The following is a 69,826-nucleotide window of genomic DNA, read 5'->3' on the forward strand; positions in this document are numbered from 1 at the left end:
GTTACAGACTCCGCTAACCCAGAAATAGTGCTTCAGGTTAAGAACTTTGCTTCAGGATGAGAACAGAAATTGTGCTCTGGCAGCGCGGCGGCAGCAGGAGGCCCCATTAGCTAAAGTGGTGCTTCAGCTTAAGAACAGTTTCAGGTTAAGAACAGACCTCCAGAACAAATTAAGTACTTAACCTGAGGTGCCAATGTAATATGATGATGATGTTGATGCACTAGCTACAAGGCATTGGACTGTCCCCAACGTGTAATCTTATAACTTAAGTTCTTCCCCTCGTATCCTGGTCACCTTCGCTGCTATGACACAGCAGTTCTCGTGACTCTTCTCAGCAAGGCAAAGACAGAAAGATCCACGGTGGTGCATCTCAAGAGTGCGTTGGCTTTGGACGTGGGAAAACGCCAGGGGAAATATTTGCTCAGTCATGGAGCCTGTTGGCTGGCAGCCTAACTTCAGAGGTAAACTGAGAACCCCATGTAAGCTGTCCCCAGCTGCTTGGAGTAAGGGTAGGATACACAATTGTCTAATAGTCTATATATATATCTATGTGTGTGTGTGTGAGGGAGCTGGTTTCAGCTTCGTCACATTCAAGAATAGGGATAAGTTCCCCACCTGCCTGAGGGCTATATTTTCCAGAATTTTCCAGACATTGCGGGATTCGGCTGTCAGAAACAGTGTCCAGGCAGAAATTGCTTAAACATCCGGGGAAATCCGGACATACGGCAAACCCATGTCGGAAGTGTAGATTTCGGCAAATTTCCTTAAAAATAGCTTTGAAACTTCTTTTTCTTGTTGAGATCTTGCGAAAATAGCTCAATGACTTTTGTGTCCGGATTTTTTCTTTTTGAAATATGGCAACCCTATTGTATTCTCTTCTGGGCAACTTCCCAGAGGTCACATGACAGTGGTGGGTGGGGCCAGAAGCACATACCCTCCAATTGAAACCCTGGAGAGTTACTGCCAGTCAGGGAGCCACTGAGCTAGAATGGACCACTGATTGCTGTTTAAGGCGGATTCCCATGTTCCTATGGCATTAATGGACCTAAGTTAGTGATGTCCATTCATGTCTATGAGGCTACACTGCTTAATAGTGGATGCAACCCAGTATGTCTTTCCCCACTTCAGTTAAGTGGATGAAACGAAGACAGCTGTGGGTTTGAGTGCGAAAGGAGTGTGAGCTCAGTTTAGTTCTGGAGACAAATTCCTAGGCGAAAGATGTGAGCCTTGTTCTTTAATCCTGACTGTATGTTGTTTGCACCTGGTTCTGGTTGGCAGATCTCGAGGTTCTAGTGAAAAATGAAATTGACCCAACAGTTTGGATAGTTTGTGCATGCCTGATTTGCAGGAGAGTTGCAACTTGCACCCATTTAACTTGCGCGCATTCAGCTTTATGCACTTGGCAATAATTTTTTTTAAAAATAAGGGTGCGGGCATCTGGGGGGGGGGGTAAATACATTGTCAATCCCACCTGCCATTGCACCCAAAGTGCTTTGTCTATGCGTGATTTTGGCTTTGTGCTCTATCCCTGGAACATAAGTTGAGAGTCAACTGTAGTAGACAATACTAGCTAGCAGAGCAAGGCTTTGGTGTGGTATGAAGTCCTTCCAAAAGAGCTGACCAGTGAAGGAGAGAGGCAACAATAGTTCTGCATAGGAAGCAGCTGTCAGGGACCGTGCTGAGGATCAGGATCCTCAATCTTCCCAGGAGCAGTGGGACAGTATAGATTTGGAACAGTGGTTTGCAGAGGGACATAGTTCAGAAGACAGAAGTTGGGAAGAACTGGGTGGTGAACAGCTAGAAGAACTGGGAGAGAGTTAACAGACTCTCTCTCACTGGAAAACGTCCATCCACTCAGCCCAAGGTCAAGGAGAGCAGAGAAGGTGGCAGCACAGTGGTTGCAAGATCAGGTTGCAAGACGAGGAACTGACATGGGTGACTAGCGGGGAAGCGGGTGGAACCCTTAATTGGGAGCACCTTCATTCCTAGGAATGGATTCTTTGTTCTCTCGCTGTGATCATTAATATCTGCAAATGGTAAGAGACTCCTTTTCTTTGTTCTGCTTATCTACTGCCAAAGGGGGCAGGGAGTAAGCCAAGTCCCTGAAGGTCAAGGCGGACCGCTGCTCAGTCTAGCTCAGCATCGCTTGCACTGACCGGCAGCAGCTCTCTGGTGCTTCAGTGAGGCGTCTTTCCCACTCCTACCTGGAGATGCTGGGGAGGCCATTTGCATACATGTGCTCTGGAGACCTGCTGGTGAAGGGCAGGAAATAATTTTAATAAAACGTGCCCGACCACTGAGCTACACCCCTCTCCACCAAACATCACAGCAACACAGGAAGATGCGGTGAAGGGGAGAGTGCTCCTGCACCTGGGTCCTGCTTGCCGGCTTTGGCATCTGGTCAGCTGCTATAAGGAACAGGCTGCTAGGCTGGGTGAGCCCCGAGCCCCATCCAGCAAGGTCCTTCTTATGAGCCAGACCCCTAGCTCTCCACGCTGGCTGGCAGAGGCTGTCCAAGATTTCAGGCATTATTTTCTCCCAGCCCTACAAGGACACGCCAGGGGTTGAACCTGGGTATTGAACCTGCACTCAAAGCAGGTGTTCTTCCACTGCATCACAGTCCTTCGCACCAACGGGTGTTCTCCGAATCCAGCCCATAAAAAGCCACTCTGGAGATCTCCGGCTGTGTCACACTCCACTGACTCACCGGGCCCAAATGTTGCTCTGCCTATCAAGCCTCTGGCGACCCGCCGAGCGGATTTTTGCTGCCAGCCTGCTATCGCTGAGAAAAAGGGCATGAGCTGCCAAGTCCTGGTGTGGCAGCTGTGCAGGGCCATTCCTCTCTCCTCACCAGGTCCATGAAATGAAACTCAGGAGGCGATTTAGCTGGACTTTGTTCTCACCATCCTCCTTTTCAGAATTATTAGGTCTCTAGCCCACCTTTTATATGCCTGTTGTCTTTGTCCATGGAGTTTTCAGACCCTGGTGTTGGGAAAGATGGAGGGCACAAGGAGAAGGGGACGACAGAGGACAAGATGGTTGGACAGTGTTCTCAAAGCTACCAGCATGAGTTTGACCAAACTGTGGGAGGCAGTGGAAGACAGGAGTGCCTGGCGTGCTCTGGGGTCACGAAGAGTCAGACATGACTAAACGACTAAACAACAAAAAGCCCAACTTTTCTCCAAGAAACTCTTCTTTCCCCTCACAACCACGCCTATAGGTGAACCAGGGGGTATAGGACGAAGCCAGTACTCAGGAAAAGCCAGGAGCAGGGGTCAGCAAACTTTTTCAGCAGGGGGCCAGTCCACTGTCCCTCAGACCTTGTGGGGGGGCCGGACTATATTTTGAAGGAAAAAAATGAACAAATTCCTATTCCCCACAAATAACCCAGAGATGCATTTTAAATAAAAGCACACGTTCTACTCATGTAAAAACTCCAGGCAGGCCCCACAAATAACCCAAGGATGCATTTTAAATAAAAGGGCACATTCTACTCATGTATAAACACACTGATTCCCGGACTGTCCACGGGTCAGATTGAGAAGGCAATTGGGCCGCATCCAGCCCCCGGGCCTTAGTTTGCCTACCCATGGCCAAGAGGATAAGCTCAAAGTGCAAGTCAGAAGAACAGAGGGTGCAGGTAAGTGCTAGGGCTAAGGAAGATCCTTGCTGAGGCAGAAAACTCTTTATATTATTTTCTGCCTCAAGAGGATTCATTGGGCAGCCTGGGGGTGGGGGAGCCAAGGGGACAAAGGAATCAAATCTAGGGCCTGAAGAAGCTGCCCAACCTCACACAGATTATCAACACCTCTAGACAATTCATAGCATCCTGGTTTACCTGTGTGGGTCCTCCTCAGCTCCAAGGAACGGATATATACACACATATATGTGGACCTATTCCAAATACTGTGTTTATTGTTCCATAAAACTGAAGCCAGTTAATGCCAAGGCAAAGGACTCCAGGGAAGGGGAGATTTACAAAAGGTTGTTGGCTATGGTCAGGTGTGTCCCTCACTGCCGCTCGTACATCTCCTTCAGAATCTTCATGCTCTCCGAGTATCGCAGCTGGTTCTTGTGCGATCCCTCTTTCCACCTGTGAATAGCGGAGGCCACAAGTTAGGCACACAGCCCCGTACATCTCTTTGTACCCATGGCTCTCTCAGATCAGTTGTTTCCCATGATCCCCACAAACAGCGGTCGCTGGTGCCCCTTGAGGCTGGTAGGGTGTAAGGCGGGGAGACCAATGGTAGGTGGCGCTAGAGTCTTATGGTGGGCGGAGCTACCTAGTTCTAGTTTCGTCTCTGATTTCCTCCCTGCTAAGCTCTATGGCAGAGCTTCCCAAACTTCTCATGTCAGCAACACATTTTTTAGACATGCGTCGGTAATTCGGTTTTACTAGTAAGCCGGAGGTTAAAGTAACCCCTTATAAGAGCGTTCACACAAGCACGCCTACACACTAGTGTGTTGCAACACACAGTTTGGAAAGCTCTTCTGGAATCAAAGGAGAGGAAGCCAGGGCCACTCCCTTGACTGGCCACAGGTAAGGAGGGAGGCAGGTAAGGGGCTGGGCTGAGGGCAGACTGAAGTTGGTGGCAGTGGCTTTGGTAATATGGTGCCCTGAGGGAGGACAAAATCCCCCCCTTCTTATTTTCACAATAATTCATTTTGGTACAGTTGATTTTTTATATACCTGTATGTAGGTGGTGGTGTTGTTATTTGGCATCCCTTCAGCTTGGTGCCCTGTGTGGGAGACCAGCTTGCACCACCCTAAATTGCCTGGCACCTTCATTATACACCTTTAGGTGCCAGGCAAAAACATTCCTTTTCAGCCAGGCCTTTGGCTAACATCCTATATCACTGAAAATGTGTTTGTGGGAGTGCTGGGGAGGGGCATTTATGGGTTTACAGTAGTACTTCTGATTGCGAACGGAATCCGTTCTGGAGGCCCGTTTGCAACATGAAAAGCCTGCAACTTGAAGCACCGTATCTGCGCAGGAGTGTGGCGCGTGGCGCACTTTGATGCTTGTGCACATGCGTGAAGCGTGATTTAGTGCTTCTGTGCATGCGGCGAAACCCGGAAGTAACCCTTTCCGGTACTTCTGGGTTGCTGCGGAACACAACCTGAAAAAACGTAACATGAAGCAAACATAACATGAGGTATGACTGTATTTCATTCCTGTTTTTATTATGTATTTTGCGTTTTTATCTAGTATTTTTATGCTGGGAACCACCCTGAGATCTACCAAGGAAGGGTGCTAAACACTGGTCATAAATGAAGGACACTGGTCATAAATGAATCTGGCACTGTTTGCGGGGCAGTGCCCCAGTTTGCCTTAATGGCCTCCTCTGCAAAAGGTTCTCTGCCTCATGCCCTCCTCCTCCTTGCTTCTAGAGCCCAGCATCCTACCTCTGCCTGATCTTCTTCCACCGCTCCATGTTCTTGTAGATAAGGGAGGACATTGATGGTACGGCATCAGAAGCCTGGAGTTGGGGGGAGAGTGGGAGAGAGAGAGAGAAGGGATTTCGTCAGCACTCTGCTTGGCCTAAAGCCCTGCAGGGCTGACACAGCGGCCTGGCAAGCAGAATAACCCAATCAACTCAAAAGCTATCCAAAGGCCAAGAAGCAAATGAAATGAAGATGCAGTAACCCCCTTAGCTGAAGAAAATGAAAATGCAGAGATATATTTTTTTGCGGAAATCACAGTCAACATGCTGAGAGTCCGTTGACTTTAAATAATTATCTTTACTTGTTAAAAGAAGTGAAATGTTTAAAATGGCCTATACATTCAATATTTGTACATGTAAAATTTGTGTATTTACGCGAGTGCAGCTGCTACCAGTAGCAGACAATACTAAGCTTCAGAGATCAATGTTTCGGTTGGTATAAGGCTTCCTATATGTTTATTGGCTGCCGTCCATTTCAGATAAAATGCCACCCTCAGTTGACAACTCTATCTACACACGTGTAAAAAAGGTGCAACTTTGAGAGGTCATACTAGTGCAATGATAAGGAGAAAGAAGAGTTCAGGCCCCAGCCTCAAAAATAAAACCCAACAGCACTCAATATTGCTTAGAACAAACTGCAAGCTCTTACAAATTTCCCCAGGTATTCCAGAAACTGAGGGAACACTGTGGTGAATTGCAGTTCGTGGCTGGCTAGCCTGGCCAAGGATTTTAACTCTGCAGCAGGTGAAGCTGAGGCCCCCATCTGCACAATTCATTTAAAGCAGTATCACGCCACTTTAAACAGTCACGACTTCCCCCAAAAGAGTCCTGGGAACTGGGATTTAATGCTGGGAGGTGTCAGGAGACCCCCCTCCCAAAGCTACAATTCACATAGTGGTTTCACAGTCAGACCCTCTTCCTAGAAATTGCAGCTCTGTGAGTGGAATGGGGTTTCCTGACAGCTCTCAGCACTACAGTTCCCTGGATCCTTCAAATGTTTTTAGAATGTTTTTAAACTGTTTTATTGTGGATGTGTTTGCTGTTCTTGGCTCCTGCAGGAGGAAGAGCAAGATATAAATATGAACAGTGCTTTCCCCCCTAAAAAAAATGTTTAGGGGTACTCTCATTCTCCTACTCATATTGAAATACTGCCCGTCAAAGAGGCCAAACTTAGATTCACAAAATGTTTAGGGGTATGCGTCCCTCTGCGTCCCCCCAGAAAAAAGCACTGAATATAAATATAGGTAAAGGGACCCCTGACCATTAGGTCCAGTTGTGCCGACTCTGGGGTTGCGACGCTCATCTCGCTTTATTGGCCGAGGGAGCCGGCGTACAGCTTCCGGGTCATGTGGCCAGTATGACTATGCCGCTTCTGGCGAACCAGAGCAGCACATGGAAATGCCGTTTACCTTCCTGATGGAGCAGTACCTATTTATCTACTTGTACTTTGATGTGCTTTCGAACTGCTAGGTTGGCAGGAGCAAGGACCGAGCATTGGGAGCTCACCCCGTCTGATTGGCAAGTCCTAGGCTCTGTGGTTTAACCCACAGCGCCACCCGCGTCCCTGAATATAAATTGCTTCAAATCAGCAGTGCTCCCAACTCCCTTTCTCCCCCACCTCCCTGCTTTAGGGTGCTCTGACCGTGTCAGCAGCTACTTTCGCCTTGTCTTCAGGCTCTAGCGGGGATGGGATACGCAGGTTTACTGGTTCCCCTGCGGCATTGGTGTGGCAGGGAGCAGGAGGCGGCAGCTTGTACACATCCTGGCTCTTCCCATTCAGACCTTCGGTGCCCTAGGATCAAAAACACAGGGAAAGAAGAGAGGCACAGGTTCATTATCTCTTTAACTGTGGACTTGCCAAGCCGAAAAGTCCCCCCATTCATTTCCTATGTTTATACACCACCCATTGTTCAACTTAAGGCAGTATACATGGGAATGTTCCAATTTCCTGATCACAATGTAATCTGGGAGGTAGGTTAGGCAACGATTGTGTGCTGTGGGGGGCTGAGTAGGGATTTGAGCCTGGGTCCAAGTCCAAACCTCTTTTAAAAAAAATATTTTTATTAAGTTTTACATAACAAATTTAAATTCAAACACATTGTTCACCTCTTCATTTAGACTCCTCTGAATCCCTTGACTTCCCTCTGCCCTTCCATGGTTACCATTGTCAATCTTTTTCCCCCTTCATGTGCTTATCTTATTTTCTCTAATTTGTTAAAAGAATAATAATCTATTTCCCCATAGTTTCTCGTACATTACAAGCATCACTCAAATCCTGCCAAAGTTTTTAGTTGTTTACAGTGTTCTCTTAAGTACATTCTAATTTTCCCCATTCCTTCTTAAAATTCTTCTCTTCCTGGTTTCTGATTTTTTCCCAGTCAGTTTTGCCATTTCGGCATGGCCCATCATCTTCATCAGCCATTCCTCTCTGGCTGGAACTTTATCGTCTTTCCATCTCTGAGCCAGGAGCCAAGCCCAAACCTCTAACCACTATGCCACACTGCAGGGCTGGCCTCATCATTGGGCAGAGTGAGGTGGCAGCAAATTATTGGTTATTTAAAACTCAGAAGCAAAGCGGCTGTGTGAGGCCTGCAAATTTGTGTGGTCTTGCTGAGCCAAGGTGCGGCCTAACATGTTGAACCTGGCCAGTACACACAAAAGAGTATTAATCAAAAAGAGTGAGCTTTGTTTTCATGGCAGCCGGGTAGAATTCTGCCCAATGTCAGTGCAGGCTGACCACAGCCAACCCTTCCCCTCTGAAGTTTTGTGGTAATATTTTTTGATGTTGGATTCGGTGGCAGTAGCACAGGCATGCCTAGATCCCTTGAGGTAATAGTAAGCTGTAAGAGTTCTCTGGGCCACCTTTGCCAGGCCCTGCCACACTGAACCAATATGGGCAGCAGCGGATGGGGGGAGGAATACCAGTCTGCTACCTCCCCCTTGTCTGCCACCTGTGGCAAAGGGCTCATTCTGCCCAATGTGAGGACTGGCCCTGCCGCACCCTTTCCTAAGCGAGGGCCTCTTATTTAGTACCTCCTCGTCCTCCAGTAGGACAGGCAGATTTGGGCTGGGAGATAGCTCCTGCTCCCGGACCATGGGGCTGTTCCTCATCCAGGCCCGACAGATGGGGTACAGCGGGGTGCTCTCGGAGAACTGCGCCAGGTCGACGCTCCGGTCAAACAGCTTGATGACATAGGTGTCTGCGGGGGACAAGGCAGCAAGACACAGCTCTGCAAAGCAGCCCTTTAAAAATGCCATCCAGTTCTTGGGGTTACATGGAAGCCACTAAGGGCTCCATTTATTATCAATCAATCTTTATTACGGTCCAGAGACCCAGCAAATCATTACAAAGCAATGCACAATTCAGACAGCCTACCTCCAGGTTAAACAAGCATTTTGTTCAGACTTCAAAATAGGGATCATTGGTTCTTGCAACCACTGATTAAAAACTTCGCCACTGCTAATGTTCTAGTGTTTGTCCGGTCTTCCAATAGGAACCTGACATAGTGAGCCTCTGATTTTCCCGGGAAAGGTACCAGCAAGGGAAGTATCAGTTCAGCCCTGGCTTGCTCATATTTCGCACAGTGCAGCAAAATATGTTTTATGGAATCAATGTCTTGAGCACACGAGCAAAGTCTGTCCTGGTAGGGAACTCCTCTCAACCTGCCATCCAACACTGCAGAAGGAAAGACGTTTAGTCTGGCTTTGGTGAGAAACCTTCGATAATTTGGTATTGTCAGGTTTTTAATGTAAGATGTTAACTTAAAGACATGTCCATTTATTATTATTATTGCCAGTGTTGGTAACAATAGGTGGAGCCAGAGCCAATGACACACAAAGCCATGACCTTACCAGTTGTAAGGAAGGAGGCAGGGAATGGCTAAGGGCAGAATGAGGTTGATGGGGCAGTGCTCCATTTGCTCGGATAAGCTGGTCTGCACTGGCTTCAAGGATTGCCAGCTTCAAGGAGGGGATAGGCTCCACCCACATCTTGGTTCGGCCAACTCTGAGATCAACCACATCTTTCGGAGGAGTCTTGCTGGAGCAGCCCAATGTTTCTACTCACTCTGTTTCTGCTGTCCACCCTCCGTCAATCCATCATCCGTCTCTTTCCTCTTCTTGCGGCGGTGGTGAGAGAACCGGCTGGACGGCCTGAGAGCAACACCACAGTTTAGAAACTGTGCAGCTAGCCGACTCGCTGCACAAGCGTCAGAAAGGCCTGGAGGCATTTTCCAAGCCCTGGGGACAAGCCACAGCATCGCTTGTGCAACCAAAAGCCGCTAACCCTGGCTGATTATTATTATTATTACTATTATTTATTAAATTTGTATACTGCACAGTTGACAGCATAAAATTACAATATAAAAACACAAAATCTGATGGGAATGCTGCGTAGCGCAAGCCTTAAAAGCCGGAATATTTGGCCCTCCAGGTGTTGCTGAATCTTATCATCCCAGGCCATTGGCCATGCTTTTTGGGAGCTGTAGTTCATTCAACAACACCTGGAGGGACGAAGGGAGAGGGCTCACCTGTTGACCTTGGAAGCAGCAAGAAGCTGCACTGCTTCTCAGTCTCAGTGTGTGTTCAGGCACAAGATCCCAACCTTTCCTCAAGTTCCCTCTGCATGTCAGTGGATGGTGTTGGTGGCAAATACAAGCAACAGCTGGCCAACAAAGCCAACCAAAATGTGTGAGCCCATGAAGTAACACAGGGCTAATTCAGTTTCGCTCAGAGTAGGATCCACTGAACTTAATGGACCTAAGTTAGTCATGTCCATTAATGGCAATGGATCTACTGAGTAGGACTAACACAGGATACAACCAACAGTGTGATGTTTGCAGCAGCAATAGTTTCAAGCATGAGAGACCTGTGCTAGAGAACCTCCAGAAAGTGTATTTTGAGTGATAGGCTTACTTAACTTTATTATTTGAAATCCAGCTCAGGAGCATCAACCAGCCAATCCACACTGCCTAGTTCTAAATGCCATCTTCCGGTGAATGAGTACAGTGGAATAACAGACTCGCAGAATTGTAAGAAGGGACCACGAGGGTCATCTAATCCAACCACCTGCAATGCAGGAATATTTTGCCCAATGTGGGGCTCGAACCCACAACCCTGAGACTAAGAGTCTCGTGTTCTACCAGCTGAGCTAAGAATGGTGAAATCTGAAATCTCCCATGCTATTGTTATCAACAGGTGGGAAAGACGCTGTAAAGAACCATACCTCTTTCCTGTGGCAGTAGGAGAAGAGTCCCTGAAACCGCAAAGCAAGAGGATTTAGGAATTGCCCAGAATGCAATAGCTTCACCAGCAAGAAGAAAAAGGGGGGGAAAACCTACTCCCCAGGATAGCTGGTCCCAGGAGAGGATTAACCATTCTTAGGGTTTGGGGCCCCCCAAGAACACTCCTCTCCCATGAGTTTCAGTAGAAGTCGGGACCATTTTTAAAGCCCTTATATAAAAATAAATATCCCACGGCAACTTTACAAATTAAGATCTTTTCTATTAGCCCTCTTTGCAAATACAGACACACAAAACCTAGTAGCTAGGTTTGTTTATTTTCTGCAAATTGTTATATCCCTAACATATTAGGATATTTAGCGCAAAGCTGTGGGGCTCATTTTCACAGGTTCCTTCCATTCTCCTAGACCAGGGGTAGGCAACCTAAGGCCCGGGGGCCGGATGCGGCCCAATCGCCTTCTCAATCCAGCCTGCAGACGGTCTGGGAATCAGCATGTTTTTACATGAGTAGAATGTGTGCTTTTATTTGAAATGCATCTCTGGGTTATTTGTGGGGCATAGGAATTCGTACATATTTTTAATTCAAAATATAGTCTGGCCCACCACATGGTCTGAGGGACGATGGACCAGCCCATGGCTGAAAAAGGTTGCTGACCCCTGTCCTAGACACTTTGGAGAGAAAAGAAAGGAAAGAAACCCAGAGAAGAAGCGGGAAACAAAAGCCAACTGTCTAAACACATGATTCTCAACAGAGGTGGGCCTCTAAGGGGGGTGGGGTGGAAGGAGAAATCTTTCCTTTACTCTGTTTCAACATACCCCTGGGCAAGAGTCTTGCCCACCTGTTCACATTCAGTGTAACACAGGAGGTATGTGCAGTCATAGGGGACTTACTAAATTCAATGGGGCTTACTCTCAGGTAAGTGGGGCTACAATATCAGCCTCATCCACCCAACCCTAAACTGCTGGGAATAAACAATGAGGTACGGCCATTACCATTCTGCACTGCCACAGCAGTTTTTAAAATATATTTTACTTCTGCAAACCTAGAGTTCTCCCAGGTCTAACCTTTTTGTGCATGGGTGGTACCATTCTGGCAACTCTGGCACCCTCAGCCCAACCATCAGAAATAAAGGGAATGGTGTTGTTTGCTGCCCGGGATCCAGGAAATAGGATACTAGACAAAATGGACCTTGGCCCGGTCTAGAAGGGCAATTCTTAGTTCCAAAGTGGCAGGACCACAGGATCAAAGAATTTTAGTTTTGCAGGTCAACTACTTCAATACAGGAATCTCCTCCACCCACCCCAGTTTTAACTGGCTGGCAGACATAGCTACAATATTATTATAGCTATCTAGGAGCTGGCCCTTGGCAACAGCCTCCTCCCCACCAAAAAATTTTATGGCATGGGACAGCAATCAAGGGCAAGAGAAGCAACTTGGGAATGCTTGAGTGTCTTACTTGCTGAGTACATCTGAGGTAGTCTTCCCAGAGTCCTCTTCCATCTGCTCCCTGCGGAGATGAGTCAGGAAAAGGGGGAACAGGATATCAGCAGCCGTGTCCGGGGAGGAAAACTGGCATCTCACTTGAGGACCCACCTCTTGAAGCAACTACAGTGGTAACTCGGGTTACATACGCTTCAGGTTACAGACTCCGCTAACCCAGAAATATTACCTCGGGTTAAGAACTTTGCTTCAGGATGAGAACAGAAATCATGCAGCGGCGGCGCGGCGGCAGCAGCAGGAGGCCCCATTAGCTAAAGTGGTGCTTCAGGTTAAGAACGGACCTCCGGAACGAATTAAGTACTTAACCCGAGGTACTACTGTACTCCTTGCAGGAGAAGAAGCTAGTTGCAAAGCATGCCACAAGGAATCTAAGGCCTCTTCCTTCTAGGCGAGGCTAGATAAGAAATTGCAAGCATACACATTGCCGACTCCTGAACCCAAAAGAACCTGGCAATACTTACCGATCAACCTCAGACTTCTCCAGTAGGCATTGCAGCACAGCATCAAGGCGGTTTCGAGCATTGGCCGTCTCTAGATCTGGGGAAGGTCCGCAGGGGAGAAAATCATTATTCTGGCAGAAAGCATTTACCCACCCCCTCCACTTTACAGTACAACATAGGATCTCTTCTCTCGCCATAGCAGCTGTCCCCAACCTCATGCCCAGTGGGTGCTGTGGAGCTGCAATGATGAGGTCACTTCTGCACTGCCCTTTCAGCCGCTGCTGCTTTCCCCTGACTTTTGTGGCAGAGTTTTTTCAGAGCCCCCTTACCTGGCTTTTCCGTTTTCACCTTCGTGTGTAGCATGTTTACCAGAATCACAGTTCCCTGCAAGAGAAAAAATAAACCTGTGTCTCACTTGATACAGAGGATTCTGGCCATTACGGCCAAGTGATATTGAATGTTCAAAATAGGAAGATATATTGTATGAACTAAGGAGGCAAACAGAAAATACCTTAAAGGGTACCTTTAACAATCATGGGATTTTGCAAAGAAGGGCCACAAGACTGCGCCTCCTGCACACATTTCTGGCCTCCGTGTTTACAACAGCTTTACCTTTTTTACCTTACAGCAGTTTCCTCTTTCTCTACCGACCCTTCACGTGATCGATGAAGCGGGATCTCTGGGATCTTTTTTTTTTTTTTTTGCCAGGCAGCCAGTCCTGTTCGCTCTTGCCCGGGAACAAGCCCTACTGAACTCGGAGGGGCTTACTCCCGAGTAGACACACGCGCAGCATTGCACTGCCCGGCTCGTCCCGGGCTCCAAGGTGCCGGAAAGGCTTTCGGTTCTGCTGCAGCTGACCTTTCGGAGCTGCTTCTCTTGCGCTGGACAGCGTTGCCTCCAGGAGAGAGGGCAGAAGCCGGTCCCCGATTCTCCGGACCAAAGGACTTTGCTGCTTGCTTTGCTGCTGGCCTTTCTGCCCTTGCTCCCCTTCGCCTCGCCCTCGCGCGATCCCGGACACCCCCAAGCGAAGAAGCAGCAAAACACCCGCAACAGCAGAAGCCACCTCTCTGCCAATCGCTCCTTCCCTGATGCCAGTTCGCACGAATGCAGAAAAACCGCCTCTGGCCCGCTGCATGCTGGGAGTTGTAGGCGACTTTTTGCCGGGGGCGGGGCGGGGGCGGCAAGCTTTGGCCAATGGGCTGCCCGCTTCCCTTCCTTTGAACTGATCTCTGCATTCTGTGCGTATTTTAAGGAGCGGGACACAGTGAAAGATTGGGAGTCATGGGGCTGGTGGAGAAGAGTGTATTTATGAGCTTAACAGTGCTTAGTTTATTTTTTTTTGGTTGCTCTTTTTGTAGAACAGTCCAGTTGGAAGGGACATTGATGGTGCAATGCAGCTGTTGCCCCTGGGTGGGCTTGAACCACCAAACTTCCTAAGCCTCTCTGCAAAGTTTTCACATTTTGCATTTTTGCTTACTGTGTTAGTAGTAGTAGTTGCCGACAATTGACTGTATGGAGAATCTGATCCCACCGCAGGAAAGCCTCTTGATTGCTGGGATGGAAGGGAGGGAAAATAGGGCTGGCTCCAGGTCTGGTGGGACGCGGGTGGCACTGTGGTCTAAACGAGAGCCCAGGGCTTGCCGATCAGAAGGCTGGCGGTTCAAATCCCCTCAACGGGGTGCTCCCGTTGCTTGGTCCCAGCTCCTGCCAACCTAGCAGTTCAAAAGCACATCAAAGAGCAAGTAGATAAATAGGTACTGCTCTGGCAGGAAGGTAAACTGGTTCGCCAGAAGCGGCTAAGTCATGCTGGCCACATGACCCAGACGCTGTATGCCGGCACCCTAGGCCAATAAAGCGAGATGAGCACCGCAACCCCAGAGTCGTCCGCGACTGGACCTTTACCTTTACCAGGTCTGGTGGGAACCCTGCCTGGGTCCCTTTTGTATTTGGGATAGATCCTAATTGGGGGCCCTGCTGCTAATGATTTCCCTAAAAATCAAAGCATCCTAAATGACAGTAATAAGTACAGTGGTACCTCGGGTTACATATGCTTCAGGTTACATACGCTTCAGGTTACGGACTCTGCTAACCCAGAAATAGTGCTTCAGGTTAAGAACTTTGCTTCAGGATGAGAACAGAAATTGTGCTCTGGCGGCGCGGCGGCAGCAGGAGGCCCCATTAGCTAAAGTGGTGCTTCAGGTTAAGAACAGTTTCAGGTTAAGTACGGACCTCCGGAACGAATTAAGTACTTAACCCGAGGTACCACTGTATTCTTAGGGTAGTGACTCTCATTGAACTCAGTGGAACTTGTTTCTGCTTAAATAAATCAGGTTTGCAAATTTGCAGTTCTATTGTCTTGTTTTGCTGTAAATAAAGGTAAAGGTACCCCTGCCCGTACGGCCAGTCTTGACAGACTCTAGGGTTGTGCGCCCATCTCACTTAAGAGGCCGGGGCCAGCGCTGTCCAGAGACACTTCTGGGTCACGTGGCCAGCGTGCGCAGCACACGGAAATGGCGTTTACCTTCCCGCCAGTAAGCGGTCCCTATTTATCTACTTGCACCCAGAGGTGCTTTCGAACTGCTAGGTTGGCAGGCGCTGGGACCGAGCAACGGGAGCACACCCTGGCGCGGGGATTCAAACCGCCGACCTTTCAATCGGCAAGCCCTAGGCGCTGAGGCTTTTACCCACAGTGCCACCCGCGTCCCTTTGCTGTAAATAATTAAGAATAAATTTCACTGGTGTTGTTAACATTGTTTTGTAGATTAAAAATGCCGTTTTGATTTGTTAATCATATAATAGGACTTTTGCTTTAATTGCAATGTTTTGCTTTGTTAAGAGTGTTTTATAGGTTGCAATTGTTTCGCAACATGATTTATGCTGTATTTGTTATATTCTATTATGTTCTATTGTGTTATGGTTATTTATTTAGTTAAATGCAGCTTATGGTGGTGAGCTAAAGTCCAGAGCTTTACATTATGCCCATCCTGTGGTTGCTGACAAGTTTCTCCCTTTAGTTTGGCCTCCTGTGTGGTGGAGAGCCAGTGTGGTGTAGTGGTTAAGAGTGGTGGACTCGTAATCTGGGGAACCGGGTTTGTGTCTCCGCTCCTCCACATGCAGTTGCTGGGTGACCTTGGGCCAGTCACACTTCTCTGAAGTCTCTCAGCCTCACTCACCTCACAGAGTGTTTGTTGTGGGGGAGGAAGGGAAAGGAGAATGTTAGCCGTTTTGAGACTCCTTAGGGTAGTGATAAAGCAGGATATCAAATCCAAACTCCTCCTCCTCTTCTTCTTCTTCTTCTTCTTCTTCTTCTTCTTCTTCTGTGTTTTTTTTAACAGCTGCTGCCTGGCAGAGAAAACCGACAGTTTTGGCTCTGTGGGACTTTCTGAGGAAAGTTCATCAAGGGGGACTCCCCCCTGCCACCCGACTGCTTCCCACACTCCCCCCTTGGTGGTGCATCCTTGTGAAGAGTGCTACCTTATGCGCAAGCTTAACAGCATCTTGCCCCCCAGCAGGAGACCAGTTCTGGATTGCTACCTTAGTCTGCAGCTTGAATTTTTGCTGATCCAACAAGTGGTAATTACAGGTGCTCACAGTGCTGTAGGGGCTCCCATGTAGGTGTGAAAGGAGTATCCTTTGTTGCTGAGCATCATGAAATACACTCAGTGTCACTCATTGCAGCAGGCATTCTTCTCCCACCCTTGCTCGACACCACCCTATGAAACAGCAAATCTGAGATGCACATTTTTTATGGGGCAAGAAATGGTTGGCACTCGGAGAGCCTACCTTGGACATGCCAGTGTTCCATTTAAGCAGGGCTCTCTAGCAGTTTCTTTTGCTGCCGTCACTCTATATATTTGTTGTCTCAGAGGACTTGTAGGAGCACATTATAACACAGTAGACACTTTTACGAAGAACTTACATCTCCAAGATACCTGCTCTGTCTTTTGTTAGAAATGCTCACTTGCATTTTCGGTATCATTGCTGGACGGCTGTATTTTGATTGTTGTTAGCCGCCCTGAGCCCGGCTTCGGCTGGGGAGGGAGGGATATAAATAAAAATTTTTATTTTTATTATTTTTATTATTATTATTAGTGCTAGAACAGTGTTTCCTAACATTTAATAATTAAAACAAATATATATTCAAATCTAATGCTTTGTGCCCTCCTTGCCTCAGTGGGTGGGAAGAATAATTGTTTCCCGATGAATGAATGAACCGATTTATTTCGGTCACTGCCCGGAGTGCACTTGTTTCCCGATATCCCTTTTAAATACTTCTAAAGTGCTCCCAAGTAAACAGGCCACAGGATTACCCTAGCTAGCGTACGTGCTAATTTTCAGAATTGCTCAGCCCTAGTTTTACAAATACATTTCAGGACACTATTGCAGTTTGTCACGTACTTGCAGCGCCTGCTTAAAAATAAGTCGAGCTGAGTGTAATGGGACTTACCATGGGCGTAACCAGGTTTTTTGTTGGGGGGAACAAACAGTTGAGCTTTTTGGGGGAGATCACGGGTAAAAAATCCCTTCCCCCCCAAAAAAAAGAGGCCATTACGGGGCGCAGGCTTTGCTGTGTGGGGGTGCAGGACCTCAGTTTATTGAGTATTTTAAATGCTTTTCAATACTTTTTGAGGATTTGCCCCCCCTCCCACTTGGCTACGCACCCAATCAAGTAGTACCAGAGCATGACGGTATTTGTAGTTTGTGCGCCCGACCGGAACTGAGGATCCATCAGGCGTATATTCCCCTCCCAGAGGGCTCGGCGCGCAATGCTTTGTGGGAATCGTAGTACTGAAGCCGACAGGTAGAGGAAAAAGCCGCGCACCCGACATCCTCCGCGGGCAGCGACTTCCTCCTTCGGTTGCTAGGCGACGGCCGAGGCGGCAAGCTCGTCTCGGGTTGAGCGGGAAGAAGGGCTTTAGGCCCCGCGGAAGGGGCGCCCGAGGTCACTGAATCCGGCGCCGATCTCCAGGCGCAAAATCCCAAGGGACTGCTGCAGAGGAGTATTCCTTGGGGTTCACGGTCAGGCAAGTGTGTTTTAGCGGTGTAATCCTACGCAGGCTTCCTCCCTGGTAATGGGGTTTAGGGTCGCAGCCTAGGCTTGTCAGTGTCAATGAATCGTAGAGCTGGAAGGGACCCTGAGGTAAAATGCTGAGCCGTGAACAGCTAGGCAGAGAAAAACACATCTATACACAGTGCCCCCCCCCCCCCGGGACACACACATACCCCTAAACATTTTGTGACTCTTTGTACTTTTGTCCATTTGCTGTATTTATTTTCCCTGATTTGAACTATAAAATGGTGATTTTCTTGAGTCAAAATAAGAATACCCCTAAACATTTATTTAGAAAAAAAGCACTGCCTATATACAGTGGTACCTCAGGTTAAGAACTTAATTCGTTCTGGAGGTCCGTTCTTAACCTGCAACTGTTCTTAACCTGAGGTACCACTTTAGCTAATGGGGCCTGCCACTGCTGCTGTACCGCCGCAGTGCGATTTCTGTTCTCATCCTGAAGTAAAGTTCTTAACCCAAGGTACTCTTTCTGGGTTAGTGGAGTCTGTAACCTAAAGCGTCTGTAACCTGAGGTACCACTGCAGTTGCAGAAAGTACAGTGGGACCTCTGGTTAAGAGCTTAATTCGTTCTGGAGGTCCGTTCTTAACCTGAAACTGTTCTTCACCTGAAGCACCACTTTAGCTAATGGGGCCTCCTGCTGCCGCCGCGCCGCCGGAGCACGATTTCTGTTCTCAACCTGAAGCAAAGTTCTTAACCTGAAGCACTATTTCTGGGTTAGCGGAGTTTGTAATCTGAAGCGTATGTAACCTGAAGCGTATGTAACCTGAGGTACCACTGTAACAGGCATGGAGATTTCAGTGGTGGAAGAAGCTTCCTCTGCTAAGTTTTGGCTTCTAGCGGTCCTATTAAGGGCACATGAGCTGGGCCCTGCCAGGGAGGGGAAAAAAGGAAAGGGTGTGTGTGGTGGAACTGGCAACCTAATCTGTTTGTGTTTGTGTAGTAAACGAAGCCAGCTCTATTTCCTTCAGCTGCGGCTGTTAGATTTTCCTGTGTGCGGGGAGTATTGTTTTCAGAAATGCAGGCCCTGTTGGCTGTGAATTCTAGTTTAGGGTGGAGATTATCCCGGAATTAACTCCCGCAGAGCAGAAGAGATTGCGTTGTGCATTGAAAGATGCCATCCCAGAGCTTTATTCATTTCTAGACTTTCTTGTTTAGGATTTGTTTAGTATGATTCTCAAAACTTAACACGTTTAGGCCATTTCACACGTTACCTGGCAACAGACCTAGGTTTGTCCCTGTACATGTATTTTCAAGAGGGAGCTTCAGCTGGTTCTGATGTGTACCTATTTGCATTTGCAAACAAGATTATAAGCTTGTTGCATTCATATGTTGTTGTTTTTTTAAGCATATCCTTAAAGATGTGACATGTAAAGTGGTCCCACCTAGGTTTCATTTTCTTGCAGTGCTTTGATAAATACATTGAAAACATTTGGTTATTATCTGAATATTTCTCCAGGCTATAATCTGCAGGACCTCGCTATTTTTAAACCAGTGTTTGGAATGTGTTAACTTTGCTTTGGAGCCTCTCGCTCATCAGCAACTTTTACACTTGTAGTTCTGGGTCTGTGACTAGCTGGAAGCTTTCTGCTTTAAAACCCCTGTGACTTCTGGCTTTATGTGACTTTTGTTGAAGCTGAACTTTCTGTACCTCAGATTTGCCTTGGGTTGTGGGATCATAAAAAAATAATAATAGTCCAGCAAATTACATGAATTGTAAATTGGCTCTGATCAGGTTTTGAGTTGGAAGTGAGTGACTGACACAGCTCCAAAACTTTGAAATGACTTGTGAGGATTTGTTAAAATAATGGGAAACCCCTGCTTTCTCTTTAAAAAGATCTAGATTTCTACCTCTCCAGGTTGCAGAAGTGTGAATCTGTGGATGGTGAAACCTGTAATGAAATGAGTTTTGTTTTTCAAGCCCCAAACAAGTTGGTCGTCATCCATGGCCTAGATCAAAGCACTTACTGCATCCTAGGTAATTGCATGGCATAGAGCTGTAAATTGTGATGAACTTTTGGCTAATCATGAAATGGTATGCTGAAAAAGAGGGTAGTTGCCAAGTTGCATGTGCTATGTGTAATAATGAAATGTGTTTGAGCACAGTGCATCAGCTATCTTTCTTCTGTGATATTAGCTGAGCAATTAGTTGGGTCCCGACTCAGCTACACAGCTACAAATAAAACACTTTAAATGTGTTATAAAGTGCAATATACAAATGTGACACTAGATGGCGACAGCAAGCTATGCAAAATTCAATGTATTTTTTGAAACGTTTTAAAATAAAGTATTTTCACAACATTTTTAATATGTATGTAGATTCTACCTAAGAGTGAAAATTCTTATGACAAATGTAGGAGCGGTTGTCTGTTCATTGAAGGTGTTTTCTTCCTTGCACCTTAATAGCTCAACTACCTCTGCCTGTTTCTTTGGCAATCTTACAGGTCGACTATATTCATGCTTATCTGAAGTCATGTCACACTGATTTCAATGGGAGTTACCCTCAAGTAAGAGTGTGTTAGATTGCAGTCTTCAAGAATTGTTCTTTTCTAATACAGTGGTACCTCAGGTCAAGTACTTAATTCATTCTGGAGGTCCGTTCTTAACCTGAAACTGTTCTTAACCTGAAGCACCACTTTAGCTAATGGGGCCTCCTGCTGCCACTGCGCCGCCGGAGCACGATTTCTGTTCTCATCCTGAAGCAAAGTTCTTAACCTGAAGCACTAGTTCTGGCTTTGCAGCCAGTGCATTGATTCTCAGTTTCCGAACTTTTCAGAAGTCGAACAGTCTTCTGGAACAGATTAAGTTCAAAAACCGAGATATATGTGTAACAATAGTAGTACTCATTTCTGCAATCAGCTGTTATATGTACTAAACTGCAGTTGCTCATTCAGTGTTGCTTCCAAATAAGTTGCCACTTGGAAATTCAGTCATAGTTCTGAGCATCTGGCATTTTTAGAGCTCATGAAGATGGAGCTGAGGTTAGGAGCAAACATTTTTGTCCTTTTGACTACAATTAATTGGTTGCGGCTAGTTTAGAAATACAGGTGACACTCAATTTACATTGGGGTTACGTTATGGGGATAGCGCATAACCATGTAACTTTTTGGCAAATGGGAAGTATTGTTCCTTTTCAAGCTTAGTGGGATGCTGCAAATGACTGAAATCCTGCAATCTTTCTCACCTGGAAATAAACCCCATTGAGTTCAACGGAATTTACTTCTAGGCAGACAAGGTTAGGATTGTATCATTACAGTGGTATGTGTAGCCCAATGGATTAGCAACCTTTATGGCCTTATTTGCAACATTGGGCCAAGGCATACTTGCCAGGTGCAGCAGTCTCCCATTACTAACAGGGAGTAATACATATTTATTAGAAAGGTGGAGTGTAAGTCTATAATATGTGGCTAGTTTAGCTATTCCTAGGGCTTATAGTTTCTGAGGCTGTAGAGCGTGGCTGTTGTATCTGTTAATGGACCTCTTTGCACTAGTATACAGATCTCTCTGGTTTTATTTGGAAATCATAAACCTACCTTCCTTCTCTGACGCTTTCTGGCAAAGTGAAAGCAATGCAACCTGGCTTGTCAGCAGAGTGAGCCAGCTGTGGCCTCACCTGCAGACGCAGGGAGTGTCCTGGGAGCCAGTGCAAGAGAGAACTGATGGGGTGTGTCCCTGTCCATTCCTGTGTAATAGGATAGGTTGGGCCCTATGGTGAGAGTATGAATTGCACATCCGTATGTTCTCATCTCTTTAGAGGAATGTCCTGATCTCTCTGGAAGGCCCTTGGAGAGGCTGCTATTCGTGTCCCTTAATGTCTCAGTGACCAGGGTGGTGTACTTAGTTATTTCTGCATTTAGCCCTTTCTTTACCTGTCCCCCTCCAATGGTTAATATATTTCCTAGCAGTCCTTCACTAGGCTCTGGGTTTGTCCTCCCCTGATCTTCTGCAGGAGACATAGAAAATTCAGTGGCACTTGTTTTATTCCACGCAAGGCAAGGGCCCTTTGTGTTTGTGCTCACAGAATTATAATCTTAGGACCTGTAGCTTCTAGAAACCTTAACAACAGAAATAAATAATATTCAGCTTCCTTGTTCTAATGCCAATGATGTTTCTGATTTGTACTAAAATCTAGTAAGTTAATTAGTAGAGGACTATAAACCACAGAACCTAGTGCTTGCCAATCAGAAGGTTGGTGGTTTGAATCCCTACGATGGGGTGAGCTCCCGTTGTTTGGTCCCTGCTCCTGCCAACCTAGCAGTTCGAAAGCACGATAAAGTGCAAATAGTTAGATAGGTACTGCTCTGGCGGGAAGGTAAACAGCGTTTCCGTGCGCTGCTCTGATTCACCAGAAGCGGCTTAGTCATGCTGGCCACATGACCCAGAAGCTGTATGCCGGCTCCCTTGGCCAGTAAAGCGAGATGAGCGCTGCAACCCCAGAGACGTCTGCAACTGGACCTAATGGTCAAGGGTCCCTTTACCTTTACCTATATATGAAGCACTTTTCTTTTACCCCCTCACTAATCTTATTGGGTTAATAGGATCATTTTAATTTTTAGCCAGTAGGCCATAACACATGTTGTTGTTGTTTTTTTACATAAGAAACAAAATACTTAAATGCACATATTACAAAAATTGTGTGGTTCAGAAGCTAGGTTGCATAGCCAACCTGATCTAACTATGGAAATGATTGGGATAGTAATATACTGTGTCTGAGTTTTTAAAAAAGTATCACTAATCTTTGGTGTAACTGTTGCGAACTACATAACTTTGGATGGTATAAGAATGCATGTAATTTTGGGGATCTGGTAAAGAGGAATATGAAGAATTTTTTTTGTCAAAAAAGCAGAGCTGTCACATACTAATGTGGAGGACTTTCAACCACAAATCGTAGATACTGAATTCGATCCTTTTGAGGAAAGGACTGTGTTTATGATGGTCTCCCTGACCAACTGAAACGTGGACCTTTTTTATTAACTTGAGTGGAGCTTGACTTGCATTAGTAGCCCCTGGTGTATGTAGCAGCTACAGTAATTGCACAAGGGGAAGGGGGGGAAAGAAAACAGTAACAGAAAATGCTGGGATTCTTTTCTTTCATCCCGTAAATGCTGACAACTGGGACTTCTGATGCCAAAAAGCCGGACAAGCCAGAAAACAGGCAAGAACATCTACATTCAGTGAAGACCGATTCAAGCCTGAGCAGGTGCCATAAAGTAAGCCACAAGCAATTTATTTAATCCATCTGGGTTGAAGATTTTCTCTTCCTTTGTGCCACCCTATTAAAATGCAAAGCCAGCCTGCTTTACGTGCCAACCCACAGTGGCATTCTTTAAACCTGCCAACCTAAAGATGCCAGTTTGAAACCAAGCGAAGGAACATTGACGCAGCCTTAACCCTTTTTGCAAGCACATGACGAGGCTCCCAAGCTTGCAGTTCGGAGATGCACTGCTCACAGCACCAGGACCTGTGTGAGAATAATCAATAGCTCCTGCCATATCTGTAGGTAATGTGAAGTAGGATCTTGGTTTGCCAAGGTGGAAAAGCAGGATGGGTGGTGTGCTGGAGAAGGAAGGGAAATTGACACCTCCAGCTAATGAAGCAACTTCCACACCACTGCAGAGATGGCGAAGTTCTGTGCTAACTCTCAGTGCTAGACAGATCTCTTGTAGCTGTCTGCTTAAATTATCACCGCTTGGTTAAATTATGAATTATGCACGTCCATGTTTTGTCAAGTGCTGTGGTGTCAAATATTCAAGGAAGAATCTCTGTGCTTGCTGGGGGTATTGCAAGAGGAGGATTATCTTTGGGGCCAGGGAAGACTTTTTGAGCAGCAGCATGGATTAAGATATTTAAATCTTTGCTTCTGTTTTAAGGCTTTGCTGCTTCCACTCCAGACCTTATTTGAGATTTGTGGCAGATGAGTGGCCTATTTTGAGGCATTTTGAGGCATACAAAACACTCATCTGATCTGTCTTTTTGGCACCGAAAGACCATGGAAATCCACTCAAGTGCATGTTTACTGTGCTTAGCAGTTTAAAGAGGGGCCTGCTTCTGTTCTTTAATTTTCTTTGCCACACACAGAAAAGTGAATGGGATTGTTGCAAACTGGACCTGGTGATTGCCTGGAAGTGGAGCTGATTATGTCCTTGTGTCCTTACCTGGTTTCCCATTTACCCCTCTAGTGCTGCATCAAGGCTCTGCAAATAGCATGGTTTAGCACTAAACTGGAATGGTGGCAGAAATTCTGAGAGAAATAATTGTGGGGGTGTTTTTGCATAGTGATCTCAGAGGAATCTTTAGTTTGTGTGTGTGTGTGCCACTCCTGCTGTTCCCTAGTCTACAGTTTAAAATAGAACAGCAGAATTTCCATTTGATCCTGTTGAATCAACATATCTGGCACCTATCAGGACCACATAACACCAGTCCTGAGAGATCTGCATTGGCTCCTAGTATGTTTCCGAGCACAATTCAAGGTGTTGGTGCTGACCTTTAAAGCCCTAAAGGGCCTCGGTCCTGTATACCTGAAGGAGCATCTCCACCCCCATCATTCAGCCCGGACACTGAGATCCAGCGCCGAGGGTCTTTTGGCAGTTCCCTCATTGCGAGAAGTGAGGTTACAGGGAACCAGACAGAGGGCCTTCTTGATAGTGGCGCCCGCCCTGTGGAACGCCCCCCCCCCATCAGATGTCAAGGAAATAAGTTATTATTAAAAGACATCTGAAGGCAGCCCTGTTTAGGGAAGTTTTTAATACTGTATTGTTTTTAACACTCGATTGGGAGCCGCCCAGAGTGGCTGGGGAAACTCAGCCTGATGGGCGGGGTATAAATAATAAATTATTATTATTATTATTAGTACTGAAAACTCTGCACTGAGAGTTCCCTAAATTGTGTTGTTCTTGTATACTGCAAAGGCATTCTAAATCCATTTTTTCTTCTTTCCATTTAGACTGCTGTCTGTCTCTCATTGACTCTCTTCACATGTGGCATACGAAAGAATTAGAGAACTAAATAATGCACCAGTACAGTTTGAAGAATGAATTCTAGCATTTCTGTACTTTCTCAAAGTGCATGGTAGTCTATTGGAAAGCGGTAATGGAAGCGGTCACTGGATCACCCTTTCTGTATGTCATCTGCTGCTAATGCAACGTGAAGTTGTTTTAGGAGATAGTATTCATGCTTGCTAATGGTCTTTGTTCTGCATTTGCAGCATTTGGGCTAGATTGTAGCCACTAAAAAAAATCATTAATGCTTCCTCAAGCATTATAAAGAAATGGGCCTGGCCAGCTGAATTTCATGTACAAGTGCAGTGTGGGGGAGAAATAAAGAGGACAATCCTTTTGTCCTTTCGCAGGAAGAGATGTCCAGTTAGAATGTTGTTTGGCACGGAAAAAATACTTTCCATTCCTTGCCAGTGTTAGGTGCCTATGCAGGGCTAAAACTGATATTTCAAATTTTCCACTATATGTTATATGTCCATTGTGACTCAGGTAAGGGGTCTGGCCCTAAAGTGAACCCCTATTTTTCTGGTAACACCATATTTAGTATTGTATTGTTAGCTGTAATCACTACAGTCATACCTTTGGTTGTGAACGCTGCAGGTTGCACGTTTTCGGGTTACGGACCACGCCAAACATGGAAGTACTGGAACGGGTTACTTCCAGGTTTCGGAGCTCGTACATGTGCAGAAGCGCTAAATTGTGCTTTGCGCATGCGCAGAAGCACCGAATCGCAGTGCTGCGGGTTGTGAACGCTGCAGGTTGCGAACGTGCCTCCCACACGGATCATGTTCGCAACCCGAGGTTCCACTGTATTCTGTTTGATAAGGCATAGAAGCCCGGGCTTGAATTGCTTATGGCAACCCCAATTGTGGTGTGCACATTCTCTAACAGTGCAAGCCTATACATCCCTTTGACTTCACCGAGGCTTGATCCCTAAGTGTAGTAACAACAACAACAACAATAATTTATTACTGGGACTTGTGTCCCATCCATCTGACTGGGTTGCCCAGTCATCCTGGGCTGCTTCCAATGGAAGATATAAAAACACACACAAACAATGGTGACATTAAAAGCTTCCCGATCCAGGACTGCCTTCAGATGTCTTCGTGTATGATTGCAGCCTAAGTAAGGAATTTCATTTTCACCATGCCTTCAATTCTGCATTTGCTTCTGGGAACAAATGTGTAGAGAAGGGTTATTTTCCCCTAGAGAAGCACCAAAGTCCAGAGGTCTTTCAGTCAGCATATACAGTACCTCACAGGTGTACAAGCAGCTTCCTGTTCATCTGCTGACATTAGCATGTCAGAGGCCTTTGTTGTTGTTTTTAAATATATTTTTATTAAAGATACATTGGTTTATGTCTCTCTTTTCAAGTTACGTTTTCTACAGATCAGTTTTATTTGTTGAGACATTAGTGTTACATTAGGAAGAAAAAGGGGAAAGAGGTGGAGGGGGGAATAGTGAGTGGGGTGGTGTAGAGTGGCAATGCTTCTATTCTACTTAGTGTATGTGTGGGGTTTTCTGTCAGCATCACTTGTGTGGGTTCTCTTTACTATTCACTTGTATTCCTTTGGTGGTGAGAGAGGTTGGGGTTGGCCTAGGGCAGGGATGGCCAACTCCCAAGAGACCGCGATCTACTCACAGTTAAAAACTGGCAGTGATATACTGTATTTTTCGCCCTATAGGACGCACTTTTCCCCCTCCAAAAATGAAGGGGAAATCTGTGTGCGTCTTATGGGGCGAATGCAGGCTTTCGCTGAAGGTTGGAGAGCGAGAGGGGTCGGTGCGCATGTCTAAGCTGCGGGTGTCTGCCCGAAGCGCGGGGCGCCCTGCTTCAGCGCTCCCCGCGCTCCGTGCAGCAGGCTGCTATCCGCAGCCTAGGGAGCCCTGCGGGAACTCCTGCAGGGCTCCCTAGGCTGTGGGTGTCTGCCCGAAGTGCGGGGCACCCTGCTTCAGCACGCCCCACGCTCTGTGCAGCAGGCTGCTATCCGCAGCCTAGGGAGCCCTGCGAGATAGCAGCCTGCTGCACGGAGCGCGGGGAGCGCTGAAGCAGAGCGCCCCACGCTTTGGGCAGACATCTGGCAGCCCCACAAGCTTGGGGGACAGCAGGGAGGCACAGCGCCGCCATCCCGCTGTTCCCCGACCTGGTTTGGAGGCTGGCACTAGGGAGAAGCGCACTTCTCCCCAGCGCCAGCCCCACAAGCTCGGGGGACAGCGGGGAGGCGGAGCTCCGCCATCCCGCTGTTCCCCAACCTGGTTTGGATTCCTCAACCTGGTTTTGGGGGGGAAATAAAGAAAAAAAAATTTCCCTTTATTTCCCCCCCCCAAAACTAGGTGCGTCCTATGGGCCGGTGCGTCCTATGGGACGAAAAATACGGTACCCCCTTTTGGGGGTTCAGGTCAAAGGGAGGAGGAAGGCCCATTTTTGGGGGGTGCAGGGCAAGAATGTTGAGGTTTTTTTTAGGGAAGCCAGAGTTGTTCGGCTTCTTTGTTGGGAGCCACTGATCTACCAGTGATCTACCGGTAGATTACGATCTACCTGTTGGACTTGCCTGGCCTAGGGTATGGTTGGTTGTCTTTGTTTGGCCATAGTGAAATTTATTTTCATGTGTCTGCTGGGAAGCCCCATTGTCCTACTCCTCAGTACTGTGTTGGGGCAAGGTGTGGCTTTAAAGGCACAGGCCAGTGCAAAAAATGAGGACTCAGGATTGGCACAGTCAGCACAGTTCTATCCTCCAGGCAGAAGGGCTCAGGGGAATGGACTGTCCCCACCTGCCCCTAGGGCCACAGATTGCCATTGGTGAGATCTGACGTGTTGGCTGCAAGTAGCAGCCTGTTAAGTTGTCACAATAGTTAGCAAAACAGGCTGTCTTGGTAACCATTTCAGGCTGGCGGTTCTGCTATGAACGGATTTTCACTGTTCTGTGTTTGAATGATCGTATCTGAACTATCCTCCCAGCATTTACTGCAGCTGTGCCTGATGTGTGGGCCTAAATAAGTAAGAACTCGCTTTGGCTACAGCGTTTCTTACAGTGTAACTCCATTTTACAGGTGGACAACTGAGACCTGCTTTGCTGGGAGATGCACAGGAAGATGCTCTAAAAGCACAGAGATGCTCTCACAGATTTGTCAATTGATGGGTGCACTTAAAGAGTTGAATTTTCTCATTGTTCTGTCCACTTTTCATAGCTCTGATCTTCCAGTGATAGTCCTAAAGGCTATACTATCCCATACCAACCAATCCAGTTGCTTGCTCTGTTTTGCTATAATAGGAATTACTCCACCTTTTGATCAGATGTTAGTTGGAGTCATAACATTTTATTCCAGAGCAATGGAATTCATGCTGTTCATCGTTTCACAGTATGACAGGGTCAGTGAATGGGATACTTTCATGGGGGGGGGGGGCAAAACAAAAACTGTTGCCTTGGCAACTGCACACTGCGCAAACAAGTGCCATGGAAATTTCCTTCCTAGCTGCAGGAAGGAAAGAATTCATTTATGCAAATAATTCATTGCTCTGAACCACAGCTAAGTTGGAAATTCATAATATCGTGCAGCAGATTAGCTGCTCTAGAACATTTCCCAGGTCTGGATCTTGTCACAATTTGGAATTGTTTTGCTTCTGTGTCAATGGATTTATATAAAGTTCCCTGGGCTGGATTAACAGATAGATTACACATACCATAGAGTGAGGCCTTAAGTTTGTATGAAGGATGATTTTATCCCACCTCTGCAGTGCAGGGCTCTTCTTTCTTTTTTTAACATTCCCACAGTTGAGAACGTTGTGGTTGGTTTCTTTGCCAGGCAGACGGTGGCCAAATTCCTGACTGTGGAGAAATCTTAAGGTGGTTGGAGCCTGCATAGCCCAAGGAGCAGACTGATGATGTGCAATGAGGCAATTTCAGGTGTAAAGTAGCAGGACATAATTTTCTGTTAATTTATTGCATTTATATTCTGCCTTTGCTCCATGATGGTACTTGAGATGGCATAGATGGGCAGATGGAAGCAGAGAGTAGCATGAATTAGAAGAGGGTGAGACTTTGAATATGACTTCTTGACTTTATCTTTTAATCTTCCCGAGTTACATGTTGACAGAGGCAAGGTACAGGGGGTGAGAAATAGTTTCCAGGTCGACATGCCAATTTTGTATTTGAGAGCCATTGTAATAGTGATGATGAGTATGAGCTAGAGCTTCTCAGTTCAGCCGTGTGTTTGTCGGGAGCCATTGATGAACCACAATCTCTGAGCCTCTTGTCCCCTAGTTTACCTGCAATGTGGGAATAATAGTGCTGACCTTTAAATGATTGTTTATAAAGATTACAGTCATACCTCGGGTTACAGACGCTTCGGGTTGTGCGATTTCGGGTTTGCACCGCGCCAAACCTGGAAGTACCGGAACGGGTTACTTCCACGTTTTGGCGCTTGCGTATGCCCAGAAGCGCTAAATCACACTTTGCACATGCGCAGAAGTGCCGAATCGCGACCAACGTGTGCGCAGAAGCGGCAATGCGGGTTGCGAATGCTGCGCGTTGCGAACGTGCTTCCCGCATGGATCACGTTCGCAACCCGAGTGTCCACTGTACTGAGCCAGTGTATATGTAGGGCTTTTGAGCACTTAGAAAAAGCAGTGACCTGAGTTCTCTGAGTGCCCCTCCTTATGTTGGCAAAACTGCATCTTAATATTTTTGCCCCCATTCTTCATGCCTTTTTGCCCCTTTCCCCTCCTTCAGCTAAATCATGATTGCCAGAAATATCCCAATAAAAAACAAAAGGGAAGGGTGGAGGAAAAGCCTATGGACATTTGGAAACAAAATAAATTACGTAAAAGAAGTAAAGCCTATCCCAAAATGTATGTATTTATTGTTTCTTCTGTTTACAGCACAAACTTTGGGAAGCCTTCGATCATCCCATGAGGAAAGCGTGTAGAGACCACATCCGCAGCCATCAAAGCTGAACACCTGGGTGTAGAATAATGGATTCCAGGTATGAGAGCTAGCGGAAGAAAAGGGTTTGACCTGATGGGTTTCCTTCTGCTAAGAAGTGCCCAGTCTAGGCAGGGCAGGGCCTCACTAACTGGGATTCCTTGCTTGCCCGCAGTATGGCTGTTTTCTCCACCCTGGGAAGCCCCTTTTTGGAGCAATCTTGTTCGCGGAGCCATTACCACCCTTCCCAGGCACACCCACTGAGGCAGGAGCAGCGATATACGGTGAGATGGGGTGGGGGGAGAGACAAGGTGGGCAAATAATGCTGCAGAGTCACTAGCGGGGAACTCAAATGGAGCAGAGCTGCTAGCAGGAAGAGTCAAAGAGGTCTTTTGGATCTCTATTGAACCAGTCCCTTTCAGGAGCTGGATAAAAATTCCATGGTGTTGGCTATCCAGTGGAACATGAATGCTCCACTTTGAGCATTTCTGTATTCTTGGGGGTTGAGCTAGACCTGGAAAGAGCCAATAAAGTATGTTGATTAGATGCTGGGAGTTCAAATCCCTTTTCAGCCATGACATAGGCCATTCATCCTTTCTTAGCTTAGCCTCCCTCGCAGGATTGTTGTGATGGAAAAGGATGTGGGGGTAGGAAACCACGTTTGATGCCCTCAGTTTTTTGGAGGAAGGGTAGGATAAAAATGTAACGATTAAACAGTTGTCAAGTGGAGCTACAGGAAGAGGGAGTTATTTTACAACTTGGCTTGAACTTTTCTGGAAGGTTTATGCCAGCCCTGAAATGCCAGCGACTCTGAAAACTCACTTTCCCGCTTTCCCTAGGCTCTGAGCCCGTCTCGTTTACGACACAAGAATTGCCCCACCTCTCCCAAGAAGGCAGAAACACAAAGTCCTCCAACCCCAGGTTTGCTTCCTGGGTCCAGTTACCAGGAGGTGAAACCCCCAGAGTCAGACTCCACAAGCCCCTTCAATGAATCATGGCCCTCGACTGAGCGCAGTTCTTCCTCTCTGACTCCCGAGGGAGCAAAGAGCCTTCCCTCAGAGCAGATAACGGGGATCAAAGCACTGGCTTCGCCAAAGCCCCCAGAATCTGTTTCAGACAGCGATTCAGTTATTGCCAGGTAAGCCTGCTAGCTAAGGGTTTCTTCTCAGGTGGGTGGGCAGAGTAGCAAGAGTTTACTGGATTTGTGTGGGGATGGGAGTCCTGGGTTCAAATACTACCTGGAAGAAGAACACATCTGATACCCTCAGTCAAATCTGTTTCTCAAACTTAATTTGTTCCGGAAGTCCATTTTAAAACCAAAGTGTTCCAAAACCAAGGGCACTTTCCCATAGAAAGTATTGCAAAATGGATTAATCGATTCCAGACTTATAAAAACAACCCCTAAAACAGCAATTTAACATGAATTTTACTATCCAAGGAGACCATTGGTCCATAAAATGAAAGCAATAATCAATGTACTGTTCTATTTAAAACAAATAAGACAGTACTGTAGATGATAATTTTTTTAAAAAAATCTTAACTTGCACTGATGATAGTCATTGTTTGGATGGGGGGCTTTTATCCATTTCCACAGTCACGCAATCAATCAATCAATCAGTCAATCAATCAATCAAGCTGAACTTTGTTCCACACAGTCACAAAAACAAATTAACCGAAAAGCCTCCGAAACAAAAATGCAAAATAAATAGCAAAAACAAAAGTGCCAAACTTAATTTGTTCCGGAAGTCAGTTTGACTTCTGAAATGTTTGAAAACCAGGGCGCAGCTTCTGATTGGTGCAAGCACCCCAGAAACAATAGCCAACAGCAGCATCGGATGTTCGGCTTCTGAAAAACATTCGAAAACTGGAACACTTACGTACCAAGGCGTTTGAGAACCAAGGTACCACTGTACTGAGTCTCTAGTCTAGCTTGGGAGTGATCACTACATTGAAGTAAAGTTCTTTGTCCATGTCTGTGATGCAGCACCTTTGATCCTTTGGCAGGTATATGGAGCGATTTCGTTATGGGCAGCCCACAAGCCGCAGGGAGCGCTGGGCACCAAATGTTCACTCTGCACAGTTCTGGTGGCTTGGCCACTCGTTTCCCCCTGAATGCAACATCTCCAAGAAGGAGACATCGCCAACTTCAGGTACTTGAGTCCAACAAGAAGGGTGCCGATATGGGGAACACTTTTATCAAGACAGACCAGGATGAGTGGGCCCTCGGAAAAATTGGATTTGTGTTGGAGCAGTACCTGCCCTAGCCAAAAGAGTGGTTGCTATTGGTAGGAAAAACTTCAGATTTGAAGACTTGCAGATTTAGATATGGACATACACATTGGAGCTGTGTCTTTGTCCAGGACTTACCTGTTAATTCCTATGAAGTAGAACTTTTTAGCAGTGGCGGGTAGCGCTCACAGGTCGCTCCTGTCCTAGCTTTTCCCATAAGAGAGACATATGGGACCAATGTGGGACCAGGTTATCTGAGAGAATGCCTTCTACACAGACTCGCCTGGTCAGTAAGATAATCTCAGTGGCCCTCCTCATTGTGCCATAGTCTGCAGCGGCCCATCTGGCATCAACTGGGAAGAGGGCCTAAAATAAATAATAGGAGTGTGCCAGGATTTTAAAAATCACAATATTTAAATCTGTCCCCTCCTCTGTAAAGGTAAAGGTACCCCTGCCCGTATGGGCCAGTCTTGACAGACTCTAGGGTTGTGCGCCCATCTCACTCAAGAGGCCGGGGGCCAGCGCTGTCCGGAAACACTTCCGGGTCACGTGGCCAGCGTGACATCGCTGCTCTGGTGAGCCAGAGCCGCACACGGAAACACCGTTTACCTTCCCGCTAGTACACGGTCCCTATTTATCTACTTGCATCCGGGAGTGCTTTCAAACTGCTAGGTTGGCAGGCGCTGGGACCGAACAACGGGAGCGCACCCCGCCGCGGGGATTCGAACCGCCGACCTTTCGATCGGCAAGCCCTAGGCGCTGAGGCTTTTACCCACAGCGCCACCCGCGTCCCATTAGTCCCCTCCTCTGTAGTTATCAGATAACGCTGCATATGCTCTAAGGTATTTTCTTTAAGGTATCAAAGCAATCCAAAGTGAGATGGGGGGGGGGGCTCTGACGGCCCCCATTATTACTTGGGAGTTCTGTGTAATTTTAGCACCCATTTCTCACAACCAAGCAACCCATCCAAAGGGTGGATTCATGTTGGCATTTTTCAGGGTTCTTCACCTATAATTTAGAAGATAACTTAAAGTCAAGCATATAGTTTTTCAGGCCTATGGATGAAAGGGGGAAGGGAAGGAGGGAGCGAGCCTAGAGCCACCCAAGATTTAAAGATTAGGCTCTTTGCAAAGATGTCTGAACTGTGTGAGTCAGAAATCTGTAATGAAGGTGTCTCCTTGCAGACAGTAGCCAGAGTGAAGTGAGGCAGTCGCTTTTCAGTCCTGCTCTGGACCAGTCTCCCTCGGTGAGTAAGGAGGTTCTCTCTAGGAATGGGGAGGTATCTACTCTGTCCACCAAAAAAGGACATAATATAGTTATGTTATCTTTGTGGATCACTGTTAATCTCAGCCCTCAGGGTTGAGGAATATTGTACAGAATCTGGAGGCATGGGTTCTAATCCTTGCTCAGCGATAAAGCTCATTGAATGACCTTCAGCCAGTCATATCTTAGAGCCTAGCCGGATTGTTGTGAGGATAATATGGAATAACCACACATGCTGCCCTGGTCTCCTTGAAGAATATAAACATGATAAATGGGGAAATCATAAGTGTGAAGTTGATCCTGCTTTGAGGACTGTGCTCTGGGGGGAGAAAATTGTGATGTTCACTATAGCACTTCTCAGCAGGATGATTAGTTTTTGGTTTCTCATTTGGATCTTTTATTAAGAACCAAGCGACCTTAAATTTTCAGAATTTGCAGGCAGGTGGGAGTTTTGCTTGGTCCTGGTTTGGCTGATTACTTTGACAGATCAGAAGACCATTTTCAATTTCCTCTGTCTCAGTAACTCCCTGCTTATTATTGCTGGTGATTGTTTCACCTTAACTGGTGTTCTTCTGCTTCCTGTCCCTACTTTGTCTGCACCAGAGGATCAAAGTACCTTTGTCCCATTGGATTGACCATCTTCTATTTTTTTGGTCATGACCTTGCTAACACTAGGCACTCCATAAGTGCTGCAGCTTCTCCCCTTGCCCTGCTGCCAGAATCCTGACATTCTTTTCCTTATAGAGCAGGCATGGGGAATGTGTGACCCCCTGGATTTTGTTGGACTGCAACTCCCATTATCCCTGACCATTTGCCCCATGAGCTAGAGCTGTTGGGAGTTGGAATTCAACAACATCTGGTGGGCCACAAGTCCCTCATCCCAGCTATAGAGTCTCCTATCTGACCCATTCCTTTGTATGCTCTTTTGTAGGGGGACTCACAGGATTCTTCCACGCTGGACCCTGAGACTGTTAAGCTCCAGGAGAGAGCAGCCAGGCTGTTACACAGAAGGTACTAACCTCCCTTGTATTTCACTCATCATCTAGGCTGCCCTTCCTCAATGTCTAATGGGCCTTCCAGCTTCTCTTTCTGTTCTCTCCCCAGCTGCCCCTCATTCCTAATAACCTGCCTGTCCTCATATGTTTTTCTGCATGCAGCACATCCCCGTTGAGCAGCTCCAGGCATGCAAGCTCTACCCCCACGTCCACCATCACAAATGCTGACACAGACATGACTGGTCGTGCTCCACATCACCTTGGTCTTGGCGAGCTGCAAGGTAAGACATGAGATCCAGGACCTTGCCTCTTAAGGGAGTGTTTTTCAACCTGGGGTCTCCACATGTTGCTGGACTCCAATCTCAACAGCCCCAGCCAGCTTAGCTGGTAAGGTAAGGGGTGATTGGAGTTGTAGTCCCAGCACCTGAAGCCCAAGGTTGAAGAACTCTGTCTTGAAGGAATGCCAGTGTTGTGGGCAATGACAGAAAGTGAGTGTTGTTGGGGGGGGGGGTGTGAGGAAAAGAAAGTTGGCTGGACTAGTAACTGGCTGAGTGCAAGTCTGATTGCCTCCTAAACAGTGTGGATGTTCTTATTTGGCAATTTATGAAGAATGATGGCTGCTTTAGTACAAATCTTTAGACTGCCCTATCTTTCAGTGCATCACTCAAAGGCAGAATTTGGTAAGGGGCATCTCAGTAATCTCCCCTTTCATTTACAAACAAACAAATTGCTAACCCTTCAGGCAGTCCTTGGTAAGTTTCAAAAGGCCAGAGGGGTTGCTGAGCAGGATCCCACATGGACAGGGTAATAGCAGCTGAATAAACTGGGCAAAACAGCAACTGTACAAATTTGTATTGCTAAATTTCTAGAGGTCACAGAATTACTGGCATAGAATTCGTGTTGTCTTGATATTAAATCGATTCTTGTTCAAAAGCACACATGCCTTATCATATGCTGGTTGAGTTGAATGGGCTCTTTTGGACTCCAGGTCCCGTCATCCCTAGCTAGCATAGCCAGTGGTGAGGTATGATGGGAACTGTAGTCTAACAACATCTGTGGAGCCATGGGTTCCTCCTGCCTGCTGTAAAAGATCCAGTGACTGATATAAGCCATCACCAAAGGAGACAAATCAATATACACTTTTTCAAAGATGATGATCCCAAAATGAAAACAGCGATGGGCAATGCCTGTATCTTGCAGAACTTTTTCAGAAGTTCACTGCAGACACTCCATTCATGTGCACCTCTCTCTCTCCCTGCCTCCCTAGGTAGTCTGAATGCTTTCCCTTACTATATCACTCAAAGATCTCAGCCATGTTCTTCTTCAAAACCAGAGGATGATATCCTTTTCCAGTGGCGACTGCGGCGAAAGATGGAGGAAGCGAGCCAGGCTGTTGCTGTGATGCCCCCTCTAGCTTGGAGGAGTCCACATATCCAGCCAACCCGTGCTTCTAGCCTGGTAAGAGTTTGAGGTGAATAAGTTTGCCATTGTTCTGTGCTGTGTAGCTGCAAGGCAAAAGCCTTGGAAGCAGGGGATGGAGCCATGCTTTCAGTGCACAACAGGATGGAGAAGCACAATCAATAGGCAGCGTGTGATGCATGAGAGGACCACAGCTCTTGCTACCTTGTTGTTGAGAGCTGAAGTGGACGAAACCTTGCAAAGTTCATGCACTGTTTCAGGCCACTTCATCTTTATAACTCCCAAGATGCTTGTGGCTATTCCACCTCACCCTACTTCAATTGTTTCGGAGTTGATGAGGCAAACAACTTTCCCATCATAGTATTGATCCTATACAGTATGGCAAAGCGTTCAGAGAGGAGTGGATCTGCTTCTAAGCATCTCACTACTCCATCTCAGAAAGTCCAGTAGATGCAGTCTGAGTCATGTATATTTTTCAATCGTTGTTCCCTGCAGGTAGAAAGAACGGCCCAGAAGCCATCGGAACCTGCAAGTTGGAAGAGTGAAGATGGAAGAGTGCAGCCAACTTCGGAAACCGAGCTGCATGTGAAATCCACCCTCCATGATTATCATCCCTGCTGCCCCACAGACTCTGTGAAAAATGGACCATGCTCCACGCAGCTCATAGAAGCCCCTCCATTCAGCAGTGGGATTGTACTGGATGGAAGTTCAGAACCAAAGGGAGAGCAAGGAGTGAAGGAAGTAACTCTGCAAGAGGAACATGCCCCTGCATACCGAGACTCTCCTCCCCTTGCAAGGCCTGCAGGAACCAACAAGCTTTTGGACCAGAGCACTTTGCATCAGGATCAACAGGCAGCCCGCCCTGTAGAGAGAGTGCACACTGAGCCCAGAGGGAACCAGAAGGCATTCAGAACCGAGCAGGGCCAAGCCAAACCAGGGCCACCAGTCAGTCGCACAAAAGATTCTATTCAACACGTCTTGGGAGAGGTATAAACATATGATCTGGCAATCTTTATGACTGTCATCACAGTGTGATGTAGAGGCCTATCATGCAGAATAGTGAGCACTTGAGTCCGGATGATTTTTCTAGTCCTCATGGTTGCAGAGACAAATGTGAATGCTTTTATTGGCAGCTACTGCTAAAGATTTAGGAATAAGGACTAGGCTGAGGTTTCCATTAATCTCAGACAGGGCTCTTTGACTCAGTGCAGGCCCCTCCCCAGTTCTACCTAGACACTTTCTATCCTTAACACTTTTCTTGCCCTCTGATTCCCCCCCCCAATGTGTTCCAGTTGCCCCCACTTCCTTTATGGCTAACAAAAATTTAATGCTAAATTGTGAAGTATCCCCATATTATATTTCACTGGAGCAGTGGTTTTCATACTGTGTTCCAGGGAAGTTTATGTGAGGCCCTTCATGTGGGAGGCAGTGACAATCAGTTCTGGCAGACAGAAAATTCATTTGAAAGACGGCTTATTCATCATTATTGACCTTCTGCAAAGCCGCTGGAGAGAAAACAAATTCACAGGCTGTGCTGTGAATTCAGACAGGAGTGACAGTGGGACCCAACAGGCCTGGCTAGTGGCCCATGTGAAGTGTTTGCCCTAGTGCATGGCTGCGATGGGCTTGGTCAGGTGGGTGGAGGGACATCCATGGGAGCGAGAGACAATGTGTTTAAAGCTGGAAGAGGAGTATTTGTGCTCCTCTCTTTATTGCAGGTAGTTTTTTCGTTTGTTCCTTCCACTTTCATGGCAGCCTTCTAGGGAGGCTTCTTCCCCTTTGAAGGTGAAGGAGGAACATCATCAGCACCTGGATTCCAGGAGCTGCAAATGCATGCACCACACACACATCTCTTGCTCGGACTTGGTTTGCTCTTGGGTCCCTTTCTCTAGTGCTGCCCAAGCCTGATTCTGGTCCCTCTTTCTCCCATGGGAAACTTTAATGCATCCAGTTATCAAACTTGGTTTAGCAGCCTGCTCCCCAACTGCTACCCTTCAGGCTAACCAGACTGTGTGGCCTGCTGTGACATTATCTCAAAGCACTGGAGGCTGCAGCCAGGTTGGTTCAGACAGCAGGCAAGCATCAGGCCTTCTCTGCATGGACATCTTGGCAGATGTTAAGGAGTTTCTCAGTAGGTAACGTGATGTGGACCCCTTAAAGACCACCGTGCCAGAAAAAAAAGCACTTTCAGAAAGTTTATGTAGATAAAATGTAATCAAGTGGCAAACTTGCAGATTTCCCAGTGGGTTGTGGGGATGACTTTTCTATAGATAAAGAAGATGAACCATCATCCAGCAGCTCCATTTAGCTGCTTGGGGGTATCTGAAATGGGCTCTTCCACTTCTGCTTTCCTTCCCAGGAGGAGATTTAACTAGTTTTCTCTCTCATTCAGGTGATTGCCGAAAGACTTTTCTCTCCACCTGATTCTCCACATCCTCATACGGACAAACCAAAAAGGAATTCAAAGAGTCGAAGCCTGGATGAAGCTCGGCGAAGACCTGTTTCTGCTCCCTCACATCCCCAGCTCCTCAACCTGGCTGCTCAGCTGCTGGAGCAGGCTGAAGGTGGGATAGTTGAGGGAATGGCAGATATGTGGATTTCATGGAGGGCTTTAAACATTCATGGTGGGGTCCATTTCGTCCCACCCGCGCAAGCATGTTCCTTTAGTTCCTGCCTGGCTTCACATTTCATAAACTCTGGACAGGAAACCTAGACCTGGAGTCTGGACCACTGAGTGGCCGTCACCGGCAATGGGCGATGATGATGCTCTGTTCAGTTTCCACTGGGCAAGCATGAGCTTAATTCCGATTTTGCAACTATTCTAAACACATTGACCAAATCAGTAATGGGTGGAATGGAAATGGAGATGTGGCTAGAGAAGGAACAGAGTAAGCAAGAGACAGGGTGTCTAAAGGTGCCTACACCAGTGAGGTTTTTTTTTAATACAGACCTAGAACTACAGATCTTGTATGTCAGTGTTGGTGCTGTAACAGGAGCTATTTGCCGCATGCCTTTAGTCAAAGTACAGGCATAGCCAGAGGCACAATACAGGCACAGCCCAGAAGGAGAGAAAAGTGTGTGGGCTCTATGGGAGGGGGTGGAAGGTGAAGAAGGCTGGAGCAAGAGGAGGGGAATATGTGGAAGCGGGAATTGAGCAGGAGGAATTGGTAAGTGCCTGGGAAGTGGGTTATTTTACAGGTTTGCGCTGATCGTTTGGTTGTAAGCAAAGAAACAACAGACAGCTTGGAACATCCCTGCAGATATTTATTGGAGAGCTCCATCCACAGCCTTGACTGATAGGAAAAGGAGAAAGCACTTAAAGTGGAGTTAATTTTTCTGTTTTGCAGACTCGGATGGCACAGAGTTTGAGGACGACCCCCTGTTACAGGTGCTAAGGGGCCAGAGGGAGTTGTTGCGCAGCCAGCTGAGGTGGGTCGCTGCTCATTGCAAACTGTCCAGAGGCATTCTCGCTTGGGATTGCTGCTGTTTCAAAGTCTTTGCTAGCTGCTGAGAACGGTTGCCTTACGTTGCCTGATGTCCTGTCAGGCTTTCCATGCCCCTCTCCTTTGGCTTTGAAGCATAATGGATACCTGAGAGCAGATTGTTAGAAGTGTTGTCTCCTTTGTCGTCATCCCTGGTGCCTTTGCAGTGTCAACACATTCTCCGTATGTGTCTTCTTCCCACCCACCCCAGCTTTAGATGCAGCTCCTATGAAAAGAGGTCGTTAGAATTCATATTGTTTGATACATATTCTTCCCTCCTTCAAAAGAGTTTAGCTGGTGTGTATAGTTTTTCTCTCCACCCATTCTGTCCCCACAACCAATCCTGTGAGTTAGGCTGAGAAATGATGGCTGGCCCAAAGTCATTTGGTGAGTTTTGTGGCTGGGTAGGAATTTGAGCTGGAGTCTCTCTGGTCTTAGTGCAGTGTTGCAACCATCACACCTCACCATCACTCCATAAGGATTTGTAAGAGGTTGCATATGTTTTAGCATCAGGCAAGAACTCAAGGCTTTATAGTTCTTATTTCATCCAGATTTAATCCTTCCCTAAAGTACAATTCTTGGTATGGACAGGATAGTGGATATTCAGTGATCCCAAGCAATCACTTAAATAATAATAATAAAAGAGAGCACAGAAGTCAGCTTTTTTTGATGGCCTGTATTCATTTTTGCAATGTTTCTAGTCTTTACAGCTGTGACAACTGAAAGCATGTAGGAAATAATCTAGTAATCTCAAAAGTCAGAAGTGTGGCTTATGTTTATTTATTTTTTTAGTGGATTTAGGCATCACACATGCCATTTTGACACTTTTCATATGTGAGAAGCAGAATAAAGTATGCAGGAAATAGAATTTGCTTAATTTATTCACATCTTAGAATTTATGATAAGCTGGCGCTTTTTAGTGCAAAGGGCATTTTGCTTTCAGCTATGAGCGGTTGCTGAGTGCTGCCCCACTGCTCCAAACAAATTGCAGCTGCCTGGTCTGATGGGCAGTTTTTTCTGTGACAGTATGCCTGTGTTGCTTTGGTCTCCAGCCCTTAAAGGTGGTATGCATTTCTACTCTGTTCCCTTGCAGAGCTGTGGATGTCCGCGTAGCTCAGCTTGAAGGCTACCATTCTGATCAAGACTTATCCCATCGATGACAGACGCCTGCACGATCTTCTCTGCACCTTGAGTGTGGTTGAAGGCTCTCTGATTCATAATTTGGGATTACAGCAGTGGACTGGGTCCTGTGCTCCTTGCTCAGACACCTCTGGATGACTTCAGCAACAGGGTTTGGGAGAGGTTCTTATTTATGCTAGCACCCTTCTGGTTTTGGCTGCGCTGCCTGTACCCAACAAGCTGGTGTGTTCATCAAAGTCAACTGGGAGTGCAAAATGACCAGGCACTGGTGTGTAGGGATGTGCCTAAAGCATAAACAGTGCCTTGTTTCCATGGTTTCATTGTGTATTTTTGTGGTGAGATTAAAATAAAAAGTGTATTTTTGGATCAAAATGAACTGTGATGGTTTGCAGTAAGATGACATAACCTATCCAGTACCTCCTGTCCAATTAAATGATGGTTAATGAAGTCTAAAACCATTTGACTTGGAGAGGAGGCACTAGGCAAACATTTTTAATTTATTTTAGCCACCTTTGGAATGGAAAGGACGGATGAACAATCCCCAAATAAATACATTTTATTTTATTAAATGTTGTATTCCACCTTTCTAATTAGCTGTCAAAGGCACCTTACATAGAATTGTGTTTTATTGGATTTTAAACAACGTAATCCCAAAAACAGTAATAAAAACCAACAGTAACATCAAAACACTAGGAGAGTTACAACTGGCAACAGTTATAATTTTGAATTAAAAAAAAACAACTGGCAACAGAACTCTATTGGGGAAGGCACAGGAAAATAAAGAGGTGTTTACTTGGGCCTTAGGTGTGCCTCTTTGGGGAGGGTTTTTCACAGGACCTTTTCAGTTGTGGCACCTCATTTCCTTTTTTTAAAAAATATTTTTTCTTAGTTTTTTTCCTCATTTCCAGTAGTCACCTGCCTAACCTTCAAGAGCAGGGATACTCAAAGGAGTGCTGACGACTGCAACAAACTGCAATGTTTGTGCAGGACAATGCAGTGTGGATGCTATCCTGTAGACCAGCTTTGTAAGTTTAGTCCCTTCTGCAGTAACCTGCTGCATTTCTGTGCTTAGTGCAGAGGATTAGAAGTGAGGGGCCTCTGTCTCACCTCCGCCAACTCGCTGCCATGCAGTTCCTTGTCACATATGCCATTCCCAGGCCAGTGATTAAATACGCTACAGATGAACGTGTTGCCCCTGCTCAGCCAAAGACGACGTATGGGAAGATGCGAGGTGGGACATAGATATAAAAGCATCCATTTAATGTGTCATAAACTGTTTCCTCCAAAGTCTTGGAAATCATATATGTGTGATCCCAGGGCCTCCAGTAGCAAATCTGTCCTGTCCAGAGAGATATTTGGTGCCCTTTTATGCAGCAGCAATGTTAAGACTGCCAGCGCTTAATATAGGAGCCTAGTAACAATATGAGGGAAGATCAAAAGACTCTATAAGGAGCTCCTCGAAATGACCAGGGAAAGAGGAAATAGATGCTGGCAGGCCAGCATAGAATAATCCCAAGAAAACACAACTTTCCCCATGGCTGGTTTCTCATAGCGTCCTCCCTGTCCCTGTTGTCTATTAACAGGGAGCATTATGGGTGAGACTGAAAGCTCATTTAGTGCAGTATTACATTGCCAACCATGATGGCCTGTTCCCTCTTTGATCCCAGCATCTGGTATTCAGTACACAACAGCTTCCATTTAGCTATTGTGGCTAATATCCATTGGCAGTGTTCTCCTTGTCTAAGCCTTTAAAAAAGTGATCTAAGCTTGTGGTCATGACCACATTTTGGAGGTAAGGAATTCCATAAGTGAATTACGAATTTTGTGTTAAGTACTTCACTTCTTTTTGTCAGTCCTGAAACTGCTGCCAATTGGTTTAAATATTGGTGTAACCCCTCCAGTTCCAGTGTGAGAGGATTTGCAGCCCTTGGGCTCTTTAGGTTGTGATGTCTGGCTATGAATGGAGAAAGCGAACTGAACACAGGAGTATCCCTGCAAAAGATTATTTCTTTTCTAAGTTGGGCTTCAAATGAGAGAGAATAAATGGAATACTCTTGAGTGGGGCAAATGGGCAAGCTAGGAATGTGGCACTCTACCACATATTTATTCTGTATGAATATATATATATATACACACACGAGTGTGTCCCATTGTCTTGCAAAGCAACTGGGCCAGACATAGGTAGCTGGATGTCATAGACAGATTGGATGTAGAGGAATGTGTTGCGGGTAACCCAATGGAAGAAGGCTCAGAGCCAGGGAATTGGGGGTGGGATGACGATGAGTGGTTAGATGGAGAAGAGGGAGAAGACTGGGAGGAGGTGGTGTTGGAAGTTGAAGAGGTAACACAGCTTAGTGAGTGGGGAGAGTCTATGGCAGAGAGAAGTCCAGAATTACAGGCAGAAGCTGATGTAGGAGAGGCCCAGAGGCAGAGATGAGTCCGGCTGGTGAAGAGGCACGGGTGTCTCCTCTTCCTGCTGTGACAAGCTGCCCTCCCCCCAGTCTCCCAGAACCAGGAGAGGCATGAAAAGGGCAGAAAAGTTAACTTCACACAGGCACAGTCTCAGATTGCTTGGGGAAAACTGGAGCGGAGGGGCCTTAGGCAGCTGTGGGGAGGCAGGGACCTTCAGTCTTCGCAACCACTTCATGGGGGCAAGACCTGCCGGAGATGAATTGCTGGGCTGATTAGGCCTGGCACACCTGTGCAGATCCTGTTTTTGCTAATAAAAGAGTTAACTCCAATGTGTTCGGTGTGATTTACTGCTGGCTCGCTCCTGTCACTGCCTTATATTGAGTTAAACCATTCATTCATATTCCTCAGTGTTTGCTACACTTAACTGTCTCTCCAGGGTTTCAGGCAGGGTTCTTTCCCAGCCTTACCTGCAGATGCTGGAAGTTGAACCTGGGGCTTTCTGTGTGGAAAGCAGATGCTGTACCTCTGTGCTACGACTTCATCTCGAACATCTAGACATTTGAAAATTCTGCCTTTATTTGGTCACTTCTTTCCCCCTTCCTGAGTCCACTTGATCTATTTATGGGCGTGTCCATCTGTCCCCTTGAGGAGCATTTACCTATACACACACACACCTGAACTGATGTCATCCCATCCCATTTTATAATTTAAATATTTTGTTGGAAGCCTCCGAGTGGCTGGGGAAACCCAGCCAAATAGGCAGGGTATAAATTATTTATTTCTATTATTATTATTATTATTATTATTATTATTATTATTTCCCTATTCTCAAGGCAGCTAAGTGCCAATATGTGGCCACAATCAGCAAATCAGAAACCTGAATGCTCCCTTATCCTTTGATTTCTGACCTTCACCCATGTTCTACATGAAGCCATCACAGGTTTGACTTGTGAGTTAACTTGAACTGTGACTGGCTGGATGTCCATCTGGAGAGGCCACATGAATTATAGCAGTGCAGGACAGTGTGGGAGCTAGCTGGGATGGGTGGGTGTTGAATGGACACAGCTGTGATAGCCTAGGTAGTGCCAGGCATCGAGATGGCCGTGTCTGGCAAAGAACAAGGTACTTTTTGTTGTTTCGAACCACTTTGTCACATTGCTCCCTCAGTCGTCCTGTCCTCATCTCTTGTATTTTAATATTTTGTTGGAAGCCGCCCAAAGTGGCTGGGGAAACCGAGCCAGATGGGCAGGGTAAAAATAATAAATTATTATTATCACTAGCTGAATATTGGCCCATTTTTAGGGAAACAACTTCGTCACTGAACTTCTAAAGTTCTATTCGTTTTTCTGAATTTTTGTTCAGTGAGTAGGATTTGGACAGTGACCTTTGGAGACCTAGGCTTCCTGTCTGTAGCTGGCAGGAGCAGAGATGGCAACTCATTCTTGCCTGCAAATGCCTTGACCGTAAGATATTACTCATATAGCTAATGGTCTGTGTTTGCATCAAAATGACTCTTGCGCAATCTTCCCACGTGAGATTCCTTTAGGTTTCTGGCACATTCTGAAGGATGTGGATGTGACAGGGATGTTGCGAGGGTCAAATGCAATGTGGGTTAAACTGGCATTTATAATGCAGATCCAGTTTTTAATTTGGGATTCAAGATTAATGTGACATGTTTTACAGGTATTCTGTATCTCTATTCCGGAGCAATATGAGTTTTTCAGCAATATGGTCCTTGACATAGGGCTTCTATCTAGTAAAGCAGGATGTCTGTATGGTAGCCTGAATTAGGTGGCTTTACAGGGGGACTCGGCAAATTCATAAAGGATGATGCTATCAGTGGCAACTCGTCATGATGACTTTATGGTACCAGATTCAGAGGACATAAGCTGCTGAATTACTGGTTGCTGGGGAACTATGGGAGAGGCTATTACACTTATCTCTTGTCTTGTCTTTCCAGAGTCGTCTTTTTACTGGCCACCACGTGACTCAGGATGCTGACTGGATCAGTCTGATCCAACAGAGCTCTCCTTTATGTTCTCAACCTTTTGAGTTCTCTAAAACCTATCCAGCTTGTGATGCGTCATGGAGCCAATTTACTAACCCACCAGATGACCTTGCATGGAAGCATGAGGTCTTTATGCGAGCAGGTTCTGAGGGGTTGGGATTATCTCTGTGTGTGTGTGTCTTGTACCCATACATCTGAGCCATCCGCCGGGGTGGACTGATGAATGCAGCTCCCCCAGGGCACCCTGTCTGGACTTGTTGCGGTGTCAGCAATCGCCTGGTCTGACCTCCATGTTGTCTACCTGGGAGGGCTGGTGAGAGATGAGGCAGCGGTGACAGTGTCTATTAATAAGAATGTCACTTGTCGTTATGTAACGGAGTCCCACTGTGCCATACCTTGCTTTGTCGCATTTGTGAGGTAGGATCACACCCCCCCTATTTTTTTTTACCACCCAATTACATAAAGGCATAATAAGCCATTCAGTCGGTGCATATTAAACAGGGCTTTTAAGTACTGCCAGTGGTGGTTCTCCTTTGCACTCTGATGGTGATATTTTGTGGGGATGTATCACAAGGAGAGGTCATGAGGCCTAGTTCCCAGTTCCTCCTTCAAAATCCACACAAAGCGGCAAGGAAAGCCTGAATCACCAGGTATCTCTGCCTGTCACAGCCCAACTCCAGCAACCTGTCCCTAGTATAAAGGGTGGGGAGGGGGCAGGAGAAGAATACACGGATCCCCAGTCCATGCCTGCATTCCGACAGAGCGAGCTTTCCACATGCACATACTACTTTGTAGTAGCAATCCAGCAAATTTGAAGGGTGCGTGCAAAGGCATGCATGCGTGTGTGAGAGTGAGTGAGAGAAAGAGAGATCTGGGGAGCAGGAGGACATAATTCAGAGAAAGGCCTACCTCCAGAAAGGTGATTTCCTAGTGGGGAACAACAGCACGAGGCCCTTTTTGTAACTTGGCTCCAAGCGGTTAGAAAGGGTGGCGTCTCATTTGCAAGGGTTTTTAATTTATTTATTTAACAAAACGGAAAAGAGGGAGGGAGAGAGGGAACTCCTAGGACGCCTGGGTTCTCTATATTTACCATTCCCGAGGGGCAGATCTCCTGAATTAGGGCGAGGCAGAACTGTGCCCCGTCCCCCCCCTCCCCGCCGCCGCCAACCTCAGCTATATATACAGTATATGTATTCTCTCCCTTTGAAGAAAGATGGGGACTGCCTATATAATAAATGGCTGAGGTGGGGAAAACGTTGGGGCGCCTCCCATCTATGCTCAGCTCTTTTGAGGGGGGGTTGGAGAGCGGCCGGCCAGGCTAACAGTAGCCCCTTTGTGCCGTCCCTTCCAGCTGCCCCTTTTGTTTCAGGGTTGTTGTTTTTTAACCCCCTTCGGTGCGATCGCACGGCGAAAAAAACACACAAAAAAGCGGGTGGGTGGCAGGGTTCAAAACGAGGAAGGGCGTGTGTGGGGGTGGGGTGTGTGTGTGGGGGGGTGTGTGTGTGGGGGTCGCCTGTCGGATCCCGCGCCTGCACCCCCCACCTCGTTTCCTTGCGCCCCTTTTGTTGCAAGCCGCCGATCGCCCCCCCCTTCCCTGCCGCCCCCTCCTCCTCCTCCTCCCCGTCTTTCTCCGAGCCTGATCCCGCCCCCGCCCGCCTGCGCTCCCCGCCCCGCCGCTGCTCTGCTCGCCTGCCCGCCCGCCCGATCGCCTCGCTAGCTGGCTGGCTGGCGCTCCCCAGCCGGAGACGGGCAGGAGGACGGACGCGCATCCGAGGGGCCGGGCCGGAGAGGATCGGCTGGCGGCGTCGGGCGGCCGCGCTGCTCCCTCCCCTATTGTCTCGGCTCGGCCCGGGACTGGCCCGGGCTGCCGCCGCCGCCGGGGTACATCAGGATCGCGGCGCCATGGTGGTAAGTGAAGGCGCCTTTCTCTCTCTCTGGCTGGGGTGGTGGGGGGGAAGAGGAGATGTGGGGCGGGCTTAGGGGGCGCCTTCTTTTCCTCTTGCGCGGCATGCACCTGTTACCATCGAAACCCACATCCGGCGCCCCTAGGAACACACCACCGCGCCCCGTCACTCTCTTCGCCGGGGCGGGGTGGAAAGAGAGGCCCCCCCATCAGATTCCAGCAAAATGCAGAACGGGGAAAAGTCAGATGAAAACCCCTTATTTTGCTTCCAATAGCTTCCTCTCCGCCTCACCCCCCTCCCGTGGCATTTTTTTTGGGTGGGGGGCAGTGGGAACCCGACCCTCCCTTAAGTCCTGAAACTCGGGGAGATCTAGGTCAAGGGAGCGCTTTGGATCCCCCCTGCCAACCCATCAGCGCCGTGGCGCAAAGGGGAAGATTCCTCTGCCCTAGAGAGAAACCGCAATAATTCACCAAGACAGCCGACCCACTCCCCCCCCCCCACGCGTCGCCACCACTTTCTCCCCATCATTAGGAGTTGTGCCTCATCCATTGTAATTAGAACATCACACACACACACAAATGCGCTCCACAACTTCCCCCAAATAATTAGGAGGCTGTTCTCTGCTTCACTCAACATCAACTGTTGGGAGTGCAGCAGCAGTAGCGTTGCTAGGCCCCGGCAGCTGGATTTGCAGCAAAACCCCAGAAACAAAAGGTGAAAAGCCAATGTCAGGAAGCAGGCAATTAAGACTAGAATTAGGTGATAAGGAGCACTGGCTACTGTAGCCTGGAGAGGGATCTATGATGCTGTCCACAATTTACAGTGTGTTGGAGCAGCTACTTTCTGCCATTGTCTTTCTGGCCAGTGGGAAAGAATTCCCTGTTGATATAGGTGGACCAGAAGCACCATTAACAGACTGGCCCATTGGTAGGCACAGCGGGGGACGGACGGACACAGATATACAGAGTCTTGATCCACTCAATTCTGAAAGAAATCCCGAAAAACAAAAATCACCTCTGTTCCACTTACCAGTGTCTTTGTGGTGTTTGTCTGTTACAGCTCCAAGCAGTTTTGCACCAGACTAACAGAGGCATTGAGTGGAGATGGATGGTGCTTTCCTGTGCTTAAAAGGAATTGGAACTGTCTACAGAGAGGCTTGGCTTCACATGCTGTCTCTCTGTGGTCAAACAGGTCTTGCAGGGTTTTGAAATGATGCAGAACCCTGCAGAACCTGTTTTGCTGGAGGCGAAAGTAGGGTTGAGTGTACTTGCACCCGTGAGCGACAGTCTTTTTTCTCCCAGATTGCCTTCAAATGCTCTGAGCCCGATTCCTTTAAGTTGGGCATGGGGAACCTGTAAGCTTTCAGGTGCTGTTGGATTACAACTCCCGCCATTCCTGGACATCAGCTGGGGCTGATGGGAGCTGGAGTTCAACAGCGACTGCAGGGCCACAAGTTCCCCATCTCTGCTTCAAGTTGAGGAATAGCCAGTGTTTTTATGCAAGGCTTGACATTACCATTCCCTCCAGGTTCTGCCAGCGTACCTTCCCCCCCCCCCCCGGCTTCACTTTCCCCTTAATCCCTTTAGTAAGACGTAGGATTTTTATTGACGGACTGATAAATAGGAAGTTGTAAAAACAAAATGAAAACAAATCACATTTCCACATTTGCTCCAGGAACAGCTGCAACGAAACAAACCCATGTTGCATATGTGCAAAGAGAAAAATGCAAATGTGTGTGAAAAGTCAGTACACCTTGGTGCCTTTTCTGCTAGGTGGGGTGGACAAAGGCAGCAAGAGGGAAAGTGGGGGCAGGGTGGCCAGGAGAGGGGAGGAAGGTTTGCTTGAGTTGTATGTGGTAGCTAGTATAGGTATGTGTTGAATGCAGTTTGCATTTATCTAGAGCTATACGATCAGTAGAAGAGACACTTTTGGTGGCCCTGCCACTGCCACCGGCTCCCGCCCAGTTGGCATTGACGCATGACAGGGCCTTCTTGGTGGTGTGCCCCATCTACGGATGTCTTCCCTGGTGCGGTGGGTCTGTCTCCATCATTCAGGAGGAATTTAAAGACATTCCTGTTCACCCAAGCATCAGATAGCTGAAATATGCTGTTCTTGGCAACCTTGAAAGGCTTAGCTGTGGGGATATGTAACTGTTTTTAGAGGTTTTAAATATTTCATAAGTTTTTTATTTATTTTACTTTTAATTGCTTGGCTGTTTATTGCCCTGGGCTCCCTCAAAAGAAAGGGCGGGTTAGAAATTAAATAAATAACAACAAGTGTGCTTTGCAATTATATATTGCCTGCCTTTCATTACACAATTCCGGGTTGCGACATAATTAACAACGATAATCCAAAAACAATTAAGGGCAGATGAAAAGGCATGGTTTAAAATTCACATCGCAGTTCAGTCCAAATGTAGCTAACATCCCATTAATGAAATTGAGGTCATCTCTGAGTTAGCACCACAGAGGTGGGTGCTCACATTTTACTTCCCCGCTTCTCTTATTTCTGGACCGCCAGGGGCCACAGATTCATACCATACATTTAAAAAACATTTAAAGCTCATGACTTTCCCCAAAGGATCCCAGGAACTGTCTGCTAAGGATCCTGGGTATTGTAGTTCTGTGAGGATGAAACTATAGCTCCCAGAATTCTGGGTGGGGGATAAGTGAAGTGTTTTAAATGTGCACCAAATGTGTTTTAAATATATGGTGTTGATCTGCCCTGTATGGGCCACAAGCTGGAGATACTGAGAAGAGGTCAGCGCTGACTTGCTATCTTGGCCGCTGGAACATATAGCTTGAATTCTGCAAGCTTTCCAAAGTCAAGACTGATGGGAAAGTGAAAGTTAAGCAGAACCTCACGCTGTGTGTGGTTTTACTCCTATCTCTGGGCCTCTGTTAACGCAACTCTAACGTCAGGAGTTTTGAGTGTCAAAGTTTATCTCTGCTTTTGCAGAAACGGGTGTCTTTGGTTGTAATGTGTAGCAGAGTAAGGCTTTCCAGTAATGTGAAAGGGACTGTTGGTTGTTTTCTTTCTCTTGTCTCTTGTTTTGCAACAGAAATGCACAAAATAATAAGCTATTCCCCACTTTTCTAGAGATCAGGATGCCTTGGGCCATCTGCATGAAAAATTTCAGCTTTGTAGCTAGTGTGGACTTGCTGTAACCATTTCAGGGCAGGCATTATGTCACCCATTTTTAAAGAAAGACGCACAAATTCCTCCCTTCTCAGTCCTATTGTTTGGTTGCCCCTTAATGATTTATATGTCATCTAGTAGTTTCTGGCACTTTCTAGTTATCAGGGGACCTTGGCTTACATCTGTGCCAAATCTCTGGTTTCTTAGTAGCATTGATGTATTGTAACAGTGGTCTTCTTCTTCTTCTTTGGCGATCACTCGTAGCCGAATAAGATTCTCATCCATAAACACGGTTTTAACAATGAGTCCGTAAGTGACTGTGGAGGCCAGTTCACGAATGGCACTACAAGAGGGACCGGCAACAAAATGTTGTAGTGCTCCTTTTTTGTTCCAGCAAGCCAGCTAGCCTCCACCTACTCCTCTTATGATATTTATTGTTAAACAAAACCCATATACCACTTGATTGTAAGAAAACCTCTAAGCAGCTTACGAAAGCATGAAATAAAACATTAAAATTGTTGATTAAAGCGGTTAGAAACAGGTATTTGAAAATATTCAAAAGTTGGTTAGACGGCCTCGGCCCAGTATACCTGAAGGAGTGTCTCCACCCCCATCATCCAGCCTGGACACTGAGGTCTAGCTCTGAGGTCCTTCTGGCGGTTTCCTCACTGCTAGAAGCTAAGTTACAGGGAACCGGGCAGAGGGCCTTCTCGGTGGTGGCACCCTCCCTGTGGAACGCCCTCCCTTCAGATGTCAAGGAGATAAAGAACTACACAACTTTTAGAAGACATCTGAAGGCAGCCCTGTTTAGGGAGGTTTGTAATGTTTGAGGTTTCATTATGTTTTATAAGAACTGTCAGCCGCCAAATGCGTGGAGTATAAATATCATCATCATCATCAAGAGAAATAAAAGCAGATATAACTTCTACCTGTCTGGATAGGCTTGCCTAAACAAAAATGTTTTAAGCAGGTGCCAAAAAGAGAACGCTGAAGGTTCCTGCCTGCTATTAATAGGTGTAATAAAAAAGCGATGTAGATGCAATAATTAAACAAAATTTGCCAGCCTGTGTTCCCTTTTAACTGGAGAAACCAGCTTGCATAGGGTCAGCCCCTTGGCTTGTCACTGAGGCAAAAAAAAACCCTGCTTGTGAGCTTGAGATACAGAAAGATTTTTAAAAACTGCTGAATAGGCCAGTTTTGGTATTAAGTGCAGAGCTAAGTCAGAGGTACTTCCCCTGAAACGCACGCCAGAGGGGAAAAATAGCTTGGGAGGAAGTTTCTGCTTGATTTCCTGGAGACAGCGGTAGCTTTTCTTGATCTGTTGCTGTTAATGCAGGGCTGTGGGAGGAAGGCAGATGAGGGTCAAGGGAAGTCACCATGTCTTAGGCAAGTGTGGGATTTCTGTGGGGGAGCCTCCCGGAAAAAACTCCGTTTTCGTATCAGGCATTGGGACTTCTTGTTCCTAGCTTCCAGATAACACTGAAATCTCACCAGGAACACGAGCCTTTGCTACAAATTGGAATGAACACTTTTTGAAGTGTGCAGGAGGCGCTCCAGAAACAGACATCTGTAGGAAAATGCACTAAAATTCTACAAACAGGGAATCCTCAATTCTTTCTTTGTATTGATTAAAAAATGTAACCCATCTTGCCCCCTTACAACGCACCCAAACATCACATTAAATGTAAAGGTAAAGGGACCCCTGACCATTAGGTCCAGTTGTGACAGACTCTGGGGTTGTGGTGCTCATCTCGCTTTATTGGCCAAGGGAGCCGGCGTACATTTTCCGGGTCATGTGGCCAGCATGACTAAGCCGCTTCTGGTGAACCAGAGCAGTGCACGGAAACACCGTTTACCTTTCCTCCGGAGCGGTACCTATTTATCTACTTGCACTTTGACGTGCTTTCGAACTGCTAGGTTGGCAGGAGCAGGGACTGAGCAACGGGAGCTCACCCCGTCACGGGGATTCGAACCGCCGACCTTCTGATCGGAAAGTCCTAGGCTCTGTGGTTTAACCCACAGCACCACCCGCGTCCCAACCATTACAATATGAATAATTATCCTTGTGTTTTATCTATATGACCCAAAGCCACCATTTGGAAGCATCCTAGGTGCCAATGAAAGGATTCTAGATTATCCTTTCTCCTGATCCTGTAGCCTACCTGGTGTCAGACTACAACTCCCATCTTCCCTGACCACTCCTCATGGTGGCTGGTGCTAGTGGGAATTGTAGTTTAAGGTTACCCACCTTGTCTTAAATGATAGCTTTCTATTTGTAGGCATCATATAAGGCCCCTTCCCTCCACGGCAGACTAAAGTGGTATAACTGAGACACAGGTTTATAGCCTTATTGACATTAAGCCAAAGTATGGAAGAGTATTTGAAAGTTATTTAATGACTGCCTGTACTAATATGAAGCTTCGTGAGTCTTGAGAACCATGCATCATGGTATGTTAGACTGGCAGATGAGAAAATGAGACTTTTTTGGTGTGGTGGCCCCGTATTTGTCTAACTCCCTTACCTGGGAGACCGGGGATGGGAATAAGATTGATTCACTGGCAAAATATACCGATAATAATATGCAAACCAAACACAGCTGCCCTCCAAAACTGACATGTCTCTGAATTGTACAAAGCAGCTTGTCAACCAAAGAAATTACAGAAATGTGAACATTAGGGTAAAGTGTGCATATACATGCTTATATTAGTAAAAATAGCATACAAAGTGCATTTTAGGGGAAATTCCTTTGCACAATGTGTGCATTAGGCAGAATTGCTTAATTTTCTTTATGTTGATCTTGTTCTGTGAACTGCCCTGAGACCTCCGGGCATAGGGCGGTATTCAATCAATAATAATAATAGTAGCAGTAGTAGAAGAATAAGAATAAATCCTTACTAAAATGCTGGTGAATTTTCATGAGAATTAAAAAACACATCCTGCAAACTGATGTGGAAATATGAGAAGCAAAGTTAAGGCTGGAAAAATGAGAATTTAAGAGAAACCCCAAACAGATCAACCTAGCCTTAGCTGATGGAATCATAGAATCATAGAATCATAGAGTTGGAAGAGACCACAAGGGCCATCGAGTCCAACCCCCTGCCAAGCAGGAAACACCATCAGAGCACTCCTGACATATGGTTGTCAAGCCTCTGCTTAAAGACCTCCAAAGAAGGAGACTCCACCACACTCCTTGGCAGCAAATTCCACTGTTGAACAGCTCTTACTGTCAGGAAGTTCTTCCTAATGTTTAGGTGGAATCTTCTTTCTTGTAAAAGATTCTTCTACTTCTTCTGCTTTCAGAAGCTGCTTTCAGAAGCTGCTTTCAGAAGCTGCTTTCAGAAGCAGCTTTATTTCAAGCTGCTTTAAAATATGTAGTGCTCTGCATTATTTCAACTACTTCTGTTTCTTAATTTATTTATTTTTGTGATTTTGTTTTTTAACGATTTCTGTTTTGTTGTGCTGATGTCTGCCTTCTGGACCCAGAAAGTGGCATCAAAATCTTTGAAATGGTGAACTGAGTGAGATGGCTGGAAAGGTGCATTCTTACCCATATTGTGCAGAGCTAATGATGATTGTCTACATGGGGGTGTTCATTCTACCAGCCATGTGCTAGACTCTCTACTATGATCAGCTGTTGCAAGCCATCCACGCAGCCCTTCTGCCATGGGAATCTGTGAACGTGCCCTCCTGTTGCGTGTGAGCGTTTCAATCTGGCAAGAGACTCTTTCCACACAAAGCTCAATCCTTAATGGCGTTATATGAACCTATTCAGGACAGATAAAAGAAAGTGCTTCTTCCCATAGTTCATAGTAAAACTATGGAATTTGCTCATACAAGGGGCAGACGTGACCACCAAGTCAGATAGCTTTAAAGGTGGAGTAGACAAATTCATGCCCTGGGTAAGATAGCTCAGTTGGTTAGAGCATGGTTCTGATAACACCAAGGTTGCCGGTTCAGTCCCTGTGTGGGACAGCTGCATAGTCTAGTGGGTTGGATTTGATGGGGATTATTATTATTTATTGAATTTATATACAGTGATACCTCGGGTTACATATGCTTCAGGTTACATACACTTCAGGTTACAGACTCTGCTAACCCAGAAATAGTACCTCGGGTTAAGAACTTGGATGAGAACAGAAATCGTGCTCCAGCAGTGCGGTGGCAGCAGGAGGCCCCATTAGCTAAAGTGGTGCTTCAGGTTAAGAACAGTTTCAGGTTAAGAACGGACCTCCAGAACGAATTAAGTTCTTAACTCGAGGTACCACTGTACTGCCCTATACCCGGAGGTCTCAGGGCGGTTCACAGACCAAAATCAACTTAAAAACCACAATTATATAATCAAAATAAAAACAACAACCCAATAACAACCTCCCTCAAAAAAACAACAACATTTTAAAAGGGCATAGGATGTAAATCAGATCAGCCAAAGGCCTGGTTAAAAAGGAACGTTTTTTGCCTGGTGCCTAAAGGTGTATAATGAAGGTGCCAGGTGAACTTCCCTGGGGAGAGCATTGCACAGACAGGGAGCCACTGCAGAGAAGGACCATTCTCATGTTGCCACCCTCCAAACCTCTCGAGAAGGAGGCACACGAAGGAGGGCCTCAGAAGATGATCTCAGAGTCCGGGTAGGTTCATATGGAAAGAGGCGGTCCTTGAGGTATTGCAGTCCTGATCCTCAGGGTCCCTTCCAACTCTACAGTTCTATGATTCTATGAAGGATTATAAGGCTACCTGGAAGCAGTTTGCTTCTGAATGCGAGTTGCTGGAAATCACAGGAGAGGAGAATGCTGTTGCTCTCAGGTCCTGCCTGTGGACTTTCCAAAGGCATCTGGTTGGCCATTGTGAAGATGCTGAATTAGATGGACCACTGGCCTGAGCAGGATGCTGAAGTAGCTGAGCCACTGCAGGCCTGTTCTTATGTTCTTAAGTCCTTGCTATTCAGGGGAAAGGCTCAAACATTGCACCACCAGTGCACATCATGGGTCATATGCCTTTACAGAATGTCTGGATCAACTAGGGATGCAGGTGGCGCTGTAGTCTAAACCACTGAGCCTCTTGGACTTGCTGATCAGAAGGTTGGCGGTTCGAATCCCCGCAATGGGGTGAGCTCACGTTGCTCTGTCCCAGCTCCTGCCAGCCTAGCAGTTCGAAAGCACACCTGTGCAAGTAGATAAATAGGTACCATTGCAGTGGGAAGGTAAACTGCGTTTTCATGCATTCTGGTTTCCGTCATGGTGTTCTGTTGTGCCAGAAGCGGTTTAGTCACACTGGCCACATGACCCGGAAAGCTGTCTGTGGACAATCGCCAGCTCCCTCGGCCTGAAAGCGAGATGAGTGCCACAATCCCATAGTCGCCTTTGACTGGACTTAAACATCCAGTGGTCCTTTTTACCATACCTAGATGGATTCTGCTTCGCGTACGGCAGAGGGAAGGCATTCCATATTTCTGGAGCAATGGCAGACAATGCCTGCATTGGGATGGCCCACCCTGTGGTTTTCTGTAAGGGCTGATGGCAGTCTACTCATAAGTATTCCTGGGAGGGAGGGTTTTTGGAGAAGAGGGCATGGCTCAGCGGCAGAGTATCCGCTTTGCATGAAGAAGGTCTTGGGTCCAATTCCTGGTATCTCCAGGTAGGGCTTTGAAAGGCATCCTGCCCCAAACCCTGGAGAGCAGCTGGTGCTACCGGTCAGCATAGACAATATTGAGCATGATGGGTGCATGGCTTGGTAGAAGGCTTGGTAGAAGGCAGCTTCCCATGTGCCAGATGAGGGTTAATCAGAGAGGGAGTTTCCCAGCAGATCTTTGTAGGGGAGACAAAATAGAGAAGTAGAGGGGGTCCTGGGGCAAGGAACATGAGTGGAGGAAAGGGAAAAAGCGTCTCAGCTGATCATGCATCCCAGCGCACAACAGCGTTCCTCCTGTTGTAGCATGCGTCAGCCAAAAGCATCCTCCACAGTGCACACTCGGGTATTTCCTCACCACAAGTCACAAGGGCAGCTCAGATGCCTGTTGGATTCCTGGGGGTGACAAAATAGCTGCAGATCTCAGCCTCCCTGCTGCCGGTCAACTGCTTGCGCAGTCTTGCTGCGGTGTGCGGTTGAGCTTTGTGCCTGCTACCAGCCTGTGTCTTTGGGTTGCTCGGGAGCTGTAGTCTGGTCCAGAACAATGGGATGCTTTTGGGAGCTGTCATTGCATAGCCCAGTGGTAGAGCATCTGCTTTACTTTCGGAAGGTCCCAGATGCGATATCTGCTGGCATCGCCAGCTAAAAGGGTCAGGTACCAGACTCTGCCCCAGACCCTGGAAAGCCGCTGCCTATAAGGGTAGGCACAACTAGACTAGATGGGCAAAGAACCTGCCCTGGTTGAAATCGCCTTCCTGTGTTTCCTCTGAGTAGCTGCAAAGTTTCACAGGAAGGTGCGCAATACCTAATTGATTGTCAGTCTATCTATAGGGACCGGAAGTGAGCTTTGGATCTCTGCGATGAAAGTATTTAGGTAGAATTCCCAAGCAACGCCAGGGCTAAGGCTGGTAGTCTGTCCGTCCATCTGTCTAATATAACAAGGAAACAAGGAAATGTCAGGGCAGTTTTGAAAGGTTCAGTCCACCATCTTGATTCAAAATTGCATTCTCTCTAGTTCCCAAGGGTGGACACTATAGTTTTCCAGCTCTGACAAAATGGAAAACTGCTGTGGTTGGAATCCATTTTCTGGTTTGTTAGCTCGCTAAAGTTAGGGAAGAGCAAATGAATCACAGGTACGATCCACAGTCTTATTAATATCTTATTTACCTGATATGTTGATTGTCCCAATGTGGTCCCTGTACCAGCCTTTCCAAACCTGGTGCCTTCCAGTTGTTGTTGGACTACAACTCGCCCCTTACCTGACTGCCAGCCATGGTTTCTGGGGCCGATGGTAGATGTAGTGTAACAATATCAGGAGGGCGTCAGGTTGGAGAAGACTGCGACAGCCCATAGAGAATTGAGAGAAAAACCGTCTTTGTATCAGGCAACTTCCTGTGTTCTTATTTACAGCCAAGAAACAGCACAAACAAAACAGAGCAACAGTGAAATTAGCAGAAGATTGTAGTATCAATTCATTCAGGTAAATTCCTGTAAAAATACAAGTCTTTTTATACCTAGAGATTCCATATGTCCAGAATTTCCCAGACATAGCTGGTATTCAGTCCGGGGAAATCTGGACATATGGCAGCCCATGTCGGCAGTGTGGATTTTGGTGAATTTCATTTAAAAAAAGCTGGAAAACTTGTGGTTGTTTTTTTTTTTAAGATTTTGTAAAGAAAGCTCAACAACTTTGCCAAAAAATCCTCAACAACCCTAACTAAAGGATTAAAGTGAAGTGATTTATTCCATGATAGTCATAACTCAAAATAGAATCAATGAAATTAATGGACATGGTTAACTTTGAGCCATCAATTTTAATGGGTCTACTCTGAGTAAATCTTAGTTGGATACAGCCCTCGGTAAGAGGTAACTGACATCTCTGAGGAGGGTGTTCCAGAGGTGAGGTATTTTCACCAAGAAAGCCCTATCCCTGGTTGCCACCTGCTTGAACTACCAAGGTGGGGCAAGTCAGATGAGGATTTGAGTAAACAGGCAGGGCTGCATGGAGGAAGGTGGTCCTTGAGCTATGCTTGTCCCAGGCCATTGAAAGCATGATAGGGCAAAATGAGTTCTTTGAATTGCTCCTGGCACTGAGTAAATGGAGGATGACTCAATTTGCTCCTGCAGAGGAGTGTTATTCCATTGACTGCCGTGCTTTTCATCGCTGTGAGCAGGCACCTGGGCTGAATCACAACAGGCTTTGTGTAAAACTGGAACTTTTCCATGTGGCCGTCTCCAAAGCCACCAGCCTCGCATCTTCTCTCCCCTAGAAATGTGTCGTAATTAAACAAAGCATCATCATTTTCAGTTCCCCCACTTCCGCTAGCTGAGGAGGCTGACCAAATTGAGCAGGGGAACACCGGACGCAACGGCAACACCCCATAACTTTTTGTCTCACAGCGCATGACTGGGGGAGAGAGGAAGAGATGTGGATTTGTTGCTCTGAGCTGTTCTAGACTGCATTGGCAGAAATATTGTGTCCAGATCATGGGAAGCAGGGAGACCATTGTCCTCTAACCTCCCTTGGAGCACTGTGTTCTGGGCACTGCAGTTGAAGAAGAAAATCAACAAAGTCGAAAGTGCCCAGAGGAGGGCAAGGGAGATGGTGAGGAGCCTGGAGACCAAGGCCAAAAATGAAAGGTTGGAGGAGTTGGGTATGTTGTTTAGCCTGGAGAAGACGAAAGGGTGATGTGATAGTCATCTACGTGGCAGATAAGACTGTCAGTGGCTACCAGACATGAAAGCTATGCTCTCCCTGAATGGTCAGAGGCAGTAATGGTTCTGAATACCAATTGATGGAAACTACAGGGAGGACAAGTGTTCTTGTGCTCAGATCTTGCTTAAGGATTTCACTCAGGGTGGTTGCTGTGAGAACAGGATGCCTGGACTAAATGGGTCACTTGCCCAATCCAGTGGTTTGTCTTATGTTCAAATATTTGAAGGGCTGTCACATAAAGGAAACAAAATTTATTTTCAGCAGGGGTAGGGAGCCTCTGGCTTACAGGCCAACTTTGGTCCACCAGGCCATTCCCAGAAAATCACTCCCCACGTCTGACGCAGCATCAGGAGTGAGGCCGGTATTGGCATTGCTTCAAAGGAGCATTTCATGGTATCGTAGAGTTGGAAGGGACCACAAGAATTATCTAGTCCAGTCCCCTGTAATACAGGAATCTTCTGCCCAACATGGGACTCGAACCCACAACCCTGAGATTAAGAGTCTCATGCTCTACTGACTGAGCTATTCTGGATCACAGAGGGGTTCGCATTGAAGCCCCTCCATTTCAGACTCTTTAGCAAGACTCCTCGATGGGACACGCCCAGCATGCCTCCAAAGATGCTTGTGGCCTGATGTCATTGTGATGTCATGTGATTGACAGGTGGGTGGCCTCTGCTCACTTTTTAAATCTAGACCAGGCCTGCCGGGGGAAAAAGGTTCCCTAGCCCTGCTCTAGAAGGCAGGATTCCAACCCGTGAGTTCAAATGACAAGAAAGGGGATTTTGAGTAAGCACTAACTTCTTGATGGAAGGACCTGTTTCACAGGCAGACTTGGCCCTCCAGATGTTTTGGGACTACAACTCCCATCATCCCTGACCTGGTCCTGTTAGCTAGGGATGATGGGAGTTGTAGTCCCAAAACATCTGGAGGGCCGAGTTTGCCTATGCCTGGTGGAAGACTCTCCTTTGTTAGAAGTTCTTATGCAGAAGCTGTTCCGGTTTCTGATTTTATCCCGGAATATCCCACTTTTCCTTAGTATTTCCCTATTTTCACTGGAGAAATGCTGCAGGGTATGCCACCAATCTTAGCACGCAAGAGGGTCTGTAGGAAAAGAGGTGGTCTTTCGGGTATTTGAGTTGTCCCACCAAGGCTGACGAGCAGGCTTTGACTAGCCAAGCTCACCTTATTTATATACGAGAACAATCAAAGACTGGGGGAGATTTGTGGATTATATGAAATGTTATCGTACACAAATAAACTCATTAGCAGGATTAATTTAAACCAAACAGTTAAAATTAATGTGAAAGAATAGCCAGGGAGTAATTAATAATTGGAGTAATGAAGTCCCAAAACCACTGAAAAATAATTGGAGTAATGAAGGAGATATAGCATTACAATTAATATATATATATATATATAAGAAACTGCAAAAAGAGTGGGGAAAAGTAAAAATATACATATTTGTTGGAAAATATTAGATTGTATTTTTGTCAAAATATTTTTGAAAAACTGAAATGTACATATATATTTATATGAAAAGAACATTCAGGGAGGTTTGCTTCAGCGCTGCCCCTATATATAGACCTGTGAGCTTTTACAGGATCGGCTATGGTATTGTGTAATCCCACTCTGGATTATTTTATTTTATTTTGGGTGTTTCAGCATCTGAAATGCGTAATGTCACGTGATCGCAGGTCTCTCAGTCTTCCAAGCGGTGTCCTGTGATATCTTTTGAGCTATCCAACGAAGGGGCTAATGTTATGTCTAACGACGTTACTTTTTCTTCCTTTTTTAAATCAGTTATATGGATGGTGGTGGGGAAATGACAAGCTAGCAAACCGAGCAGCGATTAAAAAAAAAAGGGGGGGGGGGATTGATTGCAAACAGTCCTTGAAGAGAGGTTGACAAAATAAAATGTGTCTCGGCAAACTGGGAAACTGAGCTAGATAATGTGGCAGCCGATGTAGGGAGAAAGCTGGATGGCATCTATTAAAGATGCTGTTGGTATAGAATGTCAGGGACCGGCATTGTACTGGGAGATCAGCCATTGTATCCTTTTGTAACTTGGGAGGTTCCTGCGATTATCTGCCGAAGATACTGTGAAATCTGTCTGCCAACCGATCCCTGACTTAGCTGCAGGGTGGAATTGTAGCAGGCCAGCTCTGAGCCTGAAGAGTGATCTCCGGAGAACTTTATTATTTTTTTTGGTGTTGCTTTGGCCGTGGGAAGAAGTGTCGGAAGTGTCAATATTTATCCATACCTTCCTTATTTTGACTGCACAGGCCCGGAGCACGGACAACATTGATACAACGGGAGAGGGTCAAGTCCGCTCGCTGGGGAATGCAAGCAGCAACATCAAGGGGAAGCCAACCAAGAGGTAAAATTGAGACAGAGAAAGAGAAAGAGAGAAATGAAAACAGGCCCATGGCTGTGTCGCATTGCAGGAGTGTAGGTTCAACCCCCAGGACTGAGAGGCAGCGTACGATTGCCAACTTTATGAACTCGCCCCTGCAGCCTCTTAAAACAGGCTTCCTCAAACTCGGCCCTCCAGACTACAATTCCCATCATCCCTGACCACTGGTCCTGTTAGCTAGGGATGATGGGAGTTGTAGTCCCAAATATCTGGACAGCCGAGATCGGGAATGCTTGCTCTAAAAGGTGTGGCCGTTTGATCTGCAAGCACCATTTTTTTATTTCTCTGCTGTGAAAAGCTTCACCTGCTCTTACCCCCTATCCTGCAGATATAACATAGGGCAAAGAGACTACGGTCTTGTTTTGAGTAAGTGCCCACCCACAATTTAATTTGAGAGGGGATGTATGGGTGGTTGCTGGCTTCAGCCACCCCTGCTGCAAGTTTCTTCCCCTCTCGAGCCACGTTCAGCATCGCTGCTAGAAAGCAATGCTAGTAGCAGCGATGCTGGACATGGCTTGAGAGGAAGAAGTATGAGGATGCAGGCCGAACGGCTCTAAGGGCAGACCCACAGCGTACCTTTAATGCCCAAAAGAATCACGGGAACTGTAGTTTGTGAAGGGAACGGCAGGCCCGTGAGGGGGAAATGATAGTTCCCCAAGAGTTGTCGGGAGGAGTCTACATGTACAGTGGTACCTCGGGTTACATACGCTTCAGGTTACAGACTCCGCTAACCCAGAAATAGTGCTTCAGGTTAAGAACTTTGCTTCAGGATGAGAACAGAAATTGTGCTCCGGCGGCATGGGGGCAGCAGGAGGCCCCATTAGCTAAAGTGGTGCTTCAGGTTAAGAACAGTTTCAGGTTAAGTACAGACCTCCGGAACGAATTAAGTACTTAACCCGAGGTACCACTGTACTGTAAGTGTGCATGGCGCAGATCTGGGCTGAGAGTACCTGACATAAGCAAGCTAAAGGAATTAGGATGACAGGGGAAAGGCCTGCAGAAAGAGGGCTTGAGGCAAGGCAGGGAACAAGTGTAGGATTTGGGGAGAGGAAGATGCATGGGCTTCCATAGGAATGTTTAGCAGACTTCCTCAAACTCGGCCCTCAATGTTTTTGGCCTACAACTCCCATGATCCCTAGCTAGCAGGACTAGTGGTCAGGGATGACAGAAATTGTAGTCTCAAAACATCTGAAGGGCCGAGTTTGAGGAAGCCTGGTTTATGGGGTGGGGTGGCGGCAAAGCAAAACACCAAAAGTGGGGAGCAGGCTAGTTCCTGTCATACAAAAATGAGAAGAATTGTGTGTGTACATTTTATCTGAGATTCTACAAATGCTAGGAACTTAGGCTGCGTACGCACAATACTCTTTCAAACACATTGGAAGCGCCTTCTTTCCTGCAAAGGCCCAGAATTCTTTGGGGGCGGACTGGAGGGAATGTGTTTTGAGTGTGCTTTAAAGGTACAGTGTATATGCAGCCTTATGCTCTTTTTAAAAAAGCAAGCAAGCTGGGAATCTTAGGATTCTGGTTCATCTAGGGCAGGGTGGGGAGGAAAATCCCTCTCCCCGCCCCCCGCGATGGACACCCATGGGAAGGAGGTTGGGCTCAGAATGTCACAATGGCTTTATTGCATATGGCAGGAGGGTGCTTTTTAGTATTTTACCTAAGGCTTGAAACTCAAGAGTTAGAACCCATAGCAACATAACTCATTCCCTTACATAGACCTACTGTATTTTTCGCTCTATAAGACGCACTTTCCCCCTCCTAAAAAGCCAGGGGAAATGTGTGTGCGTCTTATGGAGCGAATGCAGGCTACGCAGCTATCCCTGAAGCCAGGAGAGCAAGATGTGTGTGCACCGGTGTGTGCCAGGTGTGCACCGACCCCTCTTGCTCTTCTGGCTTCAGGGATAGCCACGCAAAGCCTCTTCAGGGCAATGGGAAGAACGCTCCCCCTCCCCTGAAGAGGCTTGGCACAGCTATCCCTGAAGCTGTGGAGAGGCGCTACACAGAGAGGGAGAGAATATTTTTTTTCTTGTTCTCCTCCTCTAAAACTAGGTGCGTCTTATGGTCGGGTGCGTCTTAGAGAGCCAGTCTTAGAGAGCCAGTGGTCTCTTAGAGAGCCAGTGGTCTTAGAGAGCCAGTGTGGTGTAGTGGTTAGGAGTGGTGGACTCGTAATCTGGTGAACCGGGTTCAATTCCCCGCTCCTCCACATGCAGCTGCTGGGTGACCTTGGGCCAGTCACACTTCTCTGAAGTCTCTCAGCCCCACTCACCTCACAGAGTGTTTGTTGTGGGTGAGGAAGGGAAAGGAGATTGTTAGCCGCTTTGAGACTCCTTAAGGTAGTGATAAAGCAGGATATCAAATCCAAACTCTTCTTATGGAGCGAAAAATACGGTATCTCTCTTTCCCTGCAGACTTTCCATCACACGAGGCCACTTCCCCAAGCTGACCGAATGTGCTCATTTCCACTACGAAGCTCTTGACTTTGGACATATTGAGGTACGTTTGCCACCCTGCTTTCTTCACAGGGCTTGGGAGATCGAGGAACTGTTACCTTGGGCACCTGAGTCCCTAGGGCAGGCTGGGAAGGGAAATGGCAGGACAGGTGGATATTTCTGCCTCCCCACTGCTGCAAGGGGCACTTAAATTTTCTCTCTCCCCACAGCTGCAGCTTGCACCCGAGCAGAATGAGAATCTCAGTCACTTGGAGGAGGGAGAGGTGCTGTTTGATGTGCAGGTCACCTGCCAGGTAAGGGGCGGGGAAGGGGAGTCAACTGGCAAAACCTGTTGGATTTGGTTGGATTTGGTTCTTATATTCTTGAGGCGAGTTGTCAGCTGACTAGGTAACTGGCAGCTGTTTACCCATCAGTACATTATTTTATACTGCAGTTAAATAGGTTAAATTGGAAATAATTTAAAGCATAAAAAATAGTTCAGTTAAAAAAAATTAACAATTTAACAATTATTTCAAAGCCAATTACTTTTTAAAAGATTCCAAATGGTTTCCAATCTATCCAAGGTTTATACCTGCCCTACACACTTGCAGCCAGATCCAGTGCAGACGTAGATACTGTTTTGTGCAATGGGTTTCAGCATGCTAAACTGGATGGGTTGGCTTGTTAAGTAGGCATAATGCTCGTTCCCAGGGAATTCTGGGAATTGTAGCTCTTTGAGGAGGGGTGTCAGGGGTTTCTGATAAATTCTTAATTCCCTACTGTACTACAGTTACCAGGAATCATTGTTAATCGACTGCTAAATTGGTACAAAACAGGTTTAGGTCTGTAGGGGCGTCAGCGTTCTGTGTGTCTTGTTTGATGATACTGAGGGAAAGGCCTAGTTTCCTTTAAATGTTAGATAATCTGGCCACCCATTCTGCAATCTGAAATTGTGCTGTGCTTCCATTTTAATTATGTGCCGTGTGTTTTGTTTTATTTCAATTATGTAATTGTATGTAATTGTCGTTTCTTAATTGTGAACCACCCTGGGATATATTTGTATGAAGGCTGATATGAGTTCCGCCAACCTGGAATATTCCCGTTCTATAGTCCTGCTCAGTTAACCAAATCTGCTGGACCAGGCGAAAGGCCTGGCTAGTCCAGCATCCTGTTCTCACAGATGCTTGTGAGAAACTCTCAAGCAGGACCTCAGTGCAAACTCACTCTTCCCACCCTCGATTCCCTGCAGCTGGGACTCAGACATAATCCCTCTGATGCTGGAGGGAGAACATAGTCATCGTGCATATTAGCTGTAGACAACAATACGATAATCTTTATTGTCATTGTCCCATACAGAACAACAAAATTGAAGAAATCTACATCAGACATTCAACAATCAACAAGCCTGCTATCCCAGCTATCCCAGCCTGGTTAACCCCCTAAAAACTCTGATACCCCATAATTGAATACAATATACTAACATAGAGACTACCTTACACTGCATTTAAAACCAAAATCGCATTTGGATAGGAAGTGTTTCTTAGGCAGCTAGTCCTAGTCTTTATAACCCTGTACCTTCTTCCAGAAGGCAGAAGCTGAAAGAGATCATTTCCGGCGTGTGCGCTATCTTGCACTATCTCTGCAGCTTTCTTATGGCACCCAATTATTGTCTTCCTTGCATTTGTCTAATCCTCTTTTACAACCATCCTCGTTTTTGGCCATCATTGCCTCCTATGGGAGCAAATTTCAGCCTTTAACTGCAAGCTGTGTGAGGAAGGGCTTTTGACGCATGTCCTGAATCTTCCAACTTTCAGCTTCATTAGATGCCCTTGAGTCTCTAGTGTTATGAGAGAGGGAGAAGAACTTTTCTCTATCTACTCTCTCCATGCCATTCATGCACTTCTCTCATGCCACCTTTTTGTTTGTTTGTTTGTTAAGTTTTTATTTATTTATAAACTGAAACCAACACGGTTTATTGAATTACAGTAACAAAAACCAAACAATATCACAAGAAAAAAAGAGGAAAAAATTACACAAAAGAAAAACAAATAAAAAGAACACACCAAAAATACATAAAAACATAGACTTCCCTCCACCTCCTTCCCTTAATCTTCTTTTATTTGTATTAATTTGTTTTTGTTCCACTTCCGTCCATTTTCTCAATATTTCTACCCTGTAAACTTTATTCATTGCATATCAAAATATTTATCCCAGAACAATGCTTTTTCATGTACTCCTTTACAAAATCTCATTCTTCAATTAATTTTTGATCTGTTTGTCCTCTTATCGCTGCCGTATTGCCTTTTCTCTACGCCAAAACAATCCCAAATGCTGCAACCTTTCCTCACAAGGGACTTGCTGCAATTCCCTTGAGCATTTTGACTGTCCTTCTCCCAAAAGTTTTTCCAACTCTAGAATATCCTTTTTGAGGCCAGGCAACCAGAAGTGTACACAGTACAGTGGTATTTCGGGTTAAGTACTTAATTCGTTCTGGAGGTCCGTTCTTAACCTGAAGCTGTTGTTAACCTGAAGCACCACTTTAACTAATGGGGCCTCCTGCTGCCACCGCGCTGCCGGAACACGATTTCTGTTCTCATCCTGAAGCAAAGTTCTTAACCCGAGGTACTATTTCTGGGTTAGCGGAGTCTGTAACCTGAAGCATCTGTAACCTGAAGCGTATGTAACCCGAGGTACCACTGTATTCCAAACGCAGTCACGCCATAGAACTGTATAATGGCGTTATGATAGTGGCAATTTTGTTCTCAGTTCCTTTCCTAATCCCTAGCATGGACTTTGCCTTTTTATTTTTTTTTACAACTGCCACACGCTGCATCAGCATCCCAATGCATGTCTGGGATGTTGTCTGTGTGTTTGGATTGTGCCCATGGGCCTTGGTTTCTGCTGTGTTCATTGAACTTTTGGTACAGAGACCAGGGCAGTTCCAGGTTTGAGGGGTCCCTCAGCAAACGAAGTTTGGGAGACCCATCCTTGTCAGGCTTACTTGCTGTGGCTGGCGCTACAGGAAGTTGTAGCAACTGTGCTCCAATCATCACTGGCAACTGAGTCTGGGAGCCAGCATTTAAATTACCCATAATGCTTCCTTCCTCCGTGGGTTTACCTGGTGGCAGGGGCAGGCAGCAGCAGCCACAGCAATGCTCCCTTCAGAGATGGAACAGCTGGGACTGAGAACCACCATTAAAATTTCCCACACTGCCCTTGATGTAGCAGCGCTGTGAGGCATTGTGGGGAATTTCAAAAGAGTGTCTCCAGCCATCTGGCACTGATAAAAGCTCTGGGGATGGGTGGTAATGGTTTATAAAGGCCCAGGACAGGTGTTAATGATGATCCCTTCCTGGCATTGACCAAACAGCTGCTCAAGGGATGCTTTCTGCTAGTGCTGAGCTTGGATGGGCCTTGCGAATGCAATTCAAGCATTCTCTCTCTCTCTCACTCACACACACACACACACACACACACAAATATTGACCCTGGGTTTGCTCAACAGGTGTCTACCTCCCTCTTCTACCTGCGTGATTTTGAATTCATAGAAGGTTAAATATATTTATTAAGCCAACTAAAGGTATTGGCCTTATAGGGATTTTTGAACTTTTCTTAGGGGCCAACCTTTTGCCTTTTTGTTCCTCAGTGTTTGCCTTTCTCCCTGCAGGGAAAGAGCTGGCAGGTGCACCGCAGTTACGAGGAATTCCGCACCCTGGATGCCCACCTCCACTGCTGCATCTTCGACAGGCGCTTCTCTCAGCTTCCCGAATTGCCGCCCCTCAGCCATATGCGGGCCCACCCTGAGGTGATTGTCTGTCAGACATTTGAGGGGTGCGTGGGGAGTGTTTTGAGGAGGGTGTGACCATCCCCTTCCCCAAACAGAGAATTCCAAGTACTGACTAGTATATAAGTTGTCCAGGGAATTCACACTTCCTATGGAGACTGGACATCTTTCTCAATCTTAGTCTACCCTGACTTACAGGCCTGGCCTAAGACATTTTGCTGCCTGAGGCGAAGAGCAAGGTGGTCACTCTCCCTGATAGCACAGTTGGTAGAGCAACTTAATCTCAGGGTTGTGGGTTTGAGCCCCACGTTGGGCAAAAGATTCCTGCATTGCAGGAGGTTGGATTAATAGTAGTAATAATAATAATAATAATAATAATAATAATAATAATTTATTTATACCCCGCCCATCTGGCTGGGCTTCCCCAGCCACTCTGGGTGGCTTCCAAAAAAATATTAAAATACTGTAATGCATCAAACATTAAAAACTTCCCTAAACAGGGCTTCAGATGTCCTCTAAAAGTCTGGTAGTTGTTGTTCTCTTTGACATCTGGTGGAAGGGTGTTCCACAGGGAGGGCGCCACTACTGAGAAGGCCCTCTGCCTGGTTCCCTTTGGCTTCACTTCTCGCAGTGAGGGAACCGCCAGAAGGCCCTCGGTGCTGGACCTCAGTGTCCAGGCAGAACGATGGGGGTGGAGATACTCCTTCAGATATACTGGACCGAGGCCGTTTAGGGCTTTAAAGGTCAGCACCAACACTTTGAATTGTGCTTGGAAACGTACTGGGAGCCAATGTAGGTCTTTCAAGACCGGTGTTATAAGGTCTTGGCGGCCGCTCCTAATCACCAGTCTGGCTGCCGCGTTCTGGATTAGTTGTAGTTTCCGGGTCACCTTCAAAGGTAGCCCCACGTAGAGTGCATTGCAGTAGTCCAAGCGGGAGATAACCAGAGCATGTACCAAGATGATCCTTGTGGCCTCTTCCAAGTGGTTAGAGTGTTTCACAGGGCCTGGGAAACCAGGGGTCATATCCCCACTCAGCCATGAAGCTCACTGGGTGACCTTGGACCAGCTACTGCCTCTTGGGCTAACCTTCCTTGCAAGGTTGTTGTGAGGATAAAATTGTGAAGCGCATTCCACCTTGGTATGGAAATACAGTGGAACCTTGGTTCACAAATGGCTTACTTGCCAAACAAATTGGCTCCTGAATGCCGCAAACCCGGAAGTAAGTGTTCCGCTTTGCGAAGGTTTTTCGGAAGCCGAATGTCCAACTCGGCTTCCGCTTGAGTGCAGGAAGCTCCTACAGCCAATCGGAAGCCTTGGTTTTCAAATGGTTTCGAGAGTCAAATGGACTCCTGGAACGGATTAAGTTTGAGAACCAAGGTACCACTGTAAATGTAATAACAAATAATGAAATTAAATGCTATCCAATACCGAGGGCTACCAGTCTTTTAATTCCAAGAAACTACCCCCACCATACCTAATAGGTGGGGGACCTGCTGCAAGTTACTGTGTCATAAGCACTCTGCACATGCTCAGAGACAGCATTGCCAAAGACTTCCAGACTTCGGTACTTCCTAAGTGCCTGTCATCATACCATCTCTTCTCAAGTACTGTATTTTTCGCTCTATAAGATGCATTTTTCCCCTCCTAAAAAGTAAGGGGGAAATGTGTGTGCGTCTTATGGAGCGAATGCAGGCGGGAGGCTCTGCTCAGCGCTCCCTTTAAAGAGCCCTTCTCCCTCCTAGGGGAAAAGCCCCCAAGAGCCGCACACGCGCTCCCTGCACTCTTTAAAGGGAGCGCGGCTCTTGGGGGAGCCTTCATCCCCCTGTCCAGGAGAGGCTGCGCACGGCTATCCCATAAGCCAGAACAGCAAGAGGCTATCTCACAAGCTAGATCCCTCTTGCTCTTTCTGGCTTCTGGGATTCAGAATTTTTTTTTTCTTGTTTTCCGCCTCCAAAAACTAGGTGCGTCTTATGGTCTGGTGCATCTTATAGAGTGAAAAATACGGTAGTTGTTGGCTTCTGTTGACACTGAATCAGGACGCTGCTATGCCAGTGACACCTTACGTTTTCTCTCTCCTTTGCCAGCTGCTGGTGCCCATGCTTTCACAATACCTGGAGAAGCTGTCAGCCATTGTGGACAGCAACATCAACTGTGGACCGGTGCTCACCTGGATGGAGGTGAGGAACAGTGAGGGTAGCTGTGGTGGTGGATGATGCAGCTATATCATTTGCAAGCTGAAAGATGCTTTGTGTATTTCTTTTTATTTTAATTTCTCATATAGGATCCGATGAAGCACTGTGCAATATAATTGTGTGTGTGTGTGTGTGTGTGTGTGTGTGTGTGTGTGTGTGTTTTAAGCAGATAAATACAAGTCTTAAACAATATATGTAAAATGCCTGAGACATTTGGAATGTTTTGCAGAAAAGTTAAGTAGGTAATATTACTACACAGAGTAAACTACTGACGCTGCCAGGGTGCTAGAAATGTTAATCTTGCTTTCAAGGGCTCCACAGATACCCATTTCTGCCTGTTGCGGAAATCTAGCAGAAAATGAGATGGAAGCCCCATGTGAATGGTGTGACCTGGTTACTGTATGCTGGGATTAGGAGTGTAAGGAGGTAACGATTTTCATCCAGTCCTGGGTCCGTCACAATCAGTGCTGTTTCTGTTCCACTACAGTTGAACTTCCGCTAAAACCTACGCTATTCATCTTGCTACCCGCTGCGGCTGAAACGTGGGTAATTAAATAAAGCAACTGATTTCAGTGGAAGGGAAATGACAAAAACATTTCAGCAAATAGTATAACGATTTAGATAACATCTGCAGACTAGAAACACAACAGTACAGTACTGAATGCTGCTTGCATTTGCTTGTGTGATTTCTGTTCCTGACCTCTGACGAACATGCAAAGTGTGGGAATTTTTGCTCTTACTTCAGTTTCTGATGGAATTCTCTTAACACCTGTATCTCTGAATGACACCCATAGAACATTCCAAGGCTTTACCCACTTCACTTGTATTCTCCCCCTCCCCTTTATTTCAGATTGATAACCATGGCAACCGACTGCTGGTCAATGAGGAAGCTTCTATCAATGTTCCTGCCATTGCAGCTGCCCATGTGGTAAAACGCTACACGGCGCAGGCATCTGATGAGCTCTCCTTTGAGGTGAGCCCTACTTTGTAGTGCACGTTACTTCTGGGTGGCTTTTATCTTGTCGGTAGACCTGCAATGCAATACCTTTTCAATCTCTCTTCCC

The 69,826-nt window shown here is 46.5% G+C and overlaps 3 protein-coding genes across 12 annotated transcripts in view; 2 read left to right on the forward strand and 1 right to left on the reverse strand.

Moving 5' to 3' along the window:
• Positions 1-3,887: 3,887 nt before the first annotated feature.
• On the reverse strand, positions 3,888-13,776 carry LIN37 (lin-37 DREAM MuvB core complex component). 5 transcript variants are annotated; one of them, XM_083455978.1, is made up of 10 exons: positions 13,690-13,776; positions 12,956-13,010; positions 12,648-12,723; positions 12,143-12,193; positions 10,670-10,699; positions 9,512-9,597; positions 8,479-8,645; positions 7,088-7,237; positions 5,408-5,481; positions 3,888-4,093 (listed from the first exon to the last, which is right to left on the reverse strand). In XM_083455978.1, exons 1-10 carry the CDS (start codon positions 13,759-13,761, stop codon positions 4,012-4,014), a joined length of 843 nt encoding a protein of 280 aa, XP_083312104.1. In that variant the 5' UTR covers positions 13,762-13,776; the 3' UTR covers positions 3,888-4,011. The 5 variants fall into 5 exon arrangements, with proteins under 5 accessions (XP_083312104.1, XP_083312107.1, XP_083312108.1 ...); XM_083455981.1 differs by having other exon boundaries at positions 13,248-13,741; XM_083455982.1 differs by having other exon boundaries at positions 13,485-13,707.
• Positions 13,777-17,325: 3,549 nt separating this feature from the next.
• On the forward strand, positions 17,326-40,512 carry PROSER3 (proline and serine rich 3). 4 transcript variants are annotated; one of them, XM_083455333.1, is made up of 14 exons: positions 17,403-17,654; positions 28,499-28,595; positions 29,570-29,673; positions 29,788-29,896; positions 30,452-30,750; positions 31,617-31,762; positions 33,026-33,087; positions 34,036-34,115; positions 34,262-34,380; positions 35,367-35,557; positions 36,014-36,505; positions 37,911-38,082; positions 38,866-38,947; positions 40,094-40,512. In XM_083455333.1, the coding sequence occupies exons 3-14, from the start codon at positions 29,663-29,665 to the stop codon at positions 40,158-40,160; spliced, it is 1,830 nt and encodes a 609-aa protein (XP_083311459.1). In that variant the 5' UTR covers positions 17,403-17,654; positions 28,499-28,595; positions 29,570-29,662; the 3' UTR covers positions 40,161-40,512. The 4 variants fall into 4 exon arrangements, with proteins under 4 accessions (XP_083311461.1, XP_083311459.1, XP_083311458.1 ...); XM_083455332.1 differs by lacking the exon at positions 28,499-28,595 and adding an exon at positions 24,639-24,813 and having other exon boundaries at positions 17,403-17,650; XM_083455334.1 differs by lacking the exons at positions 17,403-17,654; positions 28,499-28,595 and adding exons at positions 20,790-22,905; positions 24,639-24,813.
• Positions 40,513-46,186: 5,674 nt separating this feature from the next.
• The window catches only part of ARHGAP33 (Rho GTPase activating protein 33), a 51,053-nt gene continuing 27,413 nt past the window's right edge, over positions 46,187-69,826 (forward strand). For all 3 annotated transcript variants that reach the window (XM_083454728.1, XM_083454730.1, XM_083454729.1), the window contains exons 1-7: positions 46,187-46,468; positions 60,223-60,317; positions 62,765-62,849; positions 63,016-63,099; positions 66,453-66,590; positions 68,655-68,747; positions 69,613-69,735. In XM_083454728.1, the coding sequence (XP_083310854.1) occupies positions 46,463-46,468; positions 60,223-60,317; positions 62,765-62,849; positions 63,016-63,099; positions 66,453-66,590; positions 68,655-68,747; positions 69,613-69,735 (624 nt within the window). In that variant the 5' untranslated portion in view covers positions 46,187-46,462. The remainder of the gene's footprint in view (positions 46,469-60,222; positions 60,318-62,764; positions 62,850-63,015; positions 63,100-66,452; positions 66,591-68,654; positions 68,748-69,612; positions 69,736-69,826) is intronic.

Source organism: Podarcis tiliguerta (genome assembly GCF_965153285.1).
Source record: "Podarcis tiliguerta genome assembly, chromosome: 8".
Lineage (NCBI taxonomy): Eukaryota > Metazoa > Chordata > Lepidosauria > Squamata > Lacertidae > Podarcis > Podarcis tiliguerta.

Excerpts from the sequence above, each read along its gene's own strand:
- LIN37 (XM_083455978.1), bottom strand. The coding sequence starts at position 13,761 with ATGCAGCGGGCCAGAGGCGGTTTTTCTGCATTCGTGCGAACTGGCATC. Across the intron at positions 9,598-10,669 it reads CCTACTGCCACAGGAAAGAG|GCCGTCCAGCCGGTTCTCTC; the intron begins GTATGGTTCTTT and ends TGTTGCTCTCAG. Across the intron at positions 7,238-8,478 it reads TCCTACTGGAGGACGAGGAG|GGCACCGAAGGTCTGAATGG; the intron begins GTACTAAATAAG and ends TTTTGATCCTAG.
- PROSER3 (XM_083455335.1), top strand. Across the intron at positions 33,088-34,035 it reads CTCTGGACCAGTCTCCCTCG|GGGGACTCACAGGATTCTTC; the intron begins GTGAGTAAGGAG and ends GCTCTTTTGTAG. Across the intron at positions 34,381-35,366 it reads TGGTCTTGGCGAGCTGCAAG|GTAGTCTGAATGCTTTCCCT; the intron begins GTAAGACATGAG and ends CTGCCTCCCTAG.